We start from the raw sequence: 72,089 nt of genomic DNA on the forward strand, positions 1-72,089 counted from the left end.
GGGTTACAAATGGCTCGGGACGAGTCTGGTAACCTATAAACAACATGTAAGTTGGAATTAAACCAAAGTCACTTGTAAACCTATGCTTTAACCAAATTAGACTCTAACGCTCGCTTTGCGCTTACTGATTCTCTTAAGTCGCTCGAGTACCCTCGGCTCCACCATTTTTAATAAATTAACCATTACGAGTTTTAAGGCGATTCTTTCGCGAGTACCTTAACAACTGCCTAATCCACTTAACATAATTGTTTCATACTCCAATTAGTCCTTTAAGGTCTTTAACCTATGTTTCAAAGTAAGGCGAGGGGTAATGGTTCGTTCGCGAAACGTCGTTACTTAAAACGGCCGTTTCTCCTAAACCGTACATCGGAATCAAATGAACCACATATCAAAACGAAGCTCGTAACATGAACTATCTAATCATGGCAATGGTAAAAACCTAGCAGGGAGTTCTAGGGTCCAAATGTTATGAACAAAAGCAGTCTAAAGTAAATTGGGCATTACGACGGCTATGTTTACGCGATTTCCCAAATTTATACCATTCCAAAACAACCACCAAACCATCACCAGTCAATCCCAATACCACCATATGACAATATCACTCATCCATCTTTTTAAACCATTTAAACCAAGTCCAAATCATACCACGAATCATCAAGAATAACTAGTGCTAATCTTAACTCCCAAAATCAACAAAAACACTTAACAACTAAGATCTCAACATGACAAAACAACTACTATACTTAACCTATCATTCCATCATCATAATCATTTATACCAAACAACTTAATGCTAAGATAATTTAGAGTTATACCTTCCTTGAAGCTTTTAATCAATGAAAGATCCTTGGAATGCCCATGGAAGCCTTGATCTATGCTTAAGCTACCTTGAACTTTCATAAAAAATCAAGAAAACCAAAGTTATTTCTTGAAGGTTACTATTCACCATCTTCTTCCTTGATTTATTGGAAGAGATTGTGAAGGAATTAGAAGCTTAAACTCATGGGATAGCTATATCTATGTATAAGGAACCTTAGATAATTACCTCATGATTTAACAAAACTTGGATCTTGGTTTTGGATTTTTCTTTCCTTTGAAAATGGAAAAAGCCGAGAGCTAGGAAGAAGAAAATGAAAATTTTTGTGTTTTTTGGTGAAAATAAAATGTTTGGCTTGGTTGGTTGATTATTGATTTGTTTTGTTTTGCTTCTTACCTTTTTACCATGGTAATTATTGTGTGGTTCACAATCATCCAACAATTCCTTCCCTTATGTCATGCTTATGTCACATTGTTATGTCATCATTCCTTATTTGCCCTCTTCTCATTGGTTAGATGACATCATCCCCTCTAATCTCTTTGATTAGCTTCTAATTGATTGCCTAATGACCGCTGATCTGTTATACGGTTCGCTTATCTTTCGTTCTCGTTTCTCGTTTGAGGGATCATACCCGGGATCTTATTACTTGGGTTTCCTTAACCTTTCTCAATACATTATAATCCTTTTATGATCCTCTCTTATAATCCTTTAATTTAAATCCTTTTTATCCTGTTACCTTATACTCAATTCTTTCCGTATCTAGTGGATTTCCGGGAAAAATCAAAGTGTTCGGAATTTGATTCTGACGATCTTTACATACACTCATATACCATATAGAGTACTAATAAAATCTCAGAATATCCATAACAGAACCCCTACATAGTGTGGCATGAAAAGTTTTCTCATTCAGCAAAAACACTATTCATAAGGGTTACAAAAAGTTCAAAATTTTGGGGTTATTACAGTAACTTTTGTTGCAGCACGGCACTGCACTCTTCCGTCAGAGCAACGGTATCAAGATCATCCAGTTTCACCTTCCTTGAAAGAATACCTTTCATGAATTTCGCATAACTAGGCATTTGCTCCAGAGCCTCAGCGAAAGGTATGTTGATGTGAAGTTTCTTGAACACCTCCAGAAACTTACCAAATTGCTTGTCCAACTTTTGTTTTTGCAATTGCTTAGGAAAAGGTGGTGGAGGATAGAGCTATTTCTCCCCTGTATTACCCTTAGGCAGAGTGTCTTCAACAGTAGTCTTCCTTGGTTCCCCCTCTTTCTCCTTTTGCGTTCCTTCTTCATCTACAACTTCAACTTCTCCATCTTTTGCTTTTTCAGCATCGACAACTTTTCCAGACCTTAAAGTGACAGCTTTGACTTGCTCTTTAGCTTCCTTCCTGCCTAGCACTTCAGTATCGTTGGGAAGTGTGCCAGGTTGACGATTGAGCAAGGCATTGGCTATTTGTCTAATTTGATTTTCCAAGGTCTTGATAGAAACAGCCTGACTTTTGCACAACAGCTTTAACTCCTCAAAATCAGCACTAGAAGGTGGAGCAGCACCTCCTTGTTGAGGATATGATTGCCTTTGAGCAAATTGCTGAGGTTTCTGGAATCCAGGTGGATTAAACTGTTTACTTGCAGCTTGCTGATATGGTTGCTGAACAACATTCTGATTATTGCTCCAGCTGAAATTGGGATGATTTATGTTATTAGGATGATAAGTAGCAGGCACAAGCTGCTGCGGTCTCTGAAATTTTTTCACATACTGAATAGATTCATTAACAAGAGAACAATGATCCGTAGCATGAGAGCCTGCACAAAGCTCACAAACACTAGCTATTTGATTTACTCCATAGTTGGCTAAAGAATCGACTTTCATAGACAGCGCCTGAAGCTGCGCTACAATAGCTGTAGCTGCATCAACTTTCAGAATACCTTCTACCTTCCCAGGCATCATCCTTTGAGTTGGGTTTTGATACTCATTTGCAGCCATAGTTTCAATAAGATTATAGGCCTCAATATAGCTTTTGGCCCACAAGGCGCCTCTAGAAACTGCATCGAGCATGGGCCGAGATTGGGCCCCCAAACCATTGTAGAAACTAGTGATCACCATCCAGTCAGGCATACCATGATATGGACACTTTCTCAACATCTCCTTGTAGCGCTCCCAATCCTCGCACATAGATTCTCCTTGTTGCTGCGCAAACTGAGTAAGAGCACTCCTTATAGCCGCAGTTTTGGCCATTGGATAGAACTTCACCAGAAACTTTTGCGCAAGATCTTCCCAAGTAGTGATGGACCCAGCTGGTAAAGAATGTAACCAGTCCTTAGCTTTGTCCCTCAGAGAGAATGGGAAAAGCCTCAGCTTGATAGCCTTATCAGTAACACCATAATATTTGAAAGTACTACAGATCTCGACAAAATTCCTGATATACATGTTGGGATCTTCAGTCACAGCACCTCCGAAAGAAATAGAATTCCGCACCATCTGAATAGTGCCCGGCTTTATTTCAAAAGTATTGGCCTGAATAGTCGGATGAATGATGCTTGACTGAATGTCATCAATTTTAGGCCGAGAAAAGTCCATAAGAGCTGGATCAGCTTGAGCTAGACGATCACCCATTGTTTCAGGTTCTTTCTTTTCACTCTCTTTATCTGAATCTTCAAAAACTATCTTCTCCAGAAAGTCAAAAGCTATATCTGTCTCCTCAGCTGTATCTAGATTTCTCTTGCGAGTGCGAGAACATGTTTGCATAAACTCTCGCTAGAGTACCTGAAACACAACCGGAAGCAGTAAGTAACAAGTCTTAATCAATGAATCCTAATGACCACTGATGGCAAGTATATAAACTAAACAAATTAACACCGAGTCCCCGGCAGCGGTGCCAAAAACTTGTTAGGAACAAAGCATGCGATAAATAAATCACGCAAGTATACGCGTTCACAAGTAATATAGAATGATTTCTAGTTCATTCCTACAGAGACTCTGATTAATTATATTTAATTAACACTTACTCACCAATGTATGATTATTCTTCTATGTCAAGATAATAACAATTAAGGTTGGTTAACTAATAATTACTACGAGAATTAAATACTTGAATTAATAGTATTAAACACACATGAGATCCTAACTTCATTACTACTTCATTCAATAGTTATTGTTATTAACCTTAGCATGTAATGGTGATGATATTAATCGAACAACACGAAACTGATAAACGCCAACTTTCATTGTACGAATACCAATCTACCAAGCATCCACAATTAAGATAGAAGTTGAATAGACATCAATTATGTTGAGACCCTATATGTCTACAGAATTTGATAACATAATAATTTAAGCGCAAGTTATTCATGATGATTATACAGGGCAAGTAAAACGGTTAGAGTTACCCACTAATCATGCATACAATACATGAACCTATGCTAGCATGGCAAGTTCTAAATCTCAAGATTCACTGTCGCTTCACAAGAGATTAACAGGCTATCTTACATGTTCGCGACACACATAAGACGAATAAGCACAACCTATGCTAGATATCATACAATAACCACATATCAAGGTATTAAACAATTAACTAAAGAAATCCATAGTAAATCCGCTAGGATCCCATGATCACGATTAACCCATAATAGTACTCATCGTCACCATGGTTTCATATGAAAGCATGGTAATAACACAACGATATAAAGATTAAAAATACTTAATAAATAATGAAGTACGTCACAAGAGTATTAAGGTTCAAAGTATAAAGAAAACTAGCATCCACTGTTACAACGAATTAAAAGAATCACAAGATAATGTATGCTTCCTCTTTTTTGTTGTTGCGTGCTAAAACGGTCTTCTCAATCTTCTTGCCCTTGCTCTTGATAAAGAAAATGTCTTCCCATAAGGTTTATATAATAACCCAAGAGAACCAGCGCTGACAGAAGCCCAATTATACCCGAATTAATAAAATCCAGAATCTGAATTTCCGTACACAGGTGGCCGCCTGCTTCCTCCACGCGGGCGCCTGCTATCAGGCGGTCGCCTGCTTCTTTCAGGCGGGTGCCTACAACCTTTCTGGAAAATAATTTATTTTGCTTCTGTTTTTGCTGATTTCTTCGCTCATCACCTCTAGACTGATTCCAAGCACTTCTTTAAGCTTTATTTGATAAAAACCACCTATCTAAGCAAGTTATACCCTGAAATGCAAAAACACTAAAAACGCGTCAAACACACAAAATACTTGAGTTCAACACACCAATCCAAACCGTTATGAAACGCTCTAAGTGGTATAAAAGGCCACTTATCAGTTTTTTGTACATTAGTAGATAGAGGAAGAAAAAAGAAAGGAGAAAAACACAAAAAAATCAAAAAAGTAAAAAATTTTAGGGCCAAGTACAGTGGCACGGCGTGCCCGCGTTGTGGAAGCGGGGCGGCCGCACCAATTCTCCAGAGACAGAGCGCGCCCGTGTTGCCTAGCGGGGTGGTCGTGCTGAAAAGACAGAAGCATGGCGCGGCCGCACTGAGATAGCACGCGGCCGCGCTGCCCCTGATTCCGAAAAAAATAAAATGCAGAAAAAGAAGAGAAAATCAGGGACTTTACTACAAAATCAAATTCTACCCGATTTTTACTCTTCCACATCCCAAATTTCCCTCTCCAAATCAAACCTATTATTCCCACTATTCCCATAATCAATTCTCACTTCTATTCCGTATCTAATTCTCTTCCAACATCCTATTTATACACACACTTATACACAACTTCTCCATCACTTCTCAAATTCTCAAACACAATTCTCTCTCAAGCACTTATCTTTTATTTTCTCCTATTTAATCACAATGGCACCCAAAAGACAGCGAACTCAAGTAAGCAGTAGCACCACTGATTCTTCGAGTACCGGTGGTGTGAGGCCAAGGTTTTCGACTCCCGAGGCTGAAGCGGAGTATACGAGGCTTCTCTCGAAACCTATAGCCAAGGAGCATGGGTTTTCTACCATCAGGGAAAGATGGTAAGTTGTTGGAGATGATCTAGGAGATGGGCTGGGTTTCTTTTTGCGAGGCACCCGCTACTGTGCCCATGAGTGTGGTTCATGAGTTTTATGCTAATGTGAAGGCGGAGAAGAATGGTTTCACTGTGGTTCGGGGGATGACGGTGGAGTACAGTGCTGAGGAAATAAGGAGGGTGATTGAGCAGCCCGCGAGGAAGCCCGGTCAGGATATTTGGAATGAGAAGACTCCAGAGGAGTTTGATTTGGTATTGATAGTTGCTACTCTATATGTGCTTGAGAATCACTGGAAGTTCAAGAGGGGCACGACTGATTATTCTACATTCCCTGCTTCGTGCATGAACAAGTTTGCACGTGCATTGAATTCTTTTATTTGTGCTAACATCATGCCATCTTCTCATGTGCATGAGATTACTGTAGAGCGTGCACGCTTGTTTTGGGGTATTCTGCAGGGTGACTATGTGGACCTTGGTATCGTTATTCACCAAGGGATTCAGAGATTTTTGCGAGGGAGTACTACGGGTTCTATACCTTATGCATCCGTTGTGATGAAGCTGTGTGTGGTAGTTGGTGTTCATTGGCCAGCACACGAGAAACTCCAGATTCCTAGTGCTCCGATTGACAATTTGACGTTGCTAAACATGACAGAGTGGTATGGTGGGAAGCCCGATCCTAAAGGGCTTGGATATTCTTATGACCATCTGCCAGGTGGAAGGCCAGCTCCTCAGGCATATGCTGGTGGCACGGCGCAGGCGAGCAAGGCAGCTTGGAGAGCTGAGTTGGGAGAGGTCGGTCCTTCGGCATCACAGCAGCAGGAGCAGGAGGAAGCAGGAGCAGATGTTGGAGTTGGTTTGTGTTCGACGTAATATAGGTGTTTAGCGAGGAGGATGGATGTGATGCATGACATCCATAGTCAGTTTGTACGTGATCTCCCCCAGGCACTAGGGACTGCATTCAGAGCTACAGGTGTTGACATCCAGTGGCCAGTATTTGGTGAGGACTTCATGGATCCACCTCTAGACACGCCTGACACTCCACCCGTTGGGGGTGAGGATCCTGATTCTGAGTAGGTATACCTGATTCCTTACTATTACCTTCACTGAGGACAGTGAACATTTTAAGTTTGGGGGTAGTAGTTGAAGGAATATGTTTTGTGCGAGTTGCATATAGTTTTTATATTCATGATAGTTTAGTTCATATAGTTGCATATTTGCCATGAAGTAGTTTTTTTTGTAGTTTTTTTATGATAGTTTGTTCATATAGTTTCATGCATTTGTATAATAACATGATCCCTAAGATGATTTTTCCAATTGATTTGTGATATTGATGCTAGTGTCATGATGTCGTATTTAGTGATGTTAAGTCTTGTCGAGTTGAGTTGCATGCTAGAGACAATTGTATTTCACTAAATCTTATAGGTTGCTTGAGGGCTAGATCATGGTCATGGTTTATTTGTTTGTCGAGGTTCAATCGCTTGTTTATATTTAGAATTTAGGATCTCTTAATAATAAATTAACATGGATATTTAAAAAATTGAAGAAAATTGGATTTCATTGCTAGATGTTGTGGCTCGGTGTCAAATGGCTAGTAGCCAACTCATTTTATATGAGTAGTCTAAGGTTGAGCGAGATGGAGCGAAATGCACTCATTCAGAAATTTGAAAAAAAGGAAAAAGAAAAAAAAGAGAAAAAGAAAAAAATATATAAGTATTATGTATAATTGATCATGAGTGGGCTCTTTAGTACTCGAGTTATTAAGTTCTTAGGGGACTTTGTGCCTAGTGACCTAAGGCTTTTATAGTCTGGGATTCGCTAACCTAACGCTCGCTACATGGGTACTATTGTATAAGTCTTTTGTGGACCTCACTCATTGCACGGTCAAATAAGCATATTTGTGTTGTTTATGTGGTATGAATAAAATCATGAATTCATATAAAACTCCAATATAAGAATTGAAGTGTTATAAGTTATTTTGAGTCTAGATTTTATTTTATCTATAACCTTGCGATTGGTTTGATGAGTAGTGAGTCATGATTATTGATCTAGATGCGATGGTATATCTGTAAGCATTTGCATACATGCATGTCTCTGGTTTGTAGGTTGATTTGTGGGGTTTGATTGATCTTTATGCGAATACTTGTATTTTTTGAGATGTTGCTCATTGATTGGTTTAGTTATTCTATGGGGATCATTGCATTTATATTTCTTGTTATTTGAGTCTGTTTATGCTTGAGGGCAATCATCGATTCAAGTTTGGGGTTATATTGAGTGGCATTTATGACACTTTATAACGCTCCATTAAGCTTTGAATTGGTGTTTTTGTACTCAAGTTATTGGTGTTTTAATGTGTTTCTAGTGTTTTTTTGCATTTCAAGCATTAATCGGGAATTCAGGTGAATTAGCATTGATTTGATGCTAATATGGTGTTAGGATGGTGTCCAAGGAATAAATCTCGTGATGAGCAACTCATTGCAGCAAGAAAAGAAGAAAAAAAAAAGAATTTTCTCTAGAAGGTCAGCGCGCCCGCGCTGTCATAGCGCGCACCCGAAGAGCAGAGACATAGCGCGCCTGCGCTGATCAAGCGCGCGGCCGCGCCGGGTCAGGATTTCTGAATCCTGATTCTTATGGGCTTTTGATTGGAGGACTTCTACTACCCATGGGCTGCTATATATACCTAAATAAAGGTCGTTTTTCATAAGGAGACGTACCAGAGCACAAGGAAAAGGCGTAAAAAGACCGTTTTAGCACAATTCAACGAAGGCGAAGAAGATCTAGTTTATACTTGTGATTCTTTGTTCTAAGTTTTAACTTTGGATGCTAGTTTTCTTATTCGTGAACCTATACTCTTGTTTCGTACTTGGTTTGTTATTTATTCAGTATAAATACTACGTTTATTATACCATGCTTTCATCGGAACCCACGTTGATGATGAGTCCGATTATTGGCTAATCGTTATCCTGGGGTTCTAGCGGATTTATTTATGGATTTCTTTAGTTAATTTGTTTCGATGCCTTAGTGTGTGGTGATTGTATGATAACCTAGTTTTGATTGTGCCTATTCGTCTTATGAACGTCGCGAACTTATAAGATAACGTGTTAATTCTTAATAAAGTGAAAGTGAATTTAAGGGTTTAGAACTTGTCATGCTAGCATAGGTTCATGTATTTATTATGCATGATTCGTAGGTAATTTTAACGATCTTACTTGCCCTAAGTAATCATGATAGATAACTTGTGCAATAAACCATAATATTGTCAAATTCTATAGATATATAGGGTCTAAATATAATTGATGTCTATTCAGCTTCTTTCTCTTTTGTGGATGTCTGGTAGTATGGTATTCGTACAATGAAAGTTGGCGTTTATCAGTTTTGTGTTATCTGATTAGTGTCATCACCATTACATGCTAAGGTTAAAAACGAAAAGGCTATTGAATGAAGTATTTAATGAAGTTAGAATCCCATGTTTGTGTCATATATTATTCAACTCTCTTTAATCTCTTAGTTAATGTTCTCTTGGATAATTCTCAATAGTTAATCATAGTATAATCAAAACCCAAATTGTTATTCGTCTTAACATTGAATAATAGCCATATCATTGTTGCATAAGTGCATAAATCACATAGTTAACCTAAACCAGTCTCTGTGGGAATGAACTAGAAATAATTCTATATTACTTGCGATCGTGTATACTTGCGTGAATTATTAGCATGTGCTTAGCGACTAACAACAGTTGGAGCCGCCTGGTGTTGATAGCTTGATCAGCTGTCTTCACATATCCATTACGTATCTGATATGGCTTTGTCATTCCCGTAAGGGTATAAGTAATTAATATAGTGGATTTATAAATGTGAATACCATGCTAAAATTGGACTCTGGTATTTACACAGCACACAACTACCTTTATTTTGTTAAAATCATGCTAGTCAGTGATATCCAGTTACTTGTTTACCGATACTCAGAATGATTTACAGAATGTGGATTTCATAATAATTTTTAGTTATGTTCCTATAACTGTTTACATTACTGTTTTTATCTTGATATTCATATGTTGGTACTGCTGAGAGATTATGCTCACCCTTACAACCTGTTATATATATCGCAGATGCCTAGAAGACCAATCAGACCTTGGCAGAACCAAGTCTCATCCCCTTCAGGACCCGGCTCCTCTGAGGTAGTTAGTATCAGACCATGTGCGGTCAGATGAGTTGCTGAATAAATTAGTGTGTCAGACTTTTTGAATAAATGGTTTGTAATAATGTGTAGCTTGGATCATACTTGAACCTGGATCGGATTTTGGTTCGGGGTCGTGTTAGTGTATATTAATAATAATAATAATCTTGTGTTTTATATTTCTGTTTGTCGTGTTTAGTGACGTCAACTCCTGACCCCAGGGTTGAGGCCGTCACATCTAATATATACAATTCACCATCCTATCTTGCATATCAATCTAGTAGATAACATGACTTGAAAAATCTACAACATCTAATTCACTAAGCTATTCCTGTATGCAGAAATGTGCTACTAGTCTTATTGTACATAAGCTACTCTTTTAATGGATGTTGAGAATGATCATCCGTTGAAAACTACAATTTCATTTAACTAAAATTTACTAAGTGTTTTGTTCAAGTTATCATCAAGTACACAACATATTCCTAACAATCTCCCCCAATTTATGTCTACCAGAATTGTAGCCATAAATTAAGAAAAACTTGATGATAACAAAACACTCTATGAAAACAGAATGAGATCTAGTAGATTAAAATTTACAAGTGCTACAGTCTATTGAAAGTTTTCACAAAGAAAGATTTGTAGAGTGTCTTACAGATCATTTTCAAGGTGCTCCTCTAGACCAAGCAAATTAAGATCATTTCCTTGATTGCCTTGGCTTCTTTCCCAGCTTCACATCATTCTCTTCAATCTGGTTTTGGATTTGTCTGTAAAATTCCGATTCTTCATTATTTGTTAGATACAGCTTTTTTTGCATTTCTTTTAGAGTTTCATTGCTTGCAATCTTTAGCCGATCTTCCAGTCTGAAGAATCTTCTAATATTCTTTTCATTCTTGAACTCCATGATCCAGTATGGCCTCAAATGCACCCTATCTCCAGTGAAGGGAATAGATAATACTCTTGGGAGTGCATTTGGTCCTCTCCAGCTATTTCTTATCTCCTCAATCTTGTTTAGTACCATTTTCTTGGCTACTATGTTAAATCCAAAGTTTTTCTTGATTGAGGAGAAGAAAGTTACTAGAGTTGAGTAGCCTTCATGGAGAATTCTGTGAAGTGGCCATGTAATTTCTTTACCAACCCTATACCTGAAAACTAATCTCTCTGAAAGGTGCTTGTAGGCATCAATAGATCTGACTTCTTCAAGCTCATTCAGATAGATATTTATGTCTGAGAATTCTTTGATGTCACATATGAAGAGTTGATCTCCTTTGTTGACAGTAAGTTTGGGTTTGGCCACTTGCTTGGATTTGAGCTTGTTAGGCTTGACTGTTTTGACCACTCTTTCTTTTGTCTTCCTTTGTTTAGCAAAGATGGGGAGGTTTAGATCAGGAAGAGGCAAGATGTCCCAATCTATAGGTTCATCCTTTGGAACAACAGGATCACCATGAAAGGTGATGTTGGGATCAACCTTGAATTCAGTCTCCTTCATTGTAGGAATGGCTGGTCGACTTGAAGTTGTAGATTGGGATGCTATGTAGTCTTCCTTATCTTCATCAAAATTTATCTTTCTCTTTGCATGCATCTTGTATGAACTTCCTTTTTATCTGTTTTGGTTCTTCTTTCTTTCCTTCACCCAGATTCTTAGTTGGCAAAATAGTTTCTGTGATTGCAGGCTTTTTAGCTTGGTTCTTGGCTTCTAAAGCAGCTTGCTTTTGTTGTTGTTTGAGCCTCACCTTTTCCTCTTTCTTAGCTTCTGCAAATTGTGGATGCCCAACCACTACACAGAACAGTTTACCATTTCTGTAGATCTTAGCAATTCTTTTCTTTAGCACTGAGTCTCTAGGGTCTTTGAAGAAAGTTATGGACCTTCCAAGCAGCTTCTTTCTATCTGGCCTAGGGGTTTCATATGATAGGTCCAGTGGATTTTTGGTTGAATTCTTTGGATAATTCCTTTTTGGCTTGAAAATCATACTGGCCTTTGGAGACTTGATTGTTGAGGGTTGAACCCTTTCTAAGTTCCCTAGGCTCATTTCATTGATTGAAATTTGTCACAACTAAGAGAAGTGAGAAAAGACCTTGTCTTTCTTCTCAATTTGACCAAATTTCTTCTGAATTTCTTCATCAATTTTCTTTCATTTGTCATCCAGTTCTTTCTCAACTGGTGCAAAATCAAGCTGTTTAGATTTCTCATTTAATTCTAACTTAGCAGCTTCTATCTTGATCAGATCAGTGATGTCCAAGACTGGTGGCTTTGGAAAAGTAATTGCTGGAACAATTACTTTTCGTACTTGAATCTTGAGCACTTGCTCCCCCTCACTTGTTGACTCCCCTTGACTAGCTGGAATAATATCTTTCTCCCCCTTTTGTTAGCATCAAGTTGAGTAGAGGTTGAGGTCTGTGCAGTCACCAATTTTTGAAGTAGCTGAGTTTGTTGGGTTTGACGTAGATGGATTGTAGTTATTGAAGCTTCTATATTTTTGACTCTTTTATCCAAGGAGTCCACTTTAGTGTCTAGATGATAGTTTTTCCTCAGTTGCCTGTTGATGTCTAGCATGGTTGTGTCAGGAAACTTGGCCTCCAATCTTTCAGCAACATCCTTTTTGATCTGACCAATTTCAGTTTTCAGTGCAGTTACCTCTAGATTGTGTTGGAGAGATTGGATTTGGTGGAGTTTAAAAGAGCCTAGATGTGCTTGAAGAAGTCTCTTGGTGTTGGCATTTGTAGTGGCTTGAAGAGCTGTCTGAATTTGTTGAATTATGTGAAATAGAGTAGATTTGAAATGGTGCTCATCACATTCTTTGGAAAACACCCAAGATGGATATTTGATCTTGAGCTAGGGCCAGATTCTCCCCCTATGTCCATGAACTCTCCTTCATCATCCTCTTCATCCCCAAAAAGATCCTCAGAACCACCAGTCCCATAGTTAACATCATCACCAACTGTGGGTGGCATGGCTGAGATGGCATCTTTGGCTCTTTGCATGGAGGCAGTTGTATGCACCAAATTTAGCATTCTTTCAGTAGCCACATTGTCCTGTTCAGCCAAAACTTGATAAGCTAGAACAAGGTGTGTAAATGCCTCAGCTTCATAAGAAACAGAATCTAAGACAGCTTGATATTCTTGCTGAATCAGTTGTTTCTTTTCAGCCTCATTGACATCCATTAACTCACTTACAATTGGCACTTCCCATACTTCTGTACCTGCATTTCTCTCATTATCTCTATTTTCTTACATCAAGGGCTCCCCTTGGCTTCCCATCCTCACACCCTCACCTTCACCTACTAAGGTGGAACTCCCCTCACTCACTTTTGCCAAGATGGAAGAAATAGCTTGCATGTGTTCACTCTTTTCCTCTCCTTTTTCCTGAGAGCAACTCAGCCTCTCACTCAATTCACTCCCTTCCCTCAGTCTTAAGAGTGATTGTACAACTACTAGATCATCCACACTTGTAACATTTGTTGAAGTTTAAAGTGGTGCAGTGATATTCAACGGATGAGGAACATCCATCAAAATAGTAGTTGAGAGTTTCAATGGATGACTGTTGTTAAGCACATCCATCGAGATACAATCACTAGTCGACGGATGAACGATATCCATCGAGATAGAAGAAATGATAGAGTTTAGAGTAGAGACTACTGTTGAATCTGTGGTGATTGATTTGAGATTTTGCACAGATGTTTCAGTAGACTCAGAAAGAAATGGCAAGTGAGCCAACAAATCATCCAAAAGATGATGCTCACTTGCTTGGATTTTTGGCTCCTCCATGAGAGTTAAAGATGGAGAATCAGGAATTGATGTATGAATCATATCTACATCCAGTGAATATGTGGGTGAGTTTGGTGCGTTTGGTGCTTCGATAGTTAAAGATTTTGGTTGTGACTCCACATTTATTGGAGCCACATCAAACTGACTTTGAGAAGGTGCATGTACTGAGTCTTTGACTGCAGTAGGCACTGTGTGTGCACCCTGTGTATCCCCAATGTGTTTAGATTTCTTATTTCTAGCATAGGTTTGGGGTGAGCTTGTGTCCCTTACCCTTTTGGCCTGTGCTCTTGGCTGAGAGCTTTGTCCAATAGTTACATCCTTTTGGGAGGATGCAACTAGCAATGAGCTAATATCCTTATTAATCACTACAGTTTGTTGGGAAACTGTAGTATGGCTAGGCTGTGATTCACTCACCTCTCCAACCTTATTCTTAGGGCTTCTTTGATGTTCACCCTGTCCCTCACCAGTCTCATTCCCCTTCACACTCCCCTCTTGGTTTTTAGTAGATTTTACAACTAGCTTCTGTTGAGAGAGACTAGAGGGGGCTTTCTTTGATTTGGATTTAGAAACTTTTGGTTTTGTGACTTAGGTAGGCATCAGTTAGGTCATTGTCACAGATGTCATTGCCACAGTTATTTGCAAAGAAATGGGTAGAGAAGTAGTGGGGACAAAAGTGTTTACCTCACTTACCTGAGGTTGTTCTATGATGGGCATGTATACAAGTGGAACATCCTTGTGATGACTTGACCTGTTAAGATCAACAATAACTCTTCTCTCTTGGACCTAACAATCTAGCTTGTTTGTTGGGTTCTCAATTGAGAGATTCTCAGAAACAAAATTAGCTAGAATCATGAAAATCTAGCTTAATAAATATTCTTAGATCTCTTTTTAATATCTTCTAATTTACTCCCTATCTCATACATGACATATGTGCTGAAATTGAAATATTTATATCTAAGAAGCATATAAAGCATGTGAACAAGTGAGTAAGATACATCATCAAAATTACTGATTTTGCTAGAAAATACTTTAATGAAAGAATCACACAAGAAACTCCATTCTTTTCTAAGGCCTAATCTTCTAACTTCACCTAACTTAGTGGCAGTTAGAGCATAACCCATGGAGACTAGCATGTTACTCACATCAGTGTGTGTGTGGAGCTAGTGTGTTATTTTCAGGAAATTTAAAGCACTTTTCTATTATATCACAGTTAACACATTGTTCAGTACCTTTGAGAGTGAAGGTAATAGTTTTGTCTCTTGAATTGAACATAGCCGTAGTCTAGATTTCCTCGACAACTTCACAGTAGATGGTTGGGGACTCAAGCATGGCATAGCTCAATTTACAGTTTAGTATGAAGTCCATCATCTTGTGATAATCTTCAGAAGCCGGAATTTGCTTGTTCACCAGAGCCAAAAAGTTGTTCTTTTCATACACGAACCCAGTTAAGGACATAATCTTGACTACTGGTGCCATTTATGTGATTGAGATTAGTTACAGAGAGAGAGGTTTTGCTTTGGAGAAGAAGAGACTTAGAGAGATTGCTTGAGAAAGATAAAAATAACGAATAGAAATGAAATTAGCTATTATACTATCTCAGAAATTAACTGTCAAAAGTAAAAAATAAATTAAAGTGACCAATCAAATAAACCCAAAATAGCCGTTTAAAAATAAAGAAAACTGTCAAAATTCTAAGATTATCCGTTGAAATATACGTACAGGCTGTAAGTAAATTCGACGGATGATGCTCAAAATTAACGGCTAAGATTGAGTAAAATTGGACGGATGATGAGAAAATTACCCAGAGTATTAATTGATATTTCGACGAATAATATAATTCAACGGATATTCATTTCCAACGGATAATGAACATCCGTCGAGATACAAATTCTGACTTAGTCAAAATTTTGTCCAAGAAAGAAAATATCAACTTTTACTCTGGCTTCATTTCAATTTACTTAGACATCAAAATAGATTAAGAGTAATTAAGCATACCTAACTCACTTACCAACCTGGTGAAGGTGGACTCATCAAGTGGTTTGGTAAAGATTTCTGTAAGTTTTTTTCAATTGGAACAAAATGAAGTTCCACAGTACCATTCATAACATGCTCTATAATGAAGTGGTACTTGATGTCAATGTGCTTGGTCCTTGAATGTTGTACTGGATTCTCGGTGATGGAAATAGCATTTTGTTATCACAGAAAATAGGAATCATATTCACTTGTAGACCATAGTCCAACAATTGATTTTTCATCCATAAAATATGTGCACAACAACTGCCAGCAACAATATATTCAGCTTCAGCTGTAGAAGTAGAAACTGAATTATGCTTTTTACTGAACCAGGATACTAGCTTGTTTCCTAGAAATTGACAGGTTCCTGTTGTACTTTTTCTATCATATTTACAACCTGCATAATCTGCATCTGAATAACCAGTTAGATCAAAGCCAGAATATCTAGGGTACCAAATGCCAAGTTTTGGTATTCCCTTGAGATATCTGAAAATTCTCTTAATAGCTACTAAATGAGATTCTCTAGGATCAGCCTGAAATCTAGCACAAAGAAAAGTAGCAAACATTATATCTGGCCTACTAGCTGTTAAATATAAAAGTGAGCCAACCATGCCTCTATAGCTTAAAATGTCCACAGACTTTTCAGTAGTGTTTAATTCAAGTTTAGTTGCAGTGGCCATGGGAGTTTTTGCAGATGTGCAATTCATTAGATCAAACTTCTTCAAAAGATTATAAATATATTTGGTTTGACTAATGAATATTCCATCACTAACTTGCTTAACTTGTAAACCAAGAAAGTAAGTTAGTTCTCCCATCATGCTCATTTTATATTTACTTTGCATCAATTTGGAAAACTTTTTACAAAGTTTTTCATCTGTAGAGCCAAATATAATATCATCTACATAAATTTGAATAAGTATACTAGAGCCATTAACATTTCTAAAGAATAAGGTGTTGTCAACAGTACCTCTAGTGAAGTAATTTTTAAAGGGAAACTTTGACAAAGTATCATACCAGGCTCTAGGTTCTTGCTTCAGTCCATAAAGTGCTTTCAAAAGATAGTAGACATATTCTGGAAAATTTGGATCTTCAAAACCAGGAGGCTGACTGACATAGACTTCCTCCTCCAAATCTCTATTTAGAAAGGCACTTTTAACATCCATTTGATAGACTTTGAAATTGGCATGGGCTGCATAGGCTAAGAAAATTCTGATGGCTTCAAGTCTTGCAACCGGAGCAAAGGTTTCATCAAAATCAATTCCTTCTTGTTGGAAATAGCCCTTAGCAACCAATCTAGCTTTGTTCCTGAAAACTATGCCATTTTCTTCCATCTTGTTTCTAAATACCCACTTAGTATCAATAGGATTCTTTCCTTTAGGTTTGGGTACCAACTTTCATACCTTATTCCTTTCAAATTGGTTTAGCTCCTCCTGCATAGCTAAAACCCAATCAGGATCCAATAGAGCTTCTTCTACCTTTTTAGGCTCTTCTTGAGATTGGAAAGCTGCTATATAGACATTCCTCTTGAGTTGCTTTCCTTGTTTACACTCTTAAAGATGCATCACCAATGATCAGTTCAGATGGGTTATCTCTAGTCCACTTTCTCTGTTGAGGTAGATTAGGTCTAGATTAAGAGGCCTCATTGTTGTCTTAATGTGTGAGAGATTTGATTAGAAGAAACTCCTCCTGAGTTTGTGGATCTTTGACTTGTAGTTGGGGCCCTTTCTGATTGTGATATGTATTAGCCCTCAATTTCTATTGATGATTCAATGGATGTTGAATTTTGTCTTTCAACGAATGATGTAGATTGTCTTCCAATGGATGATGTACTTGGTCTCTCGATGGATGTTAAATTATGTGCTTCATTAGTTGTAGATTTTTCTGCATTTTCCTTAGACATTGGTTCTTGATCACTTTCATCATCACTGTCTTCACAAACCATCTCAATATTGTCAAATTTGAGGCTTTCATGGAAATCTCCATCTTACAGTCCTTCAATCTTTTTATCATCAATCACAACATGTACAGATTCCATATTAATGTTGGTTATTAGATTATAGACTCTATATGATTTTTCAACAGCATATCCAATAAAGATGCCTTAAACTGCTTTGGCATCAAACTTCCCATGCTGATCAGTTTGATCCCTTAAGATATAGCATTTACTGCCAAAGACATGAAGAAAGTTTAGTGTTGGCTTCCTATTCTTGAACAATTGGTAGGGTGTCATGCATTTTGCTTCATTAACCAAAAAAATATTCTGAGTGTAGCATGCAGTATTTACAGCTTCAGCCCAAAAGTATGTTGGTAACTTTGATTCTTCCAGCATTGTCCTTGCAGCTTCAATAAGAGATCTATTTTTCCTTTCCACCACTCCATTTTTTTGTGGGGTTCTTGCTGCTGAAAACTCATGCATGATCCCATTTTCTTCACAAAATGATCTCATTACAGAATTCTTGAACTTAGTTCCATTGTCACTCCTGATTCTTCTTACTTTGAAATCAGGATGATTGTTGACTTGTCTTATGTGATTGATGATGATTTAACTAGCTTTATCTTTGGACTTGAGAAAATATGTCCAAGAGAACTTTGAGAAATCATCCACAATTACTATACAATACCTTTTCTATGTTTACTGCTCCAAATAAGTCCATGTGCAACATTTACAAAGGTTCTTCAATTGTTGAATAAAGCTTCTTTCTGAATGATGCCTTGATTTGTTTCCCTTTCTAACAGGCATCACACAGTCCCTCCTTTGAGAATTCCACTTGGGGAATACCTCTTACCAAATCTTTCCTGACCAGTTCATTCATGGTCTTGAAATTAAGGTGGGACAGTTTCTTATGCCATAGCCAACTTTCATCTTGACTTGCCTTGCTAAATAGACAAGTAACCGATTCTGCATTTGATGAGTTGAAATCAGCTAACTACACATTTCCTTTTCTCACTCCAGTGAGAACCACTTTGTTGCTTCTTTTGTTAGTCACAACACATGCTTCAGAATTGAATGTTACTGAGTTGCCCTTGTCACAAATCTGACTGATACTCAACAAATTGTGCTTGAGTCCATCCACTAGGGCAACCTCTTTAATGATGACATTATCTTTTGAAATCAAGCCATATCCCACAATATAACCCTTGTTGTCATCTCCAAAAGTGATACTTGGGCCAACTATTTCCTTGAACTCAGTGAAAAGGGTAGAATCTCCAGTCATGTGCCTTGAGCACCCACTATCCAAATACCAAAGATTCTTTCTATTTCCCTGCACACAACAAAATCAAATCAAGTTGATTTTGGTACCCAAGTTTCCTTGTGTCCTGTTTTGTTAGCTTTTTTTTTAGGTTTCTTGGGCTTGTCTTCATTTGACTTAGGTACTTGAAGTTTATCCTTAGTCAATTGAGTAGAACCTTAAAACCATTTATCATTGTAGAATTATCATGCACAACTTGATTAACATGGAAAGGCATATTCTGTGCAAACATGTTATTCCAGTAAGGTATGCTAAATGGCATTTGTGACATACTAAATGCAGCATAATATGGATTTTGTGCAAATGGCATGTTAGCATACTGTACATTCAAGTTGTATGTAGGCATAACATTTATAGGCATTGTAGGCATGCTAGGAAATGAAGATGGTGCAGACATGAGAGAAGGCATATCAAGTTTGCAATTAACAGACAAATGAGTAACACTACCACACTTAACACATATCTTTCTTGGTGCATACTTATCAGGTATGTAGTTGTTATGTTTGTTAATCCCTACTTTCCCATTTCTATTATTTATCCTTTTTGACTCTGCTTTCACTTTAATTTTCTCCAATCTGTCATTCAATTGCTTGATAGAAAGATGACCTACATTGACTCTTTTGTTCTGTTTCACTTGACTTGTTTCTCCTGGAACAAAGTTCTTAGAAACTTATCCATATTTTTCATTCAACTTAGCTAACTTAGCTTTTCTAATTAGCTTACTTACACTCAACGGATGTTGCTCATTTTCTTTCGACCGATAATCCTTTTGATTATTCGATGGATAATTTTCATCATCCGTTGAAAGTCCTTCAACCAGATTGGAATCAAGCCTTTCCTTGTTCTTTTTCCAGGCTGCATCATAAAAAAGATTCTATACCTTGAACTTTAGTAATTTGAGCATGAACATCTCTAGATGATTTCCATGCCTTAATTACTTCTTGTTCTCGTTCAAGTTGCTTTCTTAAAATCTCTTCTTTCTTTAAGGATTCAGTTAGTTCATCCTTAGCAATCTTGCATTCTATTTTCAATTTTTCAAACTCAACAAATTAAGTCTCTAGCACATTGTTTCTTTCACTTAAAAACATATTGTTCTCTTTAATTTTATCGTTTTCTTTAGTGAGAGACTTGAGTGTAACACACAGGTGATATAATTCAGTAGACATGTCATTTATGGCATCATTACACTCAGCTTTAGATAAATGAGCTAGGTTGGTAGTGATTACCTAATTGCTTGATGAACTTATCTCTATTTCATCTGATTTGGCCATAAGTGCTAGATTGACATAGCTTGTATCTTCATCTTCTTCCAATCCATCTGCAGCCCAGTCATTTTCTTGTGTAATAAAAGCCCTTTCCTTTTGCTTGAGCAACTCAAAGTATTTCTGCTTATAATCAACAGGCTCAAACTTCTTTTTACCAGAATCAGGATTTCTACACTCACTAGCAAAATGACCTGCCAAGCCACACTTGAAACACTTGAATTTAGACTTATCAACCATGTTTCTGTTTGACTTAGTTGCTCCAGAATTCTTCTTGAATTTGAGCTTGGCAAATCTCCTGGATAGAAAAGTAATATGCTAATCTATGTATCCATGTTATCTTGACTAAGATGGTCTTTATGTTCAGCTACTAGCCCTTTTTCCTTGCCTTCACAAACTCTAAGGTTTGGTGCAGACTCAACAACTTCAACCTTTATCTCCTTCTCCTTTTCTTGCTCAGCAACTAATGCAATGGACCCTCCCTTCTTTCTTCCTTTCTGCATCTTCTCATCTTGCTCTATTTCAAGTTCATAGGTTTTTAGAATACCATACAGTCTATCCAAGGTGAACTCCTTGTAATCTTGAGAATTTCTCAATGAGACTGTCATAGGCTTCCATTCCTTTAGCAGAGATCTAAGGAATTTGAGGTTTGATTCTTTTGTTTGATAGACTCTTCCATGCAGTTTTAGAGCATTCAGTAGTTTTTGAAATCTACTAAAAATGATAGTGAGTGACTCAACTTCTTCACTATGGAAATGCTCATATTGCTAAATCAAGAGTTGCATTTTGTTCTCTCTTACCTGCTCAGTTCCATCACATATAACTTAAATTGTATCCCAGAAATCCTTAGCAGTTTTGCAATTTATGATGTTGTCAAACATGTCACTGTCAACACCATTAAACAGAATATTTATGGCCTTTTTATCCTTTTGAACTTGTTCTTTATCTAGATCAGACCATTTTGCTTGGGGCTTTGGATCAGCATCTATCATAGGGACATGTGGACCTTTCTCAATGCAGTCCACATATGCTTCATCTTGAGATAGGAGATGCAGGTGCATCTCCACCTTCCAATGGTGATAGTTGTCTTTGTCTAGAAATGGAATCTTTACTCCAACATCTTTTCTGTTCATCTTGTTAGTTGTTGTGATCTTTAAACTCTTTGTACTTTAGGAGCTTGCTCTGATACCAATTATTATTCCCAAACAATCTAAACAAGAATTACAGGGGGGTTGAATGTAATTCTGGCTTCTTTTTCAAATTTCAAGAACTGTTCTTTTATAAATATATATCTGTGTTTGATTTAGCTAGGTGCGGAATAAAAGTAATATTAAAATCAAAGCACAAAGTTAATAAATATAAGTATTTAAAAACTTTCCGATGGATTGAACTTTTCCACCAGAGATATATATTAGGATGAGAACTCTGTGTAACAAAATTGTTCACAGCTGCTTACAAGTTGAGAATCAAGAACATAGAAATTCTTAACAGATTTTTCCTTATCTATTTCTCTGGAAAAATGCTTACTCTCTTAGATACTTTTCAACTTGCTACTCTTGGTTTATATATCACCAAGTTACATGATAATAAGACAAGATAATAAAACAAACTATATCTAGTCTAACTTCATGCTGCTACATTTCTCTTTCCAACATCTTTGAATATCATCTGTTTTAGCATGGAAATGGAAATGCTTCTTTGTTCTCTAAAACCTTTAAACAGGATGCCACATTCTATTTGCATCTATCCAACGCATGTGACTATCAAGTCACTATCAACTGCTCTTTTAAATTTGAACATCCATTGGAACTTAGATTGATCATCCGTTGGAACTTAGATTGATCATCCATTGAGACTTATGTTAATCATCCGTTGAGACTTATGTTGATCATCCGTTGAGACTATCCTTTTGGCAGTTAACTCTATTTCACTTATACAAGATTACAAGGTATCTAATATATACAATTCACCATCCTATCTTGCATATCAATCTAGTTAATAACATGACTTGAAAAATCTACAACATCTAATTCACTAAGCCATTCAAGTATGCAGAAATGTGCTCCTAGTCTTATTGTACATAAGCTACTCTTTCAACGAATGTTGAGAATGATCATCCGTTGAAAGCTACAATTTCACTTAACTAAAATCTACTAAGTGTTTTGTTCAAGTTATCATCAAGTACACAACATATTCCTAACAGTATCCACTTCAAGAACTCTTGCTACCTTGCCCTGTAGCAATCTCTGGGTTGGATACTGATATTCATTAGTAGCCATCAGTTCAGTTAGATCATAAGCTTCCTCATAACTCTTTGCCCATAATGCTCCACCAAATGCTGCATCAAGCATGGGTCTTGACTATGCTCCCAAACCGTTATAGAAGCAATTGATGATCATCCAATCAGGCATTCCATGATAACGATACTTCCTAAGCATCTCCTTATAGCGCTCCCAAGCTTCACATAGAGATTCTCTATATTGCTGCGCAAATTGAGTAAGAGCATTCCTGATTGCAGCTGTCGTCGCCATAGGGAAGAATTTAGTGAGAAACTTTTGAGCAAGATCTTCCCAAGTAGCAATAAAACCAACTAGTAGAGAGTGTAACCAGCTCCTAGCCTTATCCCTTAGAGAGAATGGGAACAGTCTCAGTATCACCGCATCCTCAGACACACCATTGAACCTGAAGGTGTCGCAGATCTCTATAAAATCCCTAATGTGCGTATTGGGATCTTCCGTTGGAGAACCCCCAAACTGGACTGAATTCCGTACCCATTGAATCGTCCTAGACTTGATTTCAAAGGTATTAGTAGCAATGGCTGGTCTGAAAATGCTAGACTGAATGTAATTGATTTTCGGTTGAGAATAATCCATCAAAGCTTTCGTATCTGCTGCTAGTTCGCCCATTGCAATAAAAACTAGAGTACCTGAAACACACGACTAAAGCAAACCTTGTAAGAAAATAATCCGAGTCAGTGAACTTTAACGACCACTGATGACAAGCACATAAACTAAAATTAACACCGAGTCCCCGGCAGCGGCGCCAAAAACTTGTTAGGGCGAAAACATGCGCTAAAATTACACGCAAGTATACGCGTTCGCAAGTAGTATAAGATATAAATCAGATTCATACCCATAGAGACTCTTTTTAGTTAACTTATGATTATGCACCTATGAAACAATGGTATGGCTATCGCTCAATGCTAAGACAATAATAAGTTGAGATGTTTATAACTAAGATTAAACTAACATGCAATTAACTAAGAATAAAAGTGATTGAATTAACTATATGAGACAAACATGGGATTCTAACTTCATTAAATACTTCATTCAAAGTCATTGTTCTTAACCTTAGCATGCAATGGTGATGACAACTAATCAGATAACACGGAACTAGTAAACGCCAACTTTCGTTGCACGAATACCCTACTACTAGACATCCACAAAAGAGGTAGAAGCTAAGTAGACACCAATTATGCTTAGACCCTATATGTCTATAGAATTGAAAATATAACATTTTAATGCGCAAGTTATCTATCGTGATTACATAGGACAAGTAAGATGGTTAAAATTACCTACGAATCATGCATAACAATTATACATGAACCTATGCTAGCATGGCAAGTTCTAAATCTCTATATTCACTTTCGCTTCAATAGAGATTAACACGCTATCTTATATGTTAGCTACGTACATAAGATGAATAAGCACAACCAATACTAGGATATCAATCAATCACCACACACCAAGATATTGAAACAAATTAACTATAGAAATCCATAAGTAAATCCATTAGAATCCCACGATAACGATTAGTTCATAACCGAACTTATCGTCACCATGGGTTCCAATGAAAGCATGGTATAAAAACTAGATCTTTATAAACTGAATAATAATCAAAAGTACGTTAACAAGAGTGTAAGGTTCAAATGAATAAGAAAACAAGCATCCAACGTTACAACTTAAGCAAAGAATCACAAGTAAAAATAAGATCTTCTTCTCCTTCATTGTATTGTGCTATTAGGTCTTCTTACTGCTCTCTCCTTCTTCTCGTTGTTCTCAAAAATGTCTTCAAAAGGCTTTATATATAAGCCCAATACGATCTGGAGTCTGAAAATCATTATTATATTGCAATCAGGATTCTACAATCCCGACCCAGTGCGGTCGCCCCTCATACCAGTGCGGGCGCTCTCGCTTTCTGACAAATGGGCGCGGCCGTTCCCAATACTAGCGTGGCCGCCCTAACCTTCTGGAAATTATGATTTTTCTTGTTTCTTTGACTTCAATTGTTGGTTTCTTTCATGCTAACTCCCGAGGCTGCATCCTAACACCCTTTTAGCATAGAAATAATATAAAATCTATTCCTTCTTCCAAATATACCCTGAAATGCAAAACACTACAAAAACACATCAAAAACACAAATAACTTGAGTACAAATCACCAATTCGGGCCTTTACGAAGCATTCTAAGTGGATATAAAATCCAATTATCATTATTTTCTTACAAAGTTTACTTTGTTTGTGTGTTTCAGGTATTCGATCGAGCGTTTATGCGAACACGTTCTCAATCTCGTAAGGACAAACTAGAAGAAGTACTAAAGGAAGTGATCATAGAAATGGGAGAACCAGCAGCAGAAACGAAAGAATTGAAGGATTATTCTCAACCAAAGATCAATGACACTCATTCTAGCATTGTCAGACCATCCATTGCAGCTAATACCTTTGAAATCAAGCCTGGCACGATTCAAATGGTACAGAATTCAGTCCAGTTTGGGGGTTCTCCAACGGAAGATCTCAATATGCATATTAGGGATTTCATCGAGATCCGCAACACCTTCAAGTTCAACAGTGTTTCGAAAGATGCTGTGAAATTGAGACTTTTCCCATTTTCTCTGAGGGATAAAGCTAAGAACTGGTTGCACTCTCTACACCCAGGTTCTATTGCGACATGGGAGGATCTTGCTCAGAAATTTCTTACTAAATTATTCCCTATGGCAAAAACTGCTGTAATCAGGAATGCTCTTACTCAATTTGCACAGCAGTCAGGAGAATCTTTATGTGAAGCCTGAGAGCGCTACAAGGAGATGCTTAGGAAGTGTCCTCATCATAGAATGCCTAACTGGATGATGATAAATTGGTTTTATAATGGTTTGGTAACACAGTCAAGACCTATGCTCGATGCAGCATCAGGTAGAGCTTTATGGGCTAAGAGCTATGAGGAAGCTTATGATCTAATTGAGATGATGGATGCTAATGAAATCCGAATCCAACTCAGAAACTACCACAAAGCAAGGTAGCATGAATTCTGAAGATGGATGCAACTACGGTTATCACTGCTCAGCTCAAAGTATTGACTATGAAGGTCGATTCCCTGACCAACTATGGTGTTCATCAGATAACTAGTGTTTGTGAGCTTTGTACAGGTTCGCATGCGACGGAGCAATGTGCTATATCTAGTGAATCAGCTCAATTTGTGAGCAACTTTCGTAGTACGCATCAACCAGTTCCTGCCACTTATCATCCTAACAACCGCAACCATCCTAACTTCAGCTGCAGCAATAATCAGGGTGGTATGAAACAACCTTACCAGCAGTTTGGAAACAGCCTTTTCAATCCTCCTGGTTTTCAGCAACAGTTTATACCAAGATAACAATTTCAGCCACAGGGAATGCCACAATAATCTCATGTAGGGGTAGGTCCACCTTCGAATGAAAAATCTGAATTGGAGGAGTTGAGGCTGATGTGCAAAAGCCAAGAGATTTCAATTAAAACTCTGGAGAATCAAATAGGGCAAATTGCCAATGCTTTATTGAACCGACAACAAAAAACTCTTCCTAGTGATACAGAAGCTAATCCAAGCAAGAGGGAAGTCAAGGAAAAGTTGTAGGCAATCACCTTGAGGTCTGCAAAGGTCGTTAGCCCTAAAAATCATCAAAACAAAGAATCTGAAAAATTTCTCCAGAAGGTGGGCGCGCCCGCGCATATATCAAGTGTGCCCGCGCCCTTGCCAGCTTCAGAAAATGCAATTCTTGAGGAAACAGCTGATCAGAAGGGGGTCGAAGCGGAAACGAAGAAGACTTCTACTGAAAACACTACTCCTGAGCAAAATACTGGAGATAAACAAGTCTATCCGCCTCCTGCATATCCTAAAAGACTTCAGAAGCAGAAGTTCGATAAACAATTTGCCAAGTTTCAGGAGGTTTTCAAGAAATTGCATATTAACATACCTTTTGCGGAAGATCTAGAACAAATGCCAAGCTATGCTAAGTTCATGAAGGGTATTCTTTCTCGGAAGCTTGAACTTGAGGAGTTGAAAATCGTTGCTCTCATGGACGAGTTCAGTGTTGTGCTGCAACAGAAACTACCTCCTAAACTGAAAGATCCATGAAGTTTCACGATACCATGCACTATTGGAAACTTATCTTTTGACAAGTGCTTATGTGACTTGGGAGCTATCATCAATCTGATGCCATTGTCTGTCTTTAAGAAACTTGGTCTGTCTGATCCAAAACCTATAAACATGTCCTTACAACTGGCTGATCGATCCATCACTTATTCGTGAGGTGTAGTGGAGGATGTATTGGTTAAGGTGGACAAACTCATCTTTCCTGCTGATTTTGTCATTATGAACTTTGAGGAAGATAAGAAGATTCCCATTATCTTAGGGAGACCATTCTTAGCTACTAGGTGAACTCTGATCGATGTGCAGAAGGGTGAGCCTACTATGAGGGTTCAGGATCAGGACGTTACCTTTAATGTCTTCAATGCAATGCAATTCCCTACTGATGAAGAGGAGTGCTTTAAAGTGGAGTTGGTCGACTCTGTAGTGAATTCGGAGCTTGATCAATTGCTAAGGACTAACGCCTTAGAGAGAGCCTTAACAGGGGAATTTGATAGTAAAGATGAAGAAGGGGAATAACAACTGCAGTATTTGAGTGCATCTCCGTGGAAAAGGAGATTGGACTTGCCATTCGAGTCTCTTGGATTATCAGAGCTTAAACATTCTCAGGAGCGTCTCAAACCATCTATTATGGAAGCTCCCACACTTGAACTAAAACCACTGCCTGATCACTTGAGGTATGAATTTTTAGGTGATGCGTCTACTTTTCCTGTTATTATCGCATCTGACCTTTTAGGTAGTGATGAAGACAAGCTCTTGAGAATTTTGAGAGAGTTTAAATCAGCAATCGGATGGACTATAGCAGATATCAAGGGAATCATCCCTTCTTGTTGCATTCATAAAATTCTGCTTGAGGAAGAGTGTAAACCAATCGTTGAACAACAGAGGTGACTCAATCTTGTCATGAAGGAGGTAGTGAAGAAAGAAATTCTTAAATGCCTGGATGCAGGGATCATCTATCCTATTTCTGATAGTTCATGGGTGAGCCTAGTGCAGTGTGTTCCTAAGAAAGGAGGCATTACAATTGTTGCTAATGAAAAGAATGAGCTCATTCCAACTCGGACAGTCATAGGATGGAGAGTATGTATGGATTATCGGAAACTGAATAAAGCCACCAGGAAGTATCACTTCCCTCTTCCATTCATTGATCAAACGCTTGACAGGTTGGCTGGTTATGAGTATTATTGTCTTCTGGATGGGTATTTGAGCTATAATCAGATTTGCATTTCCCCAGAAGATCAAGAGAAGACCACTTTTACTTGTCCTTTTGGCACTTTCACTTTCCGTCAAGTTTTTTTGGGACTTTGTGGTGCACCTGCTACTTTTCAGAGATGCATGATGGCCATATTCTCAAATATGATTGGTACTAATGTGGAGGTATTCATGGATGACTATTCTGTGTTCGGGACTTCTTATGATGAGTATTTGCATAATCTTGGCTTGGTGCTGAAAATATGCATTGAGACCAATCTGGTGCTCAACTAGGAAAAATGTCACTTCATGGTGCAATAGGGTATCATTTTTGGGCACAGGGTATTTAGAAAATTTCCTGAAGTGGATAAGGCCAAGGTGGGGGTTATTGAAAATCTTCCTCCACCAATCTTAGTTAAAGGAATCCGCAGTTTTCGTGGTCATGCGGTTTTTTATCGGTGATTCATCAAAGACTTCTCCAAAATCTCTAAACCCTTGAGCAATTTGTTGGAGAAGGATGTTCCCTTCAAATTTGATGAAGAATTTTTGGCTGCTTTCGAGAGTTTGAAAAAAAGTTTGACTACAGCACCTGTTATTACTGCACCTGATTGGAATGAGCCTTTCGAGATGATGTGTGATGCTAGTGATTTTGCAGTTGGAGCTGTTCTTGGCCAGAGAAAGAAGAACATTTTTCATGTGGTTTACTATGCTAATAAAACCCTTAATGGTGCTCAGCTGAATTACACTACTACAGAGAAGGAGCTTTCGATAATTGTCTACGGTTTCGAGAAATTTCGATCTTATTTGCTTGGGAAAAAAGTGACGGTTTACACTGATCATGCTGCTATTCGATATCTGGTCTCAAAGAAAGATTCAAAACCTCGATTGATTGGAGGGATTCTCTTTTTACAGGAATTCGAGCTGGAAATCAAAGACAGGAAAAATACAGAAAATCAGGTAGCGGATCATCTCGCACGTTTGGAAGATCAAGGCAAAGCTTCACAGGATAAGACGGTGATCAATGAATCTTTTCCAGATAAGCAACTTTTTGGGGTGCAAGAAGAAAAACCATGGTTTGCAGATATTGTGAACTATCTTTTGGGTAATGTTATTCCCCCAGAACTCTCTTATGCTCAAAGGAAGAAGTTTCTACATGAGGTAAAGTTGTATCGATGGGATGAGCCATTCTTGTTTATACAGGGGGTAGATTAGATTATTAGGAGGTGTATTCCATATAGTAAGACGAAGGGTATCTTGTGAGATTGTCATTCTACCCTGTATGGTGGCCATTATGGTGGAGAGAAGACTGCTACCCGTATTCTTCAAGCGAGATTTTTCTGGCCTACTTTGTTTAAAGTTGCTCATCGGATCGTGTTGAGATGTGATCGCTGCCAACGAGTTGGAAATATGTCCAAGAGAGACGAGATTCCTCTCAATGTGCTTTTCAAAGTTGAGATTTTTGATGTTTGGGGAATCGACTTCATGGGGCCATTTGTCTCGTCATGCAGTAATCAATATATTCTTTTGGCGGTGGATTATGTGTCTAAAAGGGTTGAGGTTAAAGCTTTTCCAACCGATGATGCTAAAGTGGTGATCAATTTTCTTCATAAGTAGATATTCACACGTTTCGGTACTCCAAAGGTCATAATCAGTGATGAGGGATCACATTTCTGCAATCTCAAATATACTGCATTAATGGAAATATATCATGTGAATCATCGTGTGGCCACAGCCTATCAATCTCAAACTAATGGGCAAGCTGAAGTCTTTAATCGAGAGATCAAGCGAATCTTGGAGAAGGTTGTAAGTCCATCAAGGAAAGATTGGTCTTTGAAGCTAGATGAAGCTGTTTCGGCCAACAGAACAGCATTCAAGACTCCTCTAGGCATGTCTCCTTTCCAGTTGGTATATGGTAAGGCATGTTATTTGCCTGCGGAGCTAGAACATAAAGCATATTGGGCTTTGAAGAAGCTGAATCTTGACATAGAAGTTGCTGGAGAAAAGAGAATGCTCCAACTTAATGAACTCGACGAATTTCGTCTACAGGCTTATGAAAAAAATAAGTTATACAAGGAGAAGGTCAAGAGATGTCATTATAGGAGGTTAGTGCACAAGACATTTGTTCCTGGTCAGCAAGTTCTATTATTCAACTCTCGTCTCCGACTTTTTTCAGGAAAGCTTAAGTCACGGTGGTCAGGTTCGTTCATTGTCAAAACTATGTTTACACATAGAGCTGTGGAAATTTTTGATAAGTATCTGGACCAAGCGTTCAAAGTAAAGGGTCAGAGGTTGAAGCATTATTATGGGGATACGTCAAACCGTGAGGTGGTGAGCGCCGTTCTTGAGACAACTTGATTTCGAAGTTTCTCGTCAAGTTAAAGATGTAAAACAAGCGCTTTGTGGGAGGCAACCCATGCATTTATTGTATTTTTGCTGAAGAAAAAAAAATCAATCAAAAACTAAAAAATTTCCTAAAGTGCGGCGCGCCCGTGCTCTACACGGTGCACCCCCGCGAGGTTTCTGGAAAAGAAAAAAGTGAAAAAAACAGAGATTCAGATTAACCAAAGCCCAAACTCGAATTCTACCCTAATTCTAACCCTATATCTGATAAAGGAGCGTGCCCATGCCCCATTTGTCAGATACAGGGCACGCCCGCGCCTGTTCAAGCGTGCCCGCGCCAGCCAAATTCTGCAGAATCCTGATTTGATTATAATTTAGTTATTGCGAGAGTCCGGGTCAACCAGGGCTATATATATAAAGAAAAGAAGTCGTTTTTCAGAACGAGGAAGCCAGGGTGAACATAGAGAAGACCTAAAGCACAAAAGACGACTAAGGAGAAGAAGATTTAGTTTTTACTTTTGTATTCTTCAATTTTGGCGATACTTTGGATGCTTGTTTTTGATTTGTTATAAACCATAGTACTTTTATATTATCTCGTAGTATTCTGAACTTATTTATTATCATGTTTTCATTGGAACCCATGGTGACGATGTATTCGATCATGAACTAATCGTTGTCATGGAGTTCTAGCGGATTTATTTATGGATTTCAATAGTTGATTGTTCTAAATCGTTAGTGTATGGTGACTTATGATTTCCTAGTATGGTTGTACTTATTCTTCTTAGATACGTAGCTAACATCTAAGTCGTTTGTTAATCTTTATTGAAGCGAAAGTGGATATAGAGGTTTAGAACTTGCCATGCTAGTATAGGTTTATGTATGTTGTCATGCATGATTCGTAGTATAATTTTAACCATCTTACGATGCCCTATATAATCTCAATAGATAACTTGCTCATTAAACCGTAATGTTTTCAAATCTTATAGACATATAGGGTCGAAGCATAATTGGTGTATGCTCAACTTCTATCTTATTTGTGGATGTTTAGTAGTAGGGTATACGTATATTGAAAGATAGTGTATACTAATTTTGTGTTATCTGATTAGTTGTCATCACCATCATATGCTAAGATTAAAGGCATAAACTATGAATTAAGTATTTAATGAAGTTAGAATCCCATATTTTATCTCATATAAGTAAATCAGTTTTATTCTCTTAGTTAATGCATGCTAGTATAATCACTTTAATTAATTAATCAACCCAAATTTGATACTTGTCTTAGTAGTGAATTATAACCATACATTGTTGCATAAATGCATATTCTATTTAAACCAGTCTCTGTGGGAACGAACTTAACTTAATCTTATTCTACTTGTGATCGTGTACGCTTGCGTGGTTTTGTGCGAACAAGTTTTTGGCGCCGTTGTCGGGGGCTCGGTGTTAAATTTTAGTTTGCGTGCTTGTCAACATTGGTCGTTAAAGTTCACTGAATCGGATTATTTTCTTACAAGGTTTACTTTGTTCATGTGTTTCAGGTAGTCTAGAGAGCGTGTATGCGAACACGTTCTCAATCTCGTAAGGAAATACTAGACGAAGGTGAAGAAGAGGAAAAAAAGTTTTTGAAGAAGGTAAAAAGGTTGAAGAAGTAGTTTTTGTTGCAATGGGAGAACCAATAGCAGAAACAAAAGCGTTGAAGGATTATTCTCAATCAAAGATCAATGAAATTCAATCTAGCATTGTCACGCCAGCTATTGCAGCTAATACCTTCGAAATTAATCCTGACACGATTCAGATGGTACAGAATTCAGTCCAGTTTGGGGGTGCTCCAACGGAAGATTCCAATATGCATATTAGGGATTTCATCGAGATCTGCGACACCTTCAAGTTCAACGGTGTTTCGGAAGATGTTGTGAAACTGAGACTTTTCCCATTTTCTCTGAGGGATAAAGCTAAGAGTTGGTTGCACTCTCTACCAGCTGGTTCTATTGCCACTTGGGAGGATCTTGCTCAGAAATTTCTTACTAAATTCTTCCATATGGCAAAGACAGCTGCAATCAGGAATGCTCTTACTCAATTTGCGCATCAATTAGGTGAATCTCTATGTGAAGCCAGAGAGTGCTACAAGGAGATGCTTAGGAAGTGTCCTCATCATGGAATGCCTGACTGGATGGTGATAAATTGCTTTTATAATGGTTTGGGAACACAGTCAAGACCAATGCTCGATGCAGCATCAAGTGAAGCTTTATGGGCAAAGAGCTATGAGGAAGCTTATGAGCTTATTGAGATGATGGCTGTTACTAAATATCAGAATCCAACTCAGAGACTACCACATGGCAAGGTAGCAGGAATTCTGGAGGTGGATACAGCTACGACTATAGCTGCTCAGCTAAAGGCGTTAACTATGAAAGTGGATTCTCTGGCTAACTATGAAGTTCATCAAATAGCAAGTGTTTGTGTGCTTTGTGCAGGTGCACAAGCAACGGATCAATGCGCTATATCTAGTGAGTTGGCACAGTTTGTGAGCAATTTTAAGGGACCACAGCAACCAGTTCCTGCCACTTATCATCCTAACAATCGAAACCATCCTAATTTCAGCTGGAGTAATAATCAGGGTGGTATGCAACAACCTTACCAGCAGTTTGGAAACAAGCCTTTCAATCCTCTTGGTTTTCAGCAACAGTTTGCACCAAGGCAACAATTTCAACCACAGGAAATGTAACAACAATCTCATGGAGGTACAAGTCCACCTTCGAATAAAAAATCTGAATTGGAGGAGTTGGGGCTAATGTGCAAAAGCCAAACGGTTTCAATCAAAACTCTGGAGAATCAAATAGGGCAAATTGCCAATGCTTTATTGAACCGACTACAAAGAACTCTTCCTAGTGATACAGAGCTAATCCAGGAAAGAGGGAAGTCAAGGAACAGTTGAAGGCAATCACCTTGAGGTCTGGAAAGGTCGCTAGCCCTAAAAATCATCAAAACGAAGAATCTGGAAAATATCTCCAGAAGGTGGGCGCGCCCGCGCCCATATCATACGCGCTCACGCCCTTGCCAGCTTCATAAAATGCAATTCTTGAGGAAATAGCTGATCAGAAGGGGGTCGAAGCGGAAACGAAGAAGACTTTTACTGAAAACACTACTCCTGAGCAAATAAAGAAGATAAACAAGTCTATCCGCCTCCTCCATATCCTAAAAGATTTCAGAAGCAAAAGTTCGATAAATAATTTGCCAAGTTTCTGGAGGTTTTCAATAAATTACATATTAACATACCTTTTGCGTTAGCTCTAGAATAAGTGCCGAGCTATGCTAAGTTCATGAAGGGTATTCTTTCTCGGAAGCTTAAACTTGAGGAGTTGGAAACCGTTGCTCTAACGGAAGAGTGCAGTGCTGTGCTGCAATAGAAACTACCTCCTAAACTTAAGGATCAAGGAAGCTTCACGATACCATACACTATTGGAAACTTATCTTTTGACAAGTGCTTGTGTGACTTAGGAGCTAGCATTAATCTGATGCCATTTTCCAGTCTTCAAGAAACTTGGTCTGCCTGATCCAAAACCCGTAAACATGTCCTTACAACTGGTTGATCGATCCATCACTTATCCACGAGGTATAGTGGATGATGTATTGGTTAAGGTGGAAAAACTCATCTTCCCTGCTGATTTTGTCATTTTGAACTTTGAGGAAGATAAGAAGATTCTCATTATCTTGGGGAGACCATTCTTAGCTACTGGATGAACTCTGATCGATGTGTAAAAGGGTGAGCTTACTATGAAGGTTCAGGATTAGGACGTTACCTTTAATGTCTTCAATGCAATGAAATTCCTTACTGATGAAGAGGAGTGCTTTAAAGTAGAGTTGGTCGACTCTGTAGTGAATTCGGAGCTTGATCAATTGCTAAGGACTGACGCCTTAGAGAGAGCCTTAATAGGGGAATCTGATAGTGAAGATGAAGAAAGGGAAGAGCAACTGCAGTATTTGAATGCATCTCCGTGGAAAAGGAGATTGGACTTTCCATTCGAGTCTCTTGGATTATCAGAGCTTAAAAATTCTCAAGAGCATCTCCAACCATCTATTGAGGAAGCTCCCATACTTGAACTAAAACCACTGCCTGATCACTTGAGGTATGCATATTTAGGTGCATCTACTTTGCCTTTTATTATCGCGTCTGACCTTTCAATTAGTTATGAAGACAAGCTCTTGAGAATTCTGGGAGATTTTAAATCAGCAATCAGATGGACTATAGCAGATATCAAGGGAATCAACCCTTCTTATTGCATGCATAAAATTCTGCTTGAGGAAGGAAGTAAATCAACCGTTGAACAACAGAGGAGACTCAATCCTATCATGAAGGAGGTAGTGAAGAAAGAAATTCTTAAATGGCTGGATGCAGAGATCATCTATCCTATTTTTGATAGTTTATGGGTGAGCCTAGTGTAGTGTGTGCCTAAGAAAGGAGGCATTAGAGTTGTTTCTAATGAAAAGAATGAGCTCATTCCAACTCGAACAGTCACAGGATGGAGAGTATGTATGGATTATCGGAAGCTGAATAAAGCCACTATGAAGGATCACTTCCCTCTTCCATTCATTGATCAAATGCTTGACAGGTTTGCTGGCCATGAGTTTTATTGTCTTCTGGATGGGTATTCGGGGATTTGCATTGCCCCGGAAGATCAAGAGAAGACCACTTTTATTTGTCCTTTTGGCACTTTCGCTTTCCGTCGAGTTTCTTTCGGACTTTGTGGTGCACCTGCTACTTTTTTGAGATGCATGATGGCCATATTCTCAGACATTATTTGTACTAATGTAGAGGTATTCATGGATGACTTTTCTGTGTTTGGGACTTCTTATGATGAGTGTTTGCATAATCTTGGCTTGGTGCTGAAAAGATGCATTGAGACCAATCTGGTGCTCAATTGGGAAAAATGTCACTTCATGGTGCAATTGGGTATCATTCTTGGGCACAGGGTATCTAGAAAAGGTCTTGAAGTGGATAAGGCCAAGGTGGGGGTTATTGAAAATCTTCCTCCACCAATCCCAGTCAAAGGAATCCGCATTTGGTCATGCGGATTTTTATTGGCGATTCATCAAAGACTTCTCCAAAATCCCTAAACCCTTGTGCAATCTGTTGGAGAAGGATGTTCCCTTCAAATTTGATGAAGAATGTTTGGCTGCTTTCGAGAGCTTGAAAAAAGTTTGACTACAACACCTGTTATTACTACACCTGATTGGAATAAGCACTTTGAGATGATGCGTGATGCTAGTGATTTTGCAGTTGGAGCTGTTCTTGGCCAGAGAAAGAAGAACATTTTTCATGTGGTTTACTATGCTAGTAAAACCTTAATGGTGCTCAGCTGAATTACTCTACAATAGAGAAGGAGCTTTTGGAAATTGTCTACGGTTTCGAGAAATTTCGATCTTATTTGCTTTGGACAAAAGTGACGGTTTACACTGATCATGTTGCTATTCGTTATCTGGTCTCGAAGAAAGATTCAAAACCTCGATTGATTCGATGGATTCTCTTTTTATAGGAATTCGATCTAGAAATCAAAGACAAGAAAGGTATAGAAAATTAGGTAGCAGATCATCTCTCACGTTTGGAAGATCAAGGCAAAGCTTCACAGGATAAGACGTTGGTCAATGAATCTTTTCCAGATGAGCAACTTTTTGGGGTGCAAAAAGAAGAACCATGGTTTGCAGATATTGTGAACTATCTTGTGAGTAATTTTATTCCCCTAGAACTCTCTTATGCTCAAAGAAAGAAGTTTCTACATGAGGTGAAGTGGTATCGATGGGATGAGCTATTCTTGTATAAACGGGGGCAGATCAGATTATCAGGAGGTGCATTCCGTATAGTGAGATGGAGGGTATCTTGCGAGACTATCATTCTACTGTGTATGGTGGCCATTATGGTGGAGAGAAGACAGTTTCTCGTATCCTTCAAGCGGGATTGTTCTTGCCTACTTTGTTTAAAGATGCTCATCAGTTCGTGTTGAGATGTGATCGCTGCCAACGAGTTGGAAATATGTCTAAGAGAGACGAGATGCCTCTCAATGTGCTTCTCGAAGTTGAGATTTTTGATGTTTGGGGAATCGACTTCATGGAGCCATTTGTCTCGTCATGTAATAATTAATATATTCTTTTGGCGGTGGATTATGTGTCTAAATGGGTTGAGGTTAAAGCTTTGCCAACTAACGATGCTAAGGTGGTGATCAATTTTCTGCATAAGAAGATATTCACACGTTTTGATACTCCAAGGGTCATAATCAGTTATGAGGGATCACATTTCTGCAATCACAAATTTACTGCATTAATGGAAAGATATTATGTGAATCATCGTGTAGCTACAACTTATCATCCTCAAACTAATGGGCAAGCTAATGTCTCTAATCGAGAGATCAAGCGAATCTTGGAGAAGGTTGTGAGTCCATCAAGGAAAGATTGGTCTTTGAAGCTAGATGAAGCTGTTTGGGGCTACAGAACAGCATTTAAGACTCCTCTAGGCATGTCTCCTTTCCAACTGGTATATGGTAAGGCGTGTCATTTGCCTGCGGAGCTAGAACATAAAGCATATTAGGCTTTGAAGAAGCTGAATCTTGACATGGAAGCTGCCGGAGAAAAGAGAATGCACCAATTTAATGAAGTCGACGAATTTCGTTTATAGGCTTATGAAAACAACAAGTTATACAAGGAGAAGGTCAAAAGATGGCATGATAGGAGGTTAGTGCAAAAGACATGTGTGCCTGGTCAGCAAGTTCTATTGTTCAACACTCGTCTCCGACTTTTTCCAGGAAAGATTAAGTCATGGTGGTAAGGTCAGTTCATTACCAAAACTGTGTTTCCACATGGAGCTGCGGAAATTTTTGATAAGCATCCGGACTAAGCGTTCAAAGTAAATGGTCAGAGGTTGAAGCAATATTATGGGGATACGGTGAACTGTGAGGTGGTGAATGCCGTTCTTGTGATAACTTAATTTTGAAGTTTTGCGTCAAGCTAAAGACGTAAGACAAGCGCTTCGTGGGATGCAACCCATGCATTTGTTGTATTTTTGCTAAAGGAAAAAAAATCAAAAACTAAAAATTTTTCCAGAAGCGCGGCGCGCCCGCGCTCTACCGGCATGCCCGCATGAGGTCCCTGGAAAAGAAAAAAATAGTGAAAAAAGAAGAGAATATCATATTAACCCAAGCCCAAACCCGAATTCTACCCTAATTCTGACCCTATTTCTACACCCTAAACAACTCCCCACCCCTCATATCTCTATCCTATATATATATACATCTACATACATACAAATACATCTCCTAGACCCAAAAACCCTAGCCTCTCCTACATACAATACTTACACCCAAATCGCTATCACTTGTGATTATGGCACCAAAAGAACACGAACCACGGGGAGTAGTAGCACCCATCCCTCGTCTACCGAAGATTCTAGTGTGGGTGGCACGGAGAACAAATTTACTTCACCGGAGGCTCAGATGGAGTTCACTAGGTTGATGTCTAAGCCGATTGCTAAGGAGAGGGGACTTTTACCCACGACTAAGGATGGGAAGCTGTTAGAGATGATTGTTGAGAAGGGTTGATAGAATTTCCGTGAGATACCCATTGCAATTCCGATGAGCATTATGCGGGAATTGTACGCAAATGCTAAGGAGGACAAGAATGGGTATTCTGTTGTTCGTGGGTTGACTGTTGATTATCATCCGGCTGCTATTCGTCGGGTTATAAATCAACCTGTAAGACCTAGGACTGCTGATGATTGGGTGCAGAAGACTATGGAGGATTTGGACTTGGATTACATTTTGGCAGAGTTGTGTGTTCCAGGCACGGAGTGGAAGTACAAAGCAGGCACCACTGAGCCGCTTACTTTTCCTGCTTCTTGTATGAACAGGTATACTAGGGCTTGGAACCTGTTTGTGTGTGCTAAATCAGGCCATCTTCACATTTACATGAGGTTACTGTGGATCGGGCTATTCTGCTGTGGGGGATTTTGAATGAAGAATATGTTGATCTCGGCTATGTGATTCATCAGAGTATGCTGCATTTTCTGCGGGGGGAACCATGGGGACGATTCATCATGCCTCCATTGTTATGAAGTTGTGTACTTTGGTTGGTGTTAGGTGGCCCAAGCATGAGCAGCTGCAGATGCCGAGTGCTCCCATTGATAGCTCGACAATTTCGGTGATGCGGGAGTGGTATGGCGGTAAAGCCCATTAGAAGGGATTGGGTTATACATGTGATCATCTACCGGGTGGCCAGCCAGCTGACCAGACATATACAAGGGGTTCTCCTCAGGCACAGCAGGCAGCTGCTATATTCTCTCGTGTAGCTGCTAGATCTTCTCGTGCATAGCAGATAAAGGATAAGATTGGACTTGGAGATGCTCAGTACAGAAGATTGACTAGGCGTATGGATGTCATGCATGACATTCACAGCCGTTTTGCTCAGGATTTGACACAAGCTTTAAGTACTGCTTTTAGAGCCACTGGTGTCGAGGTCGATTGGCCTGTATTTGGAGGGAGCACTGTTTACCCGCCACCTGATTCTCCACCCGAGGAGGGTGATCCCACCGACGACTAGGTATACCTTGTATTCTTATTATTACCTTCAATGAGGACATTGAATATTTTAAGTTTGGGGGTGATAAAGTAAGGATTAGTTGTGTGTCGTGTTCATATAGATTCATATTGCATGTTTAGTTGTAGTTCATTCATTATTTTTACATGATTATTCATATAGGTCATATTTGTTTGCATATTTGTTCATGTTATTATGTGAGTCCATGTAGTTGCATTTGCATGCATATAACATGATCCCGTAGGATGAGCTGTTTCTGATTGGTAGGTTGGTGTTGATTTGAGTGTAGTGATGTCGAATAGAGGAATGATTAAGTCCTAATAAATTGATTTGCATGCCCTTCACAAGTCTTATAGGTTGCTTTTGAACTAGATCATGATCATACTAGTTTGTTTGTTGGAATTTAATTACTTGGTTATATTTAGAATTTTTGTTATTCTCGTAATGCCATAGGAACTCTGAATTTTTAAACTAGGGGAAAACATGAATATTATTGCTAGTTGTGAATAAAATTTAGCATCAAATGGCTAATAGCCGGCTCATATTTTTATGAGTAGTCTAGGGTTGAATGAGATGGAGTGAAACACACTCATTCAGAATCATTGGAAAACAAAGCAAGAAAAAGAAAAAAAAGAAAAAAAAATGTGTTAGTATATGCAGAATTGACCAAGGGTGAGAATCAGATTAACCCAAGCCCAAACCCGAATTATACCCTAATTCTAACCCTATGTCTGACAAAGGAGCGCGTCCGCACCCCATTTTTCAGATACAGAGCCCGCCCGCGCCTGTTCAAGCGCGCCCGCGCCTGTTCAAGCGCGCCCGCGCCTGTTCAAGCGCGCCCGCGCCAGCCAAATTCTGCAGAATCCTGATTTGATTATAATTTGGTTATTGCGAGAGTCCTGGTCAACCAGTGCTATATATATAAAGAAAAGAAGATGTTTTTAAGAACAAGGAAGCCGGGGGAAACATAGAGAAGACCAAAATCACACAAGATGGCTAAGGAGAAGAAGATTTAGTTTTTACTTTTGTATTCTTTGATTTAGAAGATACTTTTGGATGCTTGTTCTTAATTTGTTCTAAACCTTAGTACTTTTATATTATCTCGTAGTATTCTAAACTTATTTTATTATCATGTTTTCACTGGAACCCATGGTGACGATGTGTTCGATCATGAACTAATTGTTGTCATGGGGTTCTAGCGGATTTATTTATGGATTTCAATAGTTGATTGTTCTAAATCGTTAGTGTGTGGTGATTTATGATTTCCTAGTATGGTTGTACTTATTCTTCTTAGATGCGTAGCTAACATCTAATTCATTTGTTAATTATTATTGAAGCGAAAGTGGATATAGAGGTTTAGAACTTGCCATGCTAGCATAGGTTTATGTATGTTGTCATGCATGATTCGTAGTGTAATTTTAACCATCTTACGCTACCCTGTGTAATCTCAATAGATAACTTGCTCATATCCCATTATATTTTCAAATCTTATAGACATATAGGGTCTAAGCATAATTGGTGTCTGCTCAACTTCTATCTTATTTGTGGATGTTTAGTAGAAGGGTATACTTTTATCGAAAGATAGCGTATACTAATTTCGTGTTATCTGATTAGTTGTCATCACCATCACATGCTAAGATTAAAGGCATAAACTCTGAATGAAGTATTTAATGAAGTTAGAATTCAATATTTTATCTCATATAAGTAAATCAGTTTTATTCTCTTAGTTAATGCATGCTAGTATAATCACTTTAATTAGTTAATCAACTCAAAATTGATACTTGTCTTAGCAGTGAATAATAACCATACATTGTTGCATAAGTGCATATTCTGTTTAAACCAGTCTCTGTGGGAATGAACTTAACTTAATCTTATACTACTTGTGATCGTGTACGCTTGTGTGGTTTTGTGCGAACAAGTTTTTTCTACAGGTGCTCTAACAGGGCTCTAACATAGACTTACTTTGCAGGTGCTCTAACATCAAATCCAGTCCTGTACTTGGACGTTCGAGGGGATTTCTGGAACACAGCTGTGATAAGGACAGTGGTGCATGAGAACCAAACTGCTTCCATGGTGGTTAATTGCTCCATTCAGGGTCAACAAGTGGAATTTTCTAAAACTGATGTAACATGGCTTTGGTCATTCTTACAATAAATTTGATGGAGGTTCTAACTCAAGATGAATTAGCAGAATTCATGGACTTCATCAACTATAGTGAAATGATCAACTTAGCCAGTCTCAACAAGAAGAATTTGAGGAAGGAATGGTCATTCGTGTTTGACTCCATTATGAGAGCATTCACATGTTGGAAGAAAGGGTATGATAACATTTCTAGTTTAGTTGAGAAGCTGGTATTCTATATGGCTCACAACAGACACATCAATGTGGGGATGTTGATTCTGCAGGAACTCAACACAAGGCTAACTATGCCTTTATCTTCAAGAGGTAAGGAAATCTTCTTTCCCAGATTTATAATGTCTACTTTAAATCATAAAGTTCCAGACATTCATCTACTTAATGGTATAGATATGAAAAAAATAGGTAATTATAAGCAAGTGTCCAAAATTTTATTTGGTTCACTTACTACAAAGAACAAGGTAAGTGTAAGTCTCAAAATCACTCCATTTATATTGGAGAGATTTAGGACTTACCCTTACCCCATGCCTGACATGTGGTTTAATATTGAACCTAGTACAACAATGGCTCCTGTTCCTGTAGAAGTATAAACACAAGACAACCAACAGGGACCTTCCCAAGCTTAAACCCTTCCTTCTGTACCACTAGAAGCTAGGAAACCAACCATTTTATCCTCCCAAAAGGCTAAAGTGAGTAAAAAGAAGAGGAAGCAGGTACCCTTAAAAGTAGTTACTGAGAGTGGTAAGGATAATACAGAACTTGAGTCTCACCTGTTTAGATAACCAAAGAAGGTAAAACAAACTGAGTTGACCACTCAAGCCACCTCTGCACCCTCCCAACATGATGCAGTTATAAATCAGGGAATTAAACAGACTCTAGAGGCATCCTCCCAACAAGGTGTCTCTATTGAACAAAGCATCCACCCAAATGCACTTTGTAAAGAGTCTATACCAACACTTGAACAAATTCAAGTATATGAAAGGAGAAATAAGGATGACACACACAAAGAGAGCACATCTTTTGAAGCTCCCTCTTCTACTCAGGGGGAGCTGCCAACACTCAACTTTGAAATTCAAAATCTAATTTCTAAAATTTCTTCTTCATTTAATCAAACACTTGAATCCAATTCTCAATTGTTTCCAACATCAAGTGACATGGTTCAAGAAACTGTGTTCACCACCCAGGAACCAAATTTAGTTGGTTTTCGGCTACATGCCGGGGTAGACCTTGATGACACCAACACAAACACAGGGGTTTCATCATTTTTTTAGTGAAAACCCTGTGATAGTGTCCAATGCAGCTTTATATGCAAATCAACTTTCACAGGTTGTAAGGTTTGAGGGTCGTACTCCTGAGGTGAAGCTATCTAAATCCTCTCCAATTCAGTTGGAGGTTCCTCCTGGGGGAACAACTCCCCTCAAAACCCTAGCTGAGATTGCACTCACAATTGAAGCTATGAGTTCAATTGCCAATGATTTTTTTATGGGGGAGGCAAGTATATCACATTCAAATGACAGTACATTGGAAGAAGTACAAGGGTTTGAGGCGAGAGTACATGACATTAACCTAGTCAACTCCCCTCCAATTCCAATGGAGGTTCCCACCACAAGTGAAGAACAATAAATTGTCATAACATCAGTTCAACCTATGAGTCAAACTGTGACTTCTGTCACACGTGATGTTCTAAAACCTCAACCCTCCACCTCAAACCCTTCTAATATTCCTTCAACATCCAACCCCACACAACAACCCTCTGACCTAATCCAACAATGGTTACAAAATGCTCAATACCAACCAAACACAGTGGATGATCTTCTGGTTGATCAACTCTCAGGCCTTGCAAACATCACACAATATCTGCTCACCACAGATATGTCAAATCAAGACTATTAGACAATTTTGCTTACCTACAATGAAGATGTTGAAAAGCAAAGCAAAAGATAGTGAATGAAGCCGAGCATGATGGAAATGTGGATGCTTGGCTTTCTAAAGACTTCACCCTGGAGATGGATGAGGTCTTGACAAGGTTCAGAGAGGAATATGTCACTATTTTAGGGAGAAATGCCAAGAACTTCACTCCACAGGAAGTCTATGATGCAGTCATTAAAGTCTACAAGGCTTAAATAAAGGGATTTCATCTCTTTGGTAAAGCACTACAAGTGACTTTGACTGGTTATCAAGATAAAATTAAAAAGTTGATGAGGGAGAAAATGGATGAGATTATTCATTCACAAGTTGAGATCAAATCAAAATTCAAAACCTTTGCTGAACAGATGGCAAGATTTGATCTAACTGTAGTGGATGCAAATATCAAAAATCTAAGGCAATCCTTTGTGGCTCTGCATAAGGTGGTTCAACAGCATATTACAAATTCAAATGACGCCAGACTCAAGTTGAATCAACTTCATCAAAAGCAGATATGAGCCATCTGCTCTTTTGATGGAAGAAATCAAGGAAGCTGTACAAACCACATTTGGTACTTCAATTTCTTCAAGCTCTCAACAATCCATATCAACCTCAACCAACTTACAAATCCAAGCTCTTCAATCTTAAGTTTCTACCTTACAGTCAGCCAATGAGTCTCTAAAAACTCAAGTATCATAACTCACAACCATGGTTCAAAGTCAACAGGCTGATATTCAAACCTTGGTAGACTCCCATAAGCATTTATAAATGCATAATTCAGTCTCATTGGGAGCCATCATGGGTTCCATTGCCTGCACTTCCAAAAGCTGTGAGGCCTAAAATCCCTACACCTCTTATCCTGCCTACTAACAAGCCTAAGGGGAAGATAGAGGCTAGGTTATTAAGATCATCATCATCTGTTCAAGCTGTTCATAAAGGCAAAGCCAAAAAAGTTGATATTGGAATGGGAAGGCTTATCAAAGTAGCTGAGGGACCTAGTCTAAGCAGAGAATTTGATGAATTGCTAAAGGCTCTCGGGGCTTCTCTCAATAACAACTTTTTCACATACAAAAGGCCTTGGATAAAACAGTAAACTTTCTCAGGGTGATCATGGTAACTGTAGATGGATTTCAAGAAAGAAATATAGTTGTCAACATTAATGACTCTGGGATAGACAGGTGTATACAGGTGTCCCTTAACTATCTCATAGCTAAAAAGGCATATGAATTGGACATTCTGATAAATAAAGTCAATAAAGTGATTCAAGAAGATACTCTCTTGCTAACTGAATTGAAGAAGGCTCAAGTAGCTGCTTTTTCTAGAAGCATATTTATAGCCAATCAAGGGAATGGTATACATCTGTCCAACCACCAAACATTGCAAACACTTCCAAATTCCTAAGCAATATGCCATGGAAAACAAAAAGCTGATTATGACTTTGGAGACAGACTTGAAGACAAAGCAGTACAAGACTGTTGAAGATGAAGAAATGATCAAGCTACTGGGGAGATATTTGAGAGATCCTGAAGCCAACTTTCCCAAAACTCAAATCAATAAGGATGACTTGGATGATGATGAGCAGAAGAAAGATTATCAAAAACCTTCTAGCTCAAATCCAAGTCAATCATCCAAGGCAACTGGCAGCAAAGAAGATGAGAAGAAAAGAGATGATAAGAAAAAGGGAAATGATGAGAAGAAGGGTGATGAGAGAAGAAGAAAGAAGAGGGAGGATAGTTCAGGAGCTAAGAAAAATGCCCTACAAATCCAAATACAATAAACTCAAGCCCCTAAGCCAACAAACTTAAACACTTTACTACCTCTAACCTCTAAGCCTAAGTTCTTGTACAAACCAACTACAAACACCATATTAAAAATACCAATCACCTCCATCAAACCACACTAAAGAAAATCTCAAACCTAACTTCTTTCAAGCCACCAATCAAAACTCATTACAAGTCTCTTGGAAGAAAACCAAAGAAACTGCAAGTTACTGAGAGGGCTATCTAGAACTGTTTTAATCAGAATGATTTTCTACCTCTAAATTGGTGCATCACAGATGATGACTACTTTCAACAATTAGTTAAAGAAATGGTCAAAGTTTAGGTTGTATCATTGAGGGAAGTAAGAATCTATTATCAAGATGGATCCTACACTTTACTTGGCAGAAATTTAATGGATATATTTTCAACCACATAAATTAAGATGATGATTAGCTTACTGAAGGATAAGGATACTAGTACAATGGCATGGAGGTCTGTATTGGCTGTATGGTTGATAGTAAGGGAAGAAAGAGGAGTAAAAAAAAGGCTGAAAGAGAGGAGAGGGAAATAAAATATGCTGAAGAGATAAAAATATTTGAGCAAAGATCTAAAGAACTCAAGGCAAAAGGGATGAGTAGAATTTATAAGGATGGACATTTTCTGAACATTAAAGTTGGCAGATTCTCAAGAGTTAGAGTTAGTTACTTGAATAGTTATTCATTAGATAATTGGATCAAGCTTGTGGAAGCTCTAAGAGGGACACAAATCATAGAAGAACTGCAAGTGCTTGTAGACTTAAAGGACTTCATTAGACAAGAAACAGGCTATGAGAAATTTGTGTAATGAATGAACTTATCAAACTGATGTAATCACTTAATGTATAAAAGTTGTACTTCTATCAATTTTTATGTAATCTTTTAATTGTTTCATTGTAACTTGGGGTTAGTCTTGTTACCAGACATGAATTTGTGATAAGCAATCTTCTCACAAATTGGGGGAGATTATTGTGCAAGACATGCCTGTATCATAACAAGACTAAGCCAAATTGACAGCCCTAAGAATTAGGTGTATGATAATCTAAATTTGTAATTTGTGTTGTATTAATTGAGTCTGTAAAAATGTCATAGATCAGACTGGAGTATTTTTCTGTAAACAGTCTCAAGCCTAAGAATAAACTCTGAAAGAAGATCAAGAAGATCATGCCTCATAGAAATCGTGAAGAAGCTTGGAGTTGAACAAATCTGTTTTAGGAAAAATGATAAAATTCAAGATATCTACAAGTCACAGGTCAAGTCATATAGAGAAGTCATCCGATAACTCCAGAATGAATTATCGAGAAGTCCAAAACAGCTTATAGAGAAGTCTCAGAGATATCGATAAGCCAAATGAAGATATGAAGATTGGATATATCAACAAGTCAAATTATCATTAGAGATCTCAGAGATATCTACAAGTCAAAATGTATATAAAGATCTCTGAGATATCGACAAGTCATTTCTGCATTAGAGAACTCAGAGATATTGATAAGTCAAAATGAAGATATGAAGATTGGATATATCGACAAGTCAATTTTATCATTAGAGATCTCAGAGATATGGATAAGTCAAAATGCTTATAGAGATCTCAGAGATATCGACAAGTCATTTTCACATGCAGAAATTTGGAGACCTCGACAAGCCAAGTCCAATTATGGAGAATTCAGAGAACTCGATAAGTTAAAAACACTTATAAAGAACTCAGAGATCTTGATAAGCCATTATACTTATCGAGATGTCAGTTCTCTATAGATCAAATTGGAGATCTCAATATGAAGCTGTTATTCCCTAACAATACAACAAGAATTACAGAAGGGGGGGTTGAAAAATGGTTATAACTCAATTTATATCTAACTGTTTGATTTGCAAAGTGCGGAATACAGAGTTAAGTTAATCAAACTTAAAGTAATAAAAAATCAGGTCTTTAAAACTTTCTGGAGGATTTGAATGTATCCACTATATATATATATATCAATAGAACCCTATGAAGCTTGAATAGCTCACAGCTGCTTTACAAGTGAACAAACAAAATACAGAGAAATTCTACAGAATACAGCTTACAAATGTTTCTCTGCTAAAAATGTGTTTACTTAGTTAGTTTGTTCTACTAGCTACACTTGGTTTATATATCACCAAGTTTACATGATAATAAGACAAGATAATAAAAGAAAAACCTATCAAGTCTAACTCCATGCTGCTTCACTACTCTATTCCAGCATCTTTGAATATCTTCATAATAGCATGGAAATGGCAATGCTTCTTTTTTCTCAAAACCCCGCTAAACAGGCTGCCACATTCCTTTTGCAAACACTCGACGCATGTGACTGTGTTGTCACTGTCAACATATATTTAAATTGATCATCCGTCGGGTACATGCTTGTTATTAGTCGGGTAGCCTTGTTGACCATCCGTCGAGTAGCTTTGTTGATCATCCGTCGGGTAGCCATTTATCAATTGACTCCATTTCATTTGTGCAGAATTACAAGGCATCTTATAATTACATTTAATCAACCTATTCTGCACATCTACTAGCAGTCTACATGATTCATAAGCTACTACAGAATCTATACAAAGTTGTTTGCAGAAATATGCTACAGAACTTATTATTACAGAAGCTACTCACCCGGTGGATATCCATTAGTCATCCGTCGGGACTATATTGAATCATCCGTCGGGACTATAATTGATCATCTGTCGGGTGCTACAGAATTCATAAAGTTAAATCTACTAAGTTGTTTTGTTTAGCTTATCATCAAGTACACAACATATTTCTAACAATCTCCCCCAATTTATGTCTACTGGAATTATAACCATAAATTAAGAGAAACTTGATGATAGCAAAACATCCTAAAGATACAGAGTGAAAAATAGTAGATAAAACTGATAAGTGCTACAAATTGCTGAAAGTTGAACAATGCAAAGTACACAAATAAATTGCTCATAATTGTTATCAAGATGCTCCTCTAGTCTGAGCAGATAGATCTATTTCCTAGATTATCTAGATTTCTTCCCAAGCCTTCTGTTGTTTTCTTTAATTTGATTCTGAAGTTGTCTGTGGAATTCAATTTCATCAGCTTCTGAGAGATTTAGCATTTCCTGCATTTCTAAAAGAGTCTCATTGCTAGAGATACTCAATTGGTCCTCTAATCTGAAGAATCTTCTAACATCTTTGTCATCCATGAATTCCATTAGCCAATAGGGCCTTAGATGCACTCTTTTTTCTTGTAAAGGGAATAGACAGAGTTTTTGGAAGTGCATCTTTGGCTCTAGTACTCCTTAGTTCCTCAATCCTCTTTAGAACTATTCTTCTTGCAGTCACATTATATCCAAAGTTCTTTTTGAAGGATGAGTTGACTTTAATCAGAATAGATTGACTTTCTTGGAGAATCCTGTGAAGAGGCCATGTCATCTCTTTCCATCCCTTGTATCTAAATACCAGTATTTCAGGAAGATATCTGTAAGCATCAATTCCTCTTACTTCTTCCAGTTCATCCAAGTAGAGATTCAAGTCTGAAAATTCTTTGATATCACAAATGTACATGAGATCTCTCTTGTTGACTGTGGGTTGGGATTTGGTTAAAGCTTTGGATCTGAGAGATACAGGCTTCACTTTCTTGCTAGCTCTAGTCTGTCTTCTTTATCTTAAAGATGGGTAAATTTAGCTCAGGAATTGGTAAACTATCACAGTCTACTGGCTTATCCTTAGGAATAATTGGTTCACCATGAATATTTCTTGTTGGATCAACCATTTTGAATTCTTCAAATACCAATGAGGGTTTTGATGTCTGAGTTGTAGTTGTAGGCTTTTTGGGAAATTGGTCTTCCAATTCCTCATCATTAAAGTTCACTTTCCCCTTGGAATGGAGTTTGTATCTAAATCTTCTTTTCTGCTGTGATTCTTCTTGCATTTTCAGATCCTTAGGTTCAGTAATTACAGTTGGTTGTACAGGAAGTTCTGTTATGGTTTTTACAACTTGAAGCTTGGCCAAGATAGCAGCTTGTTCTTTCTTTTGCTTCTGCTTCTTAACATCCAAAGCAGCTTGCTTCTTTTCTAGCCTGATTCTTTCTTTCTCTTCCTTCTTAGCTTCCACAAACAGTGGGTGTCCAACCACCACACAAATCTCCTTACCATTTCGGTAAATTTTAGCAATTCTCCTTTTAAGCACTGAATCAGTTGGATCCTTGTAGAATGCAATAGACCTAGCCAGCAGCTTCTTCTCATCTGGCCTAGGTGTTTCAAACACTGTATCCATAGGATTCTTGTCTGAAAACTTAGGATAGTTCCATTTGGCCTTCATAATGAGATCTTTCTTTCGAGATTTGATGCATGAAGTTTGACCCCTTTCCAGATAGTTCATACTTATGTCATTCACATAGATTTTCATGACTTGAGAGTGATGACTGAAGACTCTATCTGGTTTCTGAATTGGCCCAAACTTTTGTTGGATATCTGTATATATTTTTCTCCGTTTTTCTTTTATTTCCTTCTCTAGAGCTGTAACATCAATCATCTTAGAATTTGATTTCAATTCAAGCTTTTTAGCTGCTCTCTGGATTAGATCAATGCTATCCAACCCTGGTGGCTTTGTGAAAGCAATTTTTGGCACAATCACTTTGCTGACTTTTATGTTTAGCACTTTTTGCTCCCCCTTAATTCTTGATTCCCCTTGACTGAATAAGATAATTGAACTTGCTTTCTCCCCCTTATAAGAGGTTCATTTCTCCCCCTTTTTGTTATCAGCAAGTTGAGTAGAAGAAGGGGTTTGTGCTGCCACTAGCCTTTGAAGTAAAATCTGTTGTTGTGCCTGATGTAGATGTATAGCTGTTAGAGAGGCTTCCATTGCTGTCATTCTGGTGTCCAAGGTGTCTATCTTTGTGGCAAGATCAGAATTCTTCCTGAGTTTCTCTTAATGTCAATCATTGTAGCTTCTGGAAGTTTAGAATCCAACCTTTCAAAAATGTTCCTTTTCATTTGATCAATTTCACCTTTAATAGAAGTGACATCCTGAGTATGTTGAAAACCTTGGATTTGTTGTAATTGTAAAGAGGCAAGGTATGCTTGTAAGAGCTTCTTGGTGCTGGCATTTGTTGTGGATTGAAGGGCAGAGTGTATCTGACTTATAAGTTGAATCAGGGTAGTCTTGAAATAGTGTTCATCACACTGCTTTGAAAATGCCCAAGATGGCATACCAGATCTAGAACTAGGGCCTACTTCTCCCCCTATGTCCAGTGACCCCTCTTCACTTGCATCACCAAAAAAATCAGCAGATTCCCCAGTCCCATAGTCAACATCATCATCAGCTCTAGGTGGCATAGCTGTGATGGCATCCTTAGCTCTCTGCATGGACTGGGTGGTGTGTACCAAGTTCAGCATCCTTTCTGCATTCTCATTGCCCTGGCCAGCCAAAATTTGATATGCTGGGACAGGATGAGTAAATGCCTCAGCATCCAAAGAGAATGAACTTATAACAGCTTGATTGTGCTGAGATAGTTTCTCTAAATCTGCATCATTGGCATTCATTGACTCACTTGCAATGGATTCCACCCTTATTTATCCTGTACCTGCATTTCTCTCATTTTCTCTCTCTTTTTGCATCAAAGGCTCCCCTTGGCTCCCCACCCTCACACCCTCACCTTCACATCTAAGGTGGGACTCCTCTCACTTACTTTTGCCAGTCCTGAAGAAATGGACTGCATTGGTTCACTCTTTTTCTCTCCTTTTTCCTGGGAACAACCCAGACTCTCACTCAGTTCACTCCCTTCCCTCTGTCCTAGGAGTGATTGCACTACTACTAAGTTTTCTGCACTAGTAAGTATTGAAGAAATTTGAAGTTGTACAGAGACACCCGATGGATGAGGAATATTCATCGGGTTAGCAGTTTGACTATCCGACCGATGACTGCTGTTAAGCTTATCCGTCGGGATACAATCACTACTCGACGGATGATAAATATCCATCAGGATAGAAGAAATAATTGAGTTTGGAGTGGAGACTATTGTAGACTCTGTACAGAGTGATGAAAATTTTGGCACGGATGTCTCAACAGTCTTAGAAAGGAAAGGTAAATGAGTCAACAAATCATCTAAAAGATGATGCTCACTTACTTGGATTTTTGGCTTCTCCAAGAGAGTTAAAGATGGAGAATTTGGAAGTGATATATTGATCATGTCAACATCCAGTGAGTGTGTGGGAGAATTTGGTATATCAGGTGCTTCAATTATAATAGATTTTGGCTGTGACTCCACATTTATTAGAGCCACATCAACCTGACTTTGATAAGGTGCATTGACTGGGTCTTTAGCACCAGTTTGCACAGTATGTGATCCCTGTGCATCCCCAAGGGTTTTTGGTTTCTTCTTTCTGGTATAAGTTTGGGGTAAGCTTGTGTCCCTTACCCTCTTGGCATGTGCTCTTGGCTGAGAGCTTTGTTCAATAGTTATATCCTTTTGGGAGGATGCAACTAGTAATGAGCTTAAATCCTTTTTAAGCACTACAGTTTGTTGAGAAACTGCAGTATGGCTAGGCTGGGAAACACTCACCTCTCCAACCTTATCCTTAGGCCTTCTTTGATTTTCACCCTGTCCCCCACCTTTCTTGCCCACCTTCACACTCCCCTCTTTAGGTTTGGTGGATTTTACAACTGACTTCTTTTGAGAGAAATCAGAGGGGGCTTTCTTAGCTTTGGATTTAGGAACTTTTATTGGTTTGGTAGCTTGGGTACGCAACTGTTGGGTCATTGACACAGTTGCCATAGCTACACTAGAAAGCAAAGAAATTTGTGAGGTTGGAAGAGTGGAGACAGAAGAAATTACCTCACTTACCTGAGGTCCCTCCATTACTGAAAAGTAGTATAGGGGAACCTCCTTGTGATGGTTTGCTCTGTTTAAATCTGCAATGATCCTTCTTTATTGAACCCAACAATTTAACTTGTTGGCTGGGTTCTCAGTCACAATATCTTCTATAAGATGGTTAGCAAGCATTATAAAGAATCTAGCATAATAGACACTTTTACCTCCCTTATTGATCTCTCCTAACTTAAAGCCTAACTCAAACAAAACCAAATCATTGAAATTAAAAAACTTATCAGTAACTTGCATGTAAAGCATGTTAAGCATAGAAATATTTATAGAGTCAAAGTTACTAATTTTACCAGAAAACACCTTAGTTACTATATCACATAGATAACTCCATTTTTTCCTAAGACCCAACCTCCTAATTTCACTTAATTTAGAAGTAGTGAGTGCATAGCCCATGGAATTAAGCATATTAACAATGTCAGTGTCTGTGTGTGGAGCAGTTACAGTATTATCAGGAATCTTGAAGCATGCTGTAAAAATATCACTATTTATGCAAAACCGCTTACCTTTCAGAGTGAATGTGATGGTCTTGTCTGTCGAGTTGTACACTGCAGTTGTCTATATCTCTTCAACAACCTCACAGTAAATGGTGGGTGATTCCAGCATGGCATAGTTGAGTTTGCAGTTCTTCACAAAATCCATCATTTTGTGATAGTCACCAGACTGTTGAATCTCCTTGTTCACTAAAGCTTAGAAGTTGTTTTCTCATAGATATAACCGGTTTGAGACAGGATTTTCACTATAGGTGCCATTCTTAGAGATTTGGAATTTGCAGAGAGAGAGTTTGCTTTTGAGAAGAAAGAAATTAGAGCAATTGAATCTTGAGAATGATAAAATAAATTAATAAAGGTGAATTTGCTTTTATACTATCTTAGAAATTAACTGACGAAAATAGTAAAGTAAAATAAGGTAACCAATAAAAATTGCCCAAAATAGCTGTTTAAAAAATAAATAAAATGTAAAAATTCCGTCACTTATCCGTCGTGTCATGCTTACAAGCTGTAAGTATACACGATGGATAATATTCAGGGAATTAATGGCTAGGATCGAGACAATTCGACGGATGAGGATAAATCAGTTATCCATAGAGTTATAAAATATTCCAAAAAAATAATTGATTTTATTGACATATTGCATTCCGACGGATGATCAAACTCGATATATAATGATCATCAGTCGGGATGTAAATTTTGACTTAGCCAAAATTTCATCCAAAACAGAAAAATCAATTAAATTTCTGGCTACATAACCATTTGCAAAAATATATGAAATAATTCAAGAGAAATTAAGCATACCTAATTCACTTACCAACCTTGAAAAGGTGGATTCATCAAGTGGTTTGGTAAATATATCTGCAAGCTGCTTTTCACTTGGAACAAAATACAGTTCCACAGTACCATTCATCACATGTTCTCTTATGAAGTGGTACTTGATGTCTATGTGTTTTGTTCTTGAATGTTGTACTGGATTGAAAATGGAAATTGCACTTGTGTTATCACAGAAAATAGGAATCCTATCCACTTGTAGACCATAGTCCAACAATTGGTTTTTCATTCACAAAATTTGTGCACAGCAACTGCCAGTAGCAATATATTCAGCTTCAGGTGCAGAAGTAGAAACTGAATTTTGCTTTTTACTGAACCAGGACACAAGCTTGTTTCCTAGAAATTGACAGGTTCCTGTTGTACTTTTTCTGTCTATTTTACAACCTGCATAATCTACATCTGAATAACCAGTTAGATCAAAACCAGAATCTCTAGGGTACCAAATGCCAAGTTTTGGTGTTCCCTTGAGATATCTGAAAATTCTCTTAATAGCCACTAAGTGAGATTCTCTTGGATCAGCCTGAAATCTAGCACAAAAACAAGTAGCAAATATTATATCTGGCCTACTAGCTGTTAAGTACAGAAGTGAGCCAACAATGCCCATATAGCTTGAAATATCCACAGACTTTTCAGTAGTGTTTAACTCAAGCTTGGTTGCAATGGCCTTGGGAGTTTTTGCAAATGTGCAATCCATTAGATCAAACTTCTTTAAAAGATCATGAATGTATTTAGTTTGACTAATAAATATTCCATCACTAACTTGCTTAACTTGTAAACCAAGAAAGTAAGTTAGTTCTCCCATCATGCACATTTCATACTTACTTTGCATCAATTTGGCAAACTTTTTGCAAAAATTTTCATCTCTAGAGCCAAATATAAAATCATCTACATAAATTTGAACAAGTATACTAGAGACATTAACATTTCTAAAGAATAAAGTTTTATCCAAAGTACCTCTTGTGAAGTGATTTTCCAAAGGGAACTTTGATAAAGTGTCACACCAGGCTCTAGGTGCTTGCTTCAGCCCATAGAGTGCTTTCAAAAGATAGTAGACATGATTTGGGAAATTTGGATCTTCAAAACCAGGAGGCTGACTGACATAAACTTCCTCCTCCAAATATCCATTTAGAAAAGTACTCTTGACATCCATTTGATAGACCTTGAAATTGGTATGGGCTGCATAGGCTAAGAAAATTCTGATGGCTTCAAGTCTTGCAACAGGAGCAAAAGTTTCATCAAAATCTATTCCTTCTTGTTGACAATAACCCTTAGTAACCAATCTAGCTTTGTTCCTGACCACTATGCCATTTTCATCCATCTTGTTTCTGAATACCTATTTGGTGTCAATTGGACTTTTTCCTTTAGGCTTGGGTACCAGCTTCTATACTTTATTCCTTTAAAATTGGTTTAGCTCCTCCTGCATAGCTAAAATCCAATCAGGATCCAACAAAACTTCTTCTACCTTCTTTGGTTCTTCCTTAGATAGGAAGCTGTTATATAGACATTCTTCTTGAGTTGCTCTCCTTGTTTGAACTCTAGAAGATACATCACCAATGATGAGCTCAAAGGGGTGATCTTTTGCCCATTTTCTTTGTCGAGGTAGATTAGCTCTAGATGAAGAGGCCTCATTGTTGTCTTGATGTGTAACTGAGTTTTGATTATTAGAAACTCCCCATGAGTTTATGGATCTTTGATTTGAGAAATGGGAATTTTCAGTAAGTGATCTATTCTGACTTTCAGCTTCTTTTGATGACCCGACGGATGGTGCATTTTGAGTTCCGACAGATGAAACTGATTGTCTCCCGACGGATAAAGCAGATTGTCTCCCGACGGATGAAGCATTTTGCAACTCGACAGATGTTAAATTTTGTGCTTCATTGGTAGTAGATTTTTCTGCATTATCCTTTGATACTATTTTTTGATCACTTTCATCATCACTGTCATGACTAATCATTTCCACATTATCAAATTTGAGGCTCTCATGGTAATCTCCATCTTGCAGTCCTTCAATTTTCTTATCATTAAACACAACATGTATTGATTCCATAACAATGTTGGTTCTTAGATTGTAGACTCTATATGCTTTACCAACAGCATATCCAACAAAAATTCCTTCATCTGCTTTAGCATCAAACTTTCCATTTTGATCAGTTTGATTTCTCAAGATATAACATTTGCAGCCAAAGACATGAAGAAAATTTAGAGTTGGCTTCTTGTTCTTGAACAATTGGTAGGGTGTCATACACTTTACTTGATTAACCAAAGAAATATTCTGAGTGTAGCATGCAGTATTTACAGCTTCAGCCCAGAAGTATGTTGGTAACTTTGATTCTTCAAGCCTTGTCCTTGCAGCTTCAATAAGTGATATGTTCTTTCTTTCCACTACTCCATTTTGTTGTGGAGTTCTTGCTGCTGAAAACTCATGCATAATCCCATTCTCTTCATAAAATGCTCTCATAACAGAATTCTTGAACTCAGTTCCATTGTCACTCCTGATTCTTCTAACTTTGAAATCAGGATGATTGTTGACTTGCCTTATGTGATTGATGATGATTTCACTAGCCTCATCTTTAGACTTTAGGAAATATGTCCAAGAGAACTTTGAGAAATCATCTATAATTACTAGGCAAAATCTTTTCCTTGAGATGGACAATACATTGACTGGTCCAAACAAATCCATGTGTAGCAATTGCAGAGGTTCTTCAATTGTTGAATCAAGCTTCTTCCTGAATGATGCTTTAATCTGCTTTCCTTTCTGGCAGGCATCACACAGTCCATCCTTTAAAAACTCCACTTGAGGAATACCTCTAACTAGTTTTTTCTTGACAAGCTCATTCATGGTCTTGAAGTTTAGATGTGACAGCTTCTTGTGCCACAGCCAACTTTCACCTTCACTTGCTTTACTGAGAAAACAAGTAACAGATTATGCATTTAATGAGTTGAAGTCAGCTAGGTATACATTTCCTTATCTCACTCTAGTGAGAACCACTTTGTTGCTTCTTTTGTTTGTCACAATACAGGCTTCTGAATTGAAGGTTACTGAATTTCCTTTATCACAAAGCTGGCTGATACTCAACAAATTATGATTGAGACCATCCACTAAGGCAACCTCCTCAATGATGATATTGTCTTTAGAAATCAAGCCATATCCCACAGTATAACCCTTGTTTTCGTCTCCAAAAGTAATACTTGGCCCAGCTCTCTCCTTGAACTTTGTGAGCAGGGTAGAATCTCCAGTCATGTGCCTTGAACAACCACTATCCAGGTACCAAAGATTATTTCTGTTTCCCTGCACACATCAAAACCAAATCAAGTTGATTTTGGTACCCAAGTTTCCTTGGGTCCTGCCTTGTTAGCTTTCTTCTTTTGTTTCTTAGGTTTGATCTCATTTGAATTGGGGATATCAGATTCATCCTTAGTCATCTGAGTTGGACCTTTGAAACCATTCATTAAAACAAAATTATAATGCACATTTTGATTAACAGGAAAAGGCATGCTGTTTGCAAACATGTTATTCCAGTAAGGCATGCTAAATGGCATTTGAGGCATACTAAATGCAGCATAATAAGGATTAGGTGCAAATGGCATATTAGCAAATTGTGCATTCATATTCTGTGCAGACATATCATTCATAGGCATAGAAGGCATGACATTCATGTTGGGAAAAGAAGATGGTACAGATATAGGAGTAGGCATAGCAAGTTTGCAATTAACAGACAGATGATTAACACTACCACACTTAACACAGATTTTCCTTGGAGCATATTTATCAGGTGTGTAGTTGTTATGTTTGTTAATCCCTATTTTTCCATTTCTATTGTTTTTCTTTTTAGTTTCTGTTTTAACCTCAATCTTTTCTAATCTGTCATTCAATTGCTTGATAGACAGATGACCAACATTCACTTTCTTCTCCTTCTTCACTTGACTTGATTCTCCTGGAACAAAGTTTTTGGAAACTGATCCATACTTTTCATTTAACTTGGCAAGTTTGGCTTTGCTCACAGGTTTGCTCACAGCCGATGGATGAGGATTTGTGTCACTCGACGGATAATCCTTTTGATTATCCGACGGATGACTCTCATCATCCATCGAGTCCACATCTGTTAGCAATCCTTCAACCAAATTGGATTCTAGCTTCTCCTTACTCTTTTTCCAGGCTACATCACAAAAGGACTCAATACCTTGAACTTTGGTGATTTGAGCATGAACATCTCTAGATGATTTCCATGCCTTAATCACCTCTTGTTCTCATTCAAGTTGCTTCTTCAGAATCTCTTCTTTCTTCAAGGACTTAGTTAATTCCTCCTTAGCAATCTTACATTCTATTCTCAATTTCTCAAATTCAATAAACTGAGACTCTAGCACATTATTTCTCCCACTTAAAAACATATTATTTTCTTTGATTATAGCATTTTCCTTAGTGAGAGATTTAAGTGTAACACGTAAATGGTATAATTCTGTAGACATGTCATTAATTGCATCATTACACTCAGTTTGGATAAATGTGCTAGGTTAGTGGTGATTACCTGATTACTTGAAGAACTTGTTTCTGTTTCATCAGATTTGGCCATTAGGGCTAGATTTACATAGCTGACATCTTCATCCCCATCCAAACCATCTGCTGCCCAGTCATTTTCTTGTGTAATAAAAGCCCTTTCCTTTTGTTTGAGCAACACAAAATACTTCTGTTTATAATCCACAGGCTCAAATTTCTTCTTGCTGGAATCTGACTTTTTACACTCACTGGCAAAATGCCCTACAAAGCCACATTTGAAACATTTGAATTTTGATTTATCCACCATGTTTCTATTTGGCTTAGCTGCTTCAAAGTTCTTCTTGAACTTGAGCTTGGCGAATCTTCTGGAAAGGAATGCAAGATATTCATCAATATCATCCATATCATCTTGGCTCAAAGAATCTTCATTTTCAGCTACCAGCCCATTTCCCTTGTTTTCACAGAGCTTTGTAGTAGATTCAACAGCTTCTACCTTCACTTCCTTCTCCTTTTCAACTCAGCAACCAGTGCTATTGACCCTCCTTTCTTCTTTCCTTTCTCCATCCTCTCATCTTGCTCTATTTCAAGCTCATAAGTTTTCAGGATGCCATACAGTCTCTCCAAGGTAAACTCCTTATAATCCTGAGAATTTCTCAGTGAGACTGCCATTGGTTTCCATTCTTTTGGAAGAGATCTAAGGAAGTTGAGATTGGAGTCTTTTGTCTGATAGACTCTTCCATGCAACTTCAGAGCATTTTAGTAGCTTTTGAAGCCTACTAAATATGTCAGTGAGAGTTTCACTATCTTCACAATGAAAGTGCTCATATTGTTGAATTAGCAGCTGCATCTTATTTTCTCTAACTTGCTCAGTACCATCACAGATAATTTGGATGGTGTCCCAAACCTCCTTGGCTGTCTTGCAATTGATGATGTTGTCAAACATGTCATCATCAACTCCATTGAATAAAATATTCATGGCCTTTTTGTCCTTCCTGACTTGCTCAATATCAGGATCTGACCATTCATGCCTAGGCTTGGGTACTGAAGGCTCATTGCTAGTAGCAGCTCTCATTAGAATATGAGGACCTCTCTCTATGCAATCAACATAGGCCTCATCTTGAGAAAGAAGATGTAAGTGCATCTTCACCTTCCAGTGCTGATAATTGTCTTTATCCAGAAATGGAATTTTGACTCCAACATCCTTCTAGTTCATCTTGCTGTTATGTTATGATCTTTAAACTCTTTGTACTTCAAGAGCTTTCTCTGATACCAATTGTTATTCCCTAATAATAAAATAAAAATTACACAAGGGGGGTTGAATGTAATTCTGGCTTCTTTTTAAAATTTATGAAAAATGTATCTAACTGAATTTATATCTATCTGTTTGATTTGTAAAGTGCGGAATACAAAGTTAAGTTAATCAAACATAAAGTAATAAAAACTCAGGTCTTTAAAACTTTCTGGTGGATTTGAATGTATCCACTAGATATATATATATATATATATATCAAGAGAACCCTGTGAAGCTTGAATAACTCACAGTTGCTTTATAAGTGAACAAACAAACTAAAGAGAAATTCTACATAATACAGCTTAGTTAGTTTGTTCTACTCGCTACACTTGATTTATATATCACCAAGTTTACATGATAATAAGACAAGATAATAAAACAAAAACCTATCAAGTCTAACTCCATGCTGCTTCACTACTCTATTCCAGCATCTTTGAATATCTTCATAATAGCATAGAAATGGCAATGCTTTTTTGTTCTCAAAACCCCGCTAAACAAGCTGCCACATTCCTTTTGCAAACACTCGATGCATGTGACTGTGTTGTCACTGTCAACATATATTTAAATTGATCATCCGTCGGGTACATGCTTGTTATCCATTGGGTAGCCTTGCTGATCATCCGTCGAGTAGCTTTGTTGATCATCCGTCGGGTAGCCATTTATCACTTGACTCCATTTTATTTGTGCAGAATTATAAGACATCTTATAATTACATTTAATCAACCTATTCTGCACATCTACTAGCAGTCTACATGATTCATAAGCTACTACATAATCTATACAAAGTTGTTTGCAAAAATATGCTACAGAACTTATTGTTACATAAGCTACTCACCTGGTGGATATCAATTAGTCATCCTTCGGGATTATATTAAATCATCCATTGGGACTATAATTGATGATCCGTCGGGTCCTACAAAATTCACTAAGTTAAATCTACTAAGGAGTTTTGTTTAGCTTATCATCAAGTACACAACATATTCCTAACAGAAGCTCAAGTATAGAATGCAGACAAGTTAAATATTCAAGATTATCAATCAACAAATGATCTAATCACTTAGATTGAAAATTCTACAAAAGCAGCTTGAAGAGTACAAGATCAAAGGCCAAGATTAACTGACAAAGGAAAGTCACATATCTACAAGATATGCAAGGATACAATAAGCCAGAAATGGAAAGCTTTAGAGATAACTTAAAGTAGGGTTTAGTACATCTTATTACATGCTGTGTAAACCTCTGTTTACTAATCTATAAAGTAAACACTAGTCCTTTGCTTTTAAATTGTATCAAACAGATCTAGTTATTCTTGTAACTCTCAAGGAAGAAGCTGAGTTCCTTACTTATAAAGAACCCATGATTTATAGCAAAAAACTAGCTTGATTTTAATAAAAAATTAAGTGAGTTTTGAAATATTGTGTGCACTGTTTTATTTTAGTTAACATAATATTATCGCATTTCTAATTTGATTTGTTAACCAAGCAACAAACATTCAAAAAGCCTTAAAAATATCCAAAACACATTCACCCCCCCCCCCGGTGTTGTATTCATTACCTAATAGATTCCTTGAACAATCTCTATAGTAACTAAAGAATTCAAAGAAGCATTTGGGGGAAAGAGGAGGCGGGGATAAAATTAATTACCATCTCCATACCTGGTGGCAATACAAAAGCCACATTTTCATGTTTCTTCATTTTGTTACGATCTCCATAGTGTATTTGATTCCTAACACTATAAATTGAGCTTAAATACCTTTCCATCTGTTAAATTTATGCTTATATTGGTCATCTTGTAAACTAGTCACTAAAACTTAGTTACAACTGTCATATAAAGAGATAAAAAGAATTACTAATTTCATACTTTAGATTAAGCTCAGAGTTCAGACATTATGAATATCTTTTGAGAATATGAATCAATGAATCACTGAATTGGTGATGGCTTTAAATTAGAGGCCTTAAACATCTAAGATCAGATCATTTATACAGTCTAAGACATCTAATCATTGTAACTTGTTTATTAATCAAAAATTAAATTATTAATCATTTTAATACCTAATTTTCCAAAACTAAAAGGCAGTCCTCCTGGATAGACTAAATTGGAAATTTCAGGAATAAACAAATACACAAGTGGGGCCTTATACCAAATACTACACCAACACATAGAATAACATGTAAAATAACACGACAAAGACAGCTGATTAACCTAAAAACAGTTTTCGAGCACTTTTATAAGCTTAATTAGATTTATAACATTAAAACATCTACTATTGTAAAGCTGCCACATATATAATGTATTCTGCTCCTTTTTAAGTGCTTATTCCAGTGAATACCCTGACTTGGGAATGCAATTAAAAATTACTGAATAAATAAAGAGTGAAAGAAAATTTGGGTAAAAATCTTACAAGACACCATTGAACCCTATCATGCTTAATTATTATTTAACTATCTACAAGCATGACATCTCTGACACCATAGAAATGCATATTCTGATTACTTGGTATTTGGATGCGACAAGATGCATACACATTAACATAATATTAATTTAATGTTAAGACTAATCATTTATAATATATGTAATATTAAAAATTATTGAGAGACTTATTTTGGATTTTACAAGTCATGTTCAAGTAGATCCTACTAAAAGTCTGAGAAAGACCATACTTAGTTATTTTTAGAAGAAACATAATACACACAATGCTCAGATATTACCCATATTATTTCTTCGTTTATACTGAACACTCCAAAATTCAAAGCATACTTCTATGTCAGATTAATGACTCTCAGTTTGACTTGCAAAAGTCTGTAAATATTACCTTTGTTGGAGATTTCACGTGACTATCTTGCACAAATATCAGAGATCATATTATTAAACAGAATTTTTGACACTAAAGAAATGCATTCAGGTCATGTACATTAAATACACAAGAAATATGAATTTATAATATATTTTTAAAGGAATAGACATTGCTTCCCAAAATTCAAGCATCATAACCCGCATATCTTGCACCCCAGATATCATCTCTACGATCATCTCCTATCTGAACATAATCCTCAGGTTTTACGTCCAACAACTCACAGCTCTGAAGAAAATTATGGGGTTTGGCTTTTCAGCTGTAATATGCGAAAGACAGCTATCAAAACCTATTAATGAATTTGGAAAAATAGATTAAAAAAATTATAACTTACTTCAGCTGACATTGCCACAACATCAAACGAGTGATTGCAATTCAAAGCCGGCAAGGGAGGTCTTAACCTTATATCAAAGCTTGACACAACATCAATTTTTACCCCTGCATTTATCAAGGTTTTAATTACTTTCTCCGTATTTGGATCAGAGAGATGCCATGCCTATAGACAGTTAAAGAGAAAATAAGAGTGAGAGAAAATTAGGTATATGCAATTGCTTTTTCTTGTTGTGCTTTATTGCAATGCTATTTTAATTTCCAATGGAACTGATAAAATAAATCTTTCAAAATAAAGTGATTAACGCATCATAATATTATTCCATTTGAGGTCTGGTTAAATATCATGTAAGATGGAAATTTTCCTATAACAAAAAACCTTGTGTTTGTTGATTGATCGAATGCAAGAGGAATTCCAGCATACATTGGATCAGCATGAATAATTTTTTAAGTCACTGCACAAATAATTAGTGAAAAAGGAAAAAAACAAAATTAAGGACATCATATGAAGGTGACCGTGACATAAAAGATTATCAAAATCATAAAATATAGATTCAACAATAATAATACCTTTCAGTATAAAAAATAAAACCACATTGCACATTGTATGACTTGGTTTAAAGAATTTAGTAATTTACTCAACAGTGAAAATGGAAAATTAGCATAAATTCATAAGAATTTGGAGTACAAAATAGCGGAAGCTAAGTAATATAAATACCCGTTTGACACGCATTTATAGACAGTTCTTACATATATTGTTTAACACATCCTACAAGAACAACATTTAAGCTACATCTTATAACTGTTAGTTATCAAGCTTAATTCGGCAGAACAATCTACAAAACGTTATTCGCAATATAGACCTTATTCGCAACATAGACAAAGATAAACATATTAGATATGCACATAAAATCCGATAAATTAACCTCAAGCATTGACTTGGATTCAGCGTCATCATCTTTGGAATTAATAACAACAAAATATTTCTCACCATATCACAATATAAACAAAGAACTAAAGCCCTAATTTGAAGAACCAGTTTGAGTATCGACACCCCAAATCAATTTAGACCTAATTTGAGATAATAATCAATTTAGCAGCTCTACTTTTAGATAAAAATCAATTGATCCCTAATTATGTATGAAGATTAAATAATATGATTGCGAGAGGGAGATAGGGGGAGAGAGAGAGAGAATACTGAGGGGGAGAGAGTGAGACATAGGGTAGAGAGAGAGTACTGAGACTGAGAGAATAAGAGGGTTAGTCTGAGAGACGTTGGCTTAGTGAAATTTTCGAGCTGTCTTAAAAATTTTGGGCTGCTCTTTCCCAAATTTTCCCAACTTGCTGAAAATTCCCGGGCCTATAATTTGAATACATTCCCAAGCTCAAAGCAGAAAAACTATTGTAATGAATAATATTCAAAAAAATATATTATATATATATATTCAATCATTTTATATAAATTCATATTTTACATCTTAAATATTTTATAATTTTGTTATATAAAAGATTTGTGTATTATGTATCTAATTTATTAAATTTTTTCTCACCTTAGATTCTTGAAAAATGAATTTAAATTAATATTTATTTTTAAAATTTATGTTTTAGTACTCCAGGGTAATACTTTGATAAAAATATTGAAAACTGCAACACTTTCTACCTAATGTAACACCACGTTATTGGCTAAGATAAAATAAAAGATACATTGTAAAATTAGCTCATAAGTACCATACCTAGCGTAATATATTAGGAAATATTCTTTGGGGGGACATTGCGATAGGCGATGTATGGCGTAGTGAGACGTCACTTCTATACTTTCCAATCATTCATCCTCTATTTGCTTTCCCATATTCTCTTCTCTTACTAGTTTTTTAATCGAGATCTAATTTTTTTTGGATGTGATCTTGTCGAGTACCTTGTTAATAAGATGTTTAGTTATGCCCATCTTTTTAGGATATTATTGTGTTATTTTTTGATATTTTTATGTATCCCGTTACATGGTTTATTATTTTTTTCTAAGAAAGGTTTATGTGGTGTTTTTGGAAATTTGTACGATATGCATCGAATCTAGTACGGTTGTGGATATCACAAGAGCTCACATTTCAGAACAAAATAATATTTATCGTTTGGGATATTTGTTCCTCCAATATCAATTGATGTAACTTATAGTTCTGAACATTGAGATGCATATGTCACTTATGTTAAAGTCAATTATTATGCTACTAGTTTCACAACATGTGTATGTTGGGCTGATTGAGATCCCATTATAAAAAAAATTTAGATTAAAAATTAAATTATCTATGTATCAAGCGATCTAAAAACAAAATGACTATTTTTTTAGCTTGTGTTAACGGAGGAATTTTGTACCAACAAAATTCGAGGATCATAGCCGGAAACAAGATCTGTGACGGTGGTCCTTCGCTGAAAAATTGAACAGAGTGTGGTGGTTGTGTTTAATGGTGGCTGAGATTGCTTAGGGTAAGTGGTGGCTCTGTTGAGCTCTCAACCTCTGACCCCTTGTAATTTGCTTATGTATCCCTATTTATAGGGAATCAAGCTAACATATTTCTTGGGAAAAAAGAAACCTAATGGGCTAAGATTTCTCATCCAGAGGCCCAGTATAAAACCTACTGGAAACCGACTTCTACTAGCTTTAGGAAAGTCCGCCGATGGGGCATAACCACAAAGGCCCAAGGTTCGTCCGTGGCTTCGAGACTTGGCGAATAAGGCATCTCCTCGACCGAGGATAACCCTCCTCTACCAACTGTTTTCCTAGTCCGTGGACGCATGTATAGATATGGTTTACCCCTAATGTTAGACGCATCCTTGTGTTAGTGTTTGTACCCTAGAGACAACACTATTATGTTTTATTTATGACATTTGGATTATTAATTTTTTATATTCTATCGATTATTCTTTAAATAATTTATTAAGTCTTAATTTACTGTGATATAATTATTAGATTAATAAATATCCTTGGAATATGATATGAATTCTATATCTCTAAGTACGTGACTTAGAAATAAGATTATGTAAATAGTATCGATATTCCCAAATATCCCTATTCGTGTATTATTATTAAGGGACAATAATAATGCATTAAGACTGGTGTGTTTGTTGACTGATGATCTCATTGATCATAGATATAAAGATACTAAAATCGAAAACACAAATAGATGTAAATATACATGGTGCTGGATATACCCAATGTGAGATTCTACATGTCTGTTGTGTCATAAATAATTCTCACAGTGATAATGATGTAATGGTCCTTAGACTTGAAATCATTATATTTCTACATAATGATTAATATACTCTGATAACATCAAAAGTTGCCTTTGACCGGGTAATGATAAAAGTGGACTTCGGGTATATTAGGAATCGTGTGAGAAATATGAATGATCTAGAAAGGATTTAACCCTCCTAATTTTGGAGAGATATTATTGGCCTCTTGTGTGAGCTAAAATATGAAATGCGTGGCGTCGCGCTCAAATGTTGATTTGAAATGTTAGTCTACTCATTGATCAAGGAAACTTGGATTAAACCATGAAGAGGATGACACATAACATGCCTCGAGTTTAATCTATAATATTAGTTAAAAGACTATATTACATTGTACATTATTAATGATAGGTTTAATCGATCACCGGTTTAATTATTATTACTTGGGTAACAATTATGTAGTACTAGATGTCGCTCATTTTTTACGATTTTAAATTAGATTTAAAATTGTTGCCAACCTAATAATAACCTAAAGGGTCACACAAAGAATGATTGGAAGATTATTTAATTTAAATTCGGATTTAAATTATATGTAAGTAATTCGAATAATTTGTTATTAATTAAGTACGACTTAATTAATTAAATAAATAAGAAATTCAGGTTTACTATTAAATCTGAAATTGAGTTATTGGGTGATTAAGTAAGACTTAATTAATAATAACTAGGATTTTCGGATTTATTAAAACTATAAATTAGTTTAGGGTTAGAAGTCTTTTTCTCTTGTCTATATAATATCTTTTTAAGTCTCAACTAGGGTTTGACGTTTTTATAAGATAAACCACAAACCCTAGCAGCTTGAGAGAAAGAGAGAGAGAGAGGGGGGGAGAGAGAGAAAAAAAAAGGCGACTTCTGATTTACGAGTGCTAGTACACGCCCATCCTCTGTTCGATCATTCGCGTGGATACCTTCAAGTCGTAGATCATTTCGCGACGGGATACGTGGTGATTGTTGAAAGCTTGGACATCCATTAAACAACTGAAATCATAAATCTTCTTAAAGTAAACATCTTAACCACGAATTAAACATTGTCTTTTAACATGGATCATGCGATGGGTTTTGATTTTTCTACTTTTTACAATTTTAAAATTTGTTTTTGCTGCGTTTTATGCCTCGAAACCCAACACCTTGTCCCCCGGATAAGGAACCCCTACCAGATTGCATGACAAGTAATCCTAAACTTTTGGGTACAAAGTGCAAAATACTCCAAAATCTCCCAACAAGGACACCCGTTGACTACAAAGACAGAGTTCCAAAAGCACACACCAGAGTTCACCCCATATCCCTAATGAGGACACTCATTGACTGCAGGAGGAGGCCTTCCGTCTAGGCATACCGTCTTCCCGTGGTTGCATTACAAGAAGGAGTTCTTCAATAGAGTACCTACATAAAATAGGTTGGGGCACCCCTACCACATAAGGCACGCCTTAACTCCTTGGGAAAGTAAGGCTCTCCCTGTTTTGTTACCATGAAGGCGCGCTCAATCTGTAGGTTGGTGCCACCTTTATCGTTTAAGGCGCATCCTAATCTTTAGGGTGGCCTTGGTTGGTATTAAATAGGGGTGGGCCCTTTCCTTTTTGGGAAAGAAGGCACACCCTAATTACCTTGAGTTAGGTACTTGTTACCCTAATTTCATCCAATTGACCCATTTTTGACCCGAGTAATGCTTGTACCAAATTTTGGGTATAACAACCACCCCCAAAATTCCAAATTTCATTATAAATGGGATTGGAATTTTCAACCCCTGGTCATTAAAATATTTGTGCAATTTGTATGTCAGAGAGGGTGCGCCTTCCTATCTGGGCGCAGTTTCAGAAGTGGAAACGGTTCCTCTGGACATAATGGGTGACGTGGTGGACAATTGTCCCTACGATCTCCCTCCCTATAAATACCCCTAAATATGTCACTTTCACTTTTTACTTTGCTCCTTACATTACTCTCTCTAAAAATCAATTGTATCAGCGATGAAAGCTTTCAGCCACCGCAGAATATACATCTGTTCCGTTCTGTTATGTTCTTCACTTTTGTTCTTTTTAATATCTTCAGGAACTTCAAAGGTACAACATAATTCTCTTCTTTTTTATTTTAATTTATAGGTCTGTAGAAATATCACATTAACTGTTCATTTTCACTTTTATGTTCATCATGATTTTTGTACATATATGTATGTATATTGTGTATGTATTATTTTAATCTGAATTTGCAGGACTTAAGAATTTAATAAATGTTCTTAGAATTCCAACATTACTCTTCAAAAAATTATGCATAGCTTAAAACAAGGGCGCGCCTCATAGTATTGATTTGACGTAGATTATTTTGGGCACACCTTAATAGAATTTAAATTGTCTGATAAAGTCTTCCTTTAACGAATGTTGTTAGGACATGCCTTTAGCAATTGGGCGCGCCTTGATCTTTTCCATTTATGTGTATTCTCTTCTCATTTTTATTACACCTGTATTCCTTTGGGACACGCCCTCGACAGATTTTTCCGTTTTTTTTACAGCTGGAAGACAAAGGCACGTCCTCTTCTTCACCTATTCATCCTTTTGAAGAATTTTGCACAAATTTGGGAATCTATTCTCACCTAATTACTCCTGTCAAACCTGACTTTCCAGACGCTCATAAAACCCCAGAATTTGTTGAGTCATGACACGCCTTATTAAAGATTTAAAAGACAATCCATTAATGGCAGATCATTATGGTGATTCATCTACTGATGATATTTTGTTGGCCAAAAAGAAGAGAAAGAAAAAATTAATCTCAAAAGAAAGGTCTCATGTACAATCAAATCCCGACTTGGATGATTGGTTAGAGGATTTGAACTATGATAGGTATAGAGGCGTAGAGATAGGAGTGAATGTCGGAGTTGGGCCATCTATGGTTAATTATAAGCCTATTCCTCCAAGTTAGCCACCTCCTGAGGGCGCGCCTCAACGCAGTTCTCCTGAGAGCATGCCGGGTGAGAGTTCGCCAGCTTGGCGTGATAAAATAAACATTTTCCATGAGGACACGTACCAGTTTTCCATTTCTCCTGAACACTCTCCAATTCCATATGAACACTGGGAGGTATTTGATAGTAACCTGGATATTGTTTGGATTAAATACGAGCGTGTTCCGAAGCTGTAATGAAATGTTTCAGGAAGGAACATGGAAAGCTATTTTGTGTTGTACTTCCATCAAGTTGTTCATATGAGCAACTTGATTGGTTAATGAAATTATATGATATGGAGGGTATTTGGGCGCGTCCTAGTAGCATGATGTGCCCTCATCTTTTGAACTATGGAAGAAATTTTAGGATTTCAAGGATGGTTACAGTTCCAAAATTGATATCCCTTGGAGTAGGCACGCCCTTACATCCCTACCTTAGGGAAGCAATTGAGCTGTATGATGTGGCGCCCCTCCAGTTATCACCAAACAGTTACAAGCTTGCGTTGGCCTTGTATATTCTCTATATGGACTTAAATTTTCCCCAGCCAGCCATGGACGAAGTAAGCCATTTCTGTAACTTAAGGAAGTCTGATCATGGCTATTATTACTTAGTTGTAGACAAGCAGCATAATAAAAAGGGATTCTCATATGGTAAGGTTAGCCATGAGAAAGGCTGGAAAGAAAACATTTTCAATCTGTATGATGTTCCCAGGATCAAAATTCAGTTCAACATAAAATCGAGTAAGGACGCGCATTTTCCTTCATCTTCAATTTTTCCTCCCTTTTCATATTTCTTATGATATTCCTTGTGTATCTTAGACAAACCTTCAAAAAGGGAACTTGAGGGCGCACCTTAAGTGAGGGCCGAGGCTCTTTTGAAAGATGCTGCTGAAAAGTGGAATCTAAAAGCATTATTGACTAGATCTAACTAATGGGAGTAAGGATTTTTTCTGACCGGGTTAGGACAAAATATAATTATGTTAAGTTCAGGAAAGGTGTCCCAATGTCCCGGGTCATCAATGTTGATGGTGATGAGGAAAATGGTGAAGAATAGGAAAATGGTGAAGAATAGGAAAATGAAGAAAGCATTATTCAAGATGAAACCCTATTAGGTTTAATTTATTTCCCCTAATAATTTACAACTTTATCTAATTATGTTTTACACGTTAGGGCGTGCCTTACTTGTAAGCTGTGCCTTCTGATTACTTTTATTATGTCATATCATTGCATCATATTTATTCACATCATCTTTATTACATTTATTCAGCCATACTATTTAGGCGGTACCCGCTTAAAGGAGCGTCTTTATATTAATTGTTATGATATACTCCCTCCGTTTCAAAATAACAGTCCATTTTTGAAAAAAAATATTTCAAAATAGTTGTCCACTTACACTTTTAATGTCACTATTTAAATTATAAAGTTTAGTTTATATTTTCAAGATGAATTCTACACCACACACAATTATTGTATCACTAGTTTCTATTTCCAAGACTAAGTCTCTACCATTAATAATGGTGTAGTTAATGTAGTCAATGCAATAAATATGATAATTAATCTAACTTTTTTAACAATGTTACAGTTTCTTAATATGTGTAATATTTTTAAAAGTGGACAATTATATTAAAATGGAGGGAGTATTTTCTTATTGTCTATTATGCAGAAATGGCACCTCCCAAGATTCCCAAGTCATTTGGGGCACGCCCTGGGGATAAATCGAAATCCAGGGTGCAGAAAAAAGATACTCAGAAAACTCCAACTCCCGCTTCTGTTCCTATCCCCATTCACCAGCCGAGCCTTGTACTGAAGAGAAATATGGTTTACTTGACTAAAGGTCAAAACGCGTCCCAGAAGCTGAGAACTGATGGTGCGCCCTCTGATGTTGGGTCTTTGGCACTCAACCATTTGGGTCATTTGCCATCTGTTTACATCATAGATGAGAATGTTAAGGAGTGGCAAGCTATGAGCTTAGAGGAGTCTACCTCAGCTCAACTCATGTTCCACTCTACTCATGTTGTAGATAAAATTCTGGTGGAGAAGGCACACCTAAAAAAGCTTCAAGGAGATAACAACATTCTTCAGAATAATCTCAAGGACAAATATCTCCTTCTCTTTAAGTACATCAAAGCCAAGAATTCTCAAATTTCTTTTCTGAAGGGCAAACTTGAGAATCATGGTTCTCAGCTTAAGTTGGCTAATGAGACGGTTGATCATTTGCATACAGAATTTGGTGGACTGAAGCTAAGGGTTGAATTCCTTGAAGACCAACAAAAGAATAGTTTTCCAGAAAAGAAGAGATAGATAACTGATGAATTTTTTGCTCGTGGCTTCCACCCCTATCGCGTTGGGTTTGTGACCAATGATCCTAAGTATTCATTTGAAAAGTTTGGAGAAGAGACAGTAGGTGAAATGACAGAGTTTAAATAGGAGTATACTGCTGAAATCAAAGAAAGAGCAATAGAGCTTGGCCTTGATGAGGATGACAGTGTTGAATGCGTGTCTATAGACGATGATGCACAGGATAAGGGTGCGCCTGATGTCGATACTACTATCCCTCTCCAAGTCATTCCTCCTAGTAAAAATAATCAGGGCACACCCTGAGTTTGCTTATCTTTTATCATAACTTTTACTATATCAGTACTTGAGGTGCCATCCCTCTTTTGATGTTGTGCAAATTGTCCAATTTGAATATTTTTGTTAGTGTTGCCTTGACAGTTTTTCTGCTTTTAGAATTATCTTTGCATATATTATTCTTTCACTGCCACACAACTATTTTAGGCCATCCACATAATTTTCTTTAGCCTGCAAAATTTTTTGAAGTAAAAAATATTTTATTTTTGGGCGCATCCACCATCAGGGTGCGCCGTCTTATGGTTTTTGCATTTGAGGAATCAATTTTACATGTATGTGCTAAAGTATCTTGATATAATTCTTCAAAACATAGCTTCTGGTAATATATTTTTCTTTCTTGGCGCTGCTACCATAAAGGCGCACCCTGATGTCAGAAATTTAATCAGGGTATGATATGGTTGAGGCGTGCCTTCGTGTGTTGGGACACGCCTTTGGAGTATAAAAGCAAAAGTAAATAGTTATGTAATTTTTCTTCAAATTTTATTCATAATGTGCTATATTGTAGAAATTACACTAGTCCCATGACTACTATGCTTTATGGGGAAATTATTCGAAACTTGAAAATTTGATCCTTCAACTAGTTCTAAGGTAAGTAGTTACATGCACTACCCCCTAGGCTAGGAGGAATTTATTTTCTTCTAGTCTACTATTGGTTTATTAAAACTACTATAACTTAATCTGGAGCAAGGGGCCTAAATCGCTCCTTACTGATAATATTTCACAAATGCTCTGCATTCCAAGCTCGTGGGATGAGCTTCTTACTTAAGCCTTCTAGTTGATAAGTTCATTTCCAAAGTATACCCTTAATTTTATAGGGGCCTTCCCAGTTAGCTCCAAGCACTCTATGACGAGCTATCTTTGTATTTGGCATTACCTTCCTCAAAATAAAATCTCCAACTTTGTATGGTGTGGACTTTACTTTTTTGTTGAAATATCTGGAGATCCTTTACTGATAAGCTGCAAGCTTTAGTTATGAGTTAGTCATGGCTTCTTCCAAAAGGTCCAAGTGAAGTCTTTGGTTTACTTCAACATCTTTTTCATTGAAGAAATATCTCTGAAAGGATCCATCCCCTATCTCCACAGGGACCATGGCCTCGTATCCATAAGTCAGCATAAAAGGTGATTCACCTGTCGTTGACCTAGGTGTTGTATTGTAGGACCAAAGAACCGCAGAGAGTTGTTTTAGCCAATCCCCTTTCTTTTCTTCCAACTTGTCTTTTAAAGTATGCTTGATCATTTTGTTTATTACTTCAGTCTGGCCATTGCTCTGTGGATGACACATAGACCGCAACAAAGTCTTTCTTGATATGCAAGTCCTCACAAAGCTTTTTGAACTCCTTGCTATCGAACTATTTTCCACTGTCTGATATGAGCTTATAAGGGATTCCAAATCTGTATACAATTGAATTGAAGATGAAGTCCTTGATTGTACTTGCTGTAATTTTTGCCAAGGGCATAGCTTCCGCCCATTTAGTAAAATAATCAACAGCCACGATGGTATA

At 37.3% G+C, this 72,089-nt stretch overlaps 2 protein-coding genes and 3 non-coding genes across 5 annotated transcripts; 3 read left to right on the top strand and 2 right to left on the bottom strand.

Annotated features, from left to right (window-relative positions):
* Window positions 1–22,672: 22,672 nt before the first annotated feature.
* LOC141715771 (small nucleolar RNA R71) lies at window positions 22,673–22,779 on the top strand. Its single transcript, XR_012572521.1, has one exon. It is a non-coding gene; the product is annotated as a small nucleolar RNA R71 (small nucleolar RNA).
* Window positions 22,780–25,269: 2,490 nt separating this feature from the next.
* Window positions 25,270–25,374, bottom strand: LOC141716326 (small nucleolar RNA R71). The gene has a single exon (XR_012573039.1). It is a non-coding gene; the product is annotated as a small nucleolar RNA R71 (small nucleolar RNA).
* Window positions 25,375–29,547: 4,173 nt separating this feature from the next.
* On the top strand, window positions 29,548–30,207 carry LOC141714192 (uncharacterized). The gene has a single exon (XM_074517724.1). The coding sequence runs from the start codon at window positions 29,548–29,550 to the stop codon at window positions 30,205–30,207; it is 660 nt and encodes a 219-aa protein (XP_074373825.1).
* A 1,645-nt stretch (window positions 30,208–31,852) lies between these two features.
* LOC141714193 (uncharacterized) lies at window positions 31,853–35,720 on the top strand. The gene is made up of 3 exons (XM_074517725.1): window positions 31,853–31,987; window positions 32,399–32,485; window positions 35,544–35,720. Exons 1-3 carry the CDS (start codon window positions 31,853–31,855, stop codon window positions 35,718–35,720), a joined length of 399 nt encoding a protein of 132 aa, XP_074373826.1.
* On the bottom strand, window positions 32,243–32,349 carry LOC141715474 (small nucleolar RNA R71). The gene has a single exon (XR_012572236.1). It is a non-coding gene; the product is annotated as a small nucleolar RNA R71 (small nucleolar RNA).
* Window positions 35,721–72,089: the final 36,369 nt, after the last annotated feature.

The sequence above is a fragment of the Apium graveolens genome, chromosome 3 (assembly GCF_009905375.1).
Source record: "Apium graveolens cultivar Ventura chromosome 3, ASM990537v1, whole genome shotgun sequence".
Taxonomy (NCBI): domain Eukaryota; kingdom Viridiplantae; phylum Streptophyta; class Magnoliopsida; order Apiales; family Apiaceae; genus Apium; species Apium graveolens.

Excerpts from the sequence above, each read along its gene's own strand:
- LOC141714192 (XM_074517724.1), top strand. The coding sequence starts at position 29,548 with ATGGAAATATATCATGTGAATCATCGTGTGGCCACAGCCTATCAATCT.
- LOC141714193 (XM_074517725.1), top strand. The coding sequence starts at position 31,853 with ATGGGAGAACCAATAGCAGAAACAAAAGCGTTGAAGGATTATTCTCAA. Across the intron at positions 31,988-32,398 it reads ATCCTGACACGATTCAGATG|TCAAGACCAATGCTCGATGC; the intron begins GTACAGAATTCA and ends TTGGGAACACAG. Across the intron at positions 32,486-35,543 it reads AGCTTATTGAGATGATGGCT|CTGAATTACTCTACAATAGA; the intron begins GTTACTAAATAT and ends AATGGTGCTCAG.